This window comes from Haematobia irritans, chromosome 3 (genome assembly GCF_050003625.1).
Source record: "Haematobia irritans isolate KBUSLIRL chromosome 3, ASM5000362v1, whole genome shotgun sequence".
In the NCBI taxonomy this organism is placed as follows: Eukaryota; Metazoa; Arthropoda; class Insecta; order Diptera; family Muscidae; genus Haematobia; species Haematobia irritans.
Genome location: NC_134399.1, coordinates 96,882,227 through 96,954,315, shown reverse-complemented (window position 1 = coordinate 96,954,315; position 72,089 = coordinate 96,882,227). Strand labels below are relative to the sequence as shown.

The window sequence follows — 72,089 nt, the reverse complement described above, 5'->3', positions numbered from 1 at the left end:
TCGGAAATCGATATTTCGATGTGTTACAAACGGAATGACAAACTTATTATACCCCCCGTCACCATTCTATGGTGGTGGGTATAACAAGTAAGTAAAATAGAAAGTCGGCCGGGGCCGACTATATCATAGCCTAAACCACCCCTACTGAATTAGAAAACATAAGCATTTGGGGGTATCATTGGTATATGTTTGGGATATTTAAGAACATTAAGGGGTACATGTTTATGGGAGTTTTATCATAATATGAACATAAATGTGTGATATTAGAAGATATAGGTGATTTTGCACCTACAGAGTTAGTATGCCACTAATATGGATTCCTTTATTAAAAAGAAGGAAATCGCTCATTTAGTTTGGGTAATAAATCGAAATTTGTGAAAATCGGCCAATATATTTATGTAAGAGCTACATGTATGGTTATGAGTAAGATCGGGTAATAAATAAGGGTTTTATGGCCAAATTTGGCAAAATCGGGCGGTACATATATATGGGAGCTATAGCTAAATCTGAATCGATTCGGATGATATTTTTCAAGATTAGTTGATACCACAGAAGGTTACCTTTTGCTAAATTTGAGTAAGATCGGGTAAAAAATAAGGGGTTTATGGCGAAATTTGGGAGAATCGGGCGATACATACGAGGGCAGTTCGGAAAGTTCTTAGCCTAGCACAAAAAGCGCTGTATAAACAGAAATAAGTTAAGTGTTTTGGAAACTTCCATCTCTGTTATGAACACATGTTAAATTTTGTTTCGATCTGGCAACTCCTTCATATAAAAACAGGTGTTCAAAAAGACGTATCCGCAATTTTTTTACAATGGAAAAATTAGAAATGCGTGCTGTCATTAAATATTTACATAAAAAGGTTTATCGGGGCAAGAAATTCATAATGATATGGTGAATGTGTTAGGTGAAAGTGCTCCTTCATATGCAACAGTAAAAAATTGGGTTGCTGAATTTAAACGTGATCCTACAAGCATTGAAGATGAACCACGTAGTGGACGTCCAAAAACAGCAAGAACAACAGAAATTGTAGCCAAAGTGCATGATATGGTATTAAATGATCGACGAATAAAAGTGCGTGAAATTGCTAATAACATGGCCATCTCAAATGATGGAGTCCATTTAATTTTGCATGAAGAACTACAGATGAAAAAGCTTTCTGCAAGATGGGTACCGCATTTGTTAATAGTCTCAAGCTTGTTTGGATCGTTTTAAGCGAAATGAAATGAATTTTAAGCGTCGTTTCATAACTGTTGATGAGACATGGATCCACCACAATACTCCAGAGACTAAAAAACAATCCAAACAATGGACTGAAGCTGGAGGAAGTGCCCCAAAGAAGGCAAAAACAATTCAATCGGCTGGTAAGGTTATGGCAACGTTTTTTTTTTTTTTGGGACTTCAAAGGTATTTTATTGATTGACTATCTGCAAAAGGGTAAAACAATAAATTCAGAGTACTATTGCAACCTTTTGGATCAATTAAATGTACAAATTCGAGAAAAACGTCCTGGCTTACAACATTAAAAAATAATTTTTCATCAAGACAACGCACCAGCGCACTATGGGCGGAAATTGAAAATTTGCGGCAAGAATTATTTACAATCAATGTAGTATCGCCAAACATGATATATCGATATATCTTATCAAAATCAAATGTTTCCAACAAAAAGGGAGTCAATCCCCCTTATTCTAGCCGCGTTACTATAGAGGGGTCGAAATTGTAATTCCACTTAGAGTACTATAGAATATACTCTTAGATGGAGTTTAATTTATACTTGCTTATTTTCCTTATTAAGAAAGCGCATTATCACCAGAACTTGATGTAAATAGTATAAACCAGTTGTCATTTTATTAGATTAATTTTATTAATTAATATTAAACAAATATTAACCATCAAAATCACTTTCTTTCGTATCTATATATATATATATATATATATATATATATATATATATATATATATATATATATATATATATATATATATATATATATATATATATATATATATATATATATATATATATATATATATATATATATATATATATATATATATATATATATATATATATTATATATATATATATATATATATATATATATATATATATATATATATATTCTTGATCAGGGAGAAATTCTAAGATGATATAAGCTTGTCCGTCTGTCGGTTGTAATCACGCTACAGCCTTCAATAATGGCGCTATCGTCCTGAAATTTGGCACAGATTCGTCTTTTATTCGCAGGCAGGTCAAGTTCGAAGATGGGCTTGATCGGTCCAAGTTTTGATATAGTCGCCATAAAAACCGACCTCCCGATTTGGGGTCGTGGGCTTATAAAAACTGAAGTTTTTATCCAATTTGCCTGAAATTGGAAATCTAAAGGTATTTTAGGACCATCAAAAAGTGTCCATGGTTTGGTATAGCCCTTATATAGACCGATCTCTAGATTTAATATGAACCGATGCCCCGATTTTGCTTCTTGGGTTCTAGAAAGTGTATTTTCTATCCTGAATTTGCCTCAAATCGGAAATCTAGAGGTATTCTAGGACCATAAAGAGGTGTGCTGAAAATGGGGTGTATCGGTTCATGTTTTGATATAGTCCCCATATAGACCGATCTCTCGATTTTCTTCTTGGGCTTCTAGAATCCGTAGTTTTAATCCAATTTACCTGAAACTTGAAATCTAGAGGTATTTAGGACCCTAAAGACGTGTGCCGAAGATGGTGAGTACCGGTCCATGTTTTTATATAGCGACCATATAGAACTCCCAATTTTACTTCTTGGTCTTCTAGAATCCGTAATTTTTACCTAATTTGCCTCAAATCGGAAATCTAGAGATATTCTGGGACCTCAAAGAGGTGTGTCGAAAATGGTGAGTACCGGTCGATGTTTGGTATTGACCCCATATAGACCGATCTCCCGATTTTATTTCTTGGGCTTCTAGAATCCGTAGTTTTAATCCAATTTACCTGAAACTTGAAATCTAGAGGTATTTAGGACCCTAAAGACGTGTGCCGAAAATGGTGAGTACCGGTCCATGTTTTTATATAGCGACCATATAGACCTCCCAATTTTACTTCTTGGTCTTCTAGAATCCGTAATTTTTACCTAATTTGCCTCAAATCGGAAATCTAGAGATATTCTGGGACCTCAAAGAGGTGTGTCGAAAATGATGAGTACCGGTCGATGTTTGGTATAGACCCCATATAGACCGATCTCCCGATTTTATTTCTTGGGCTTCTAGAATCCGTAGTTTTTATCCAATTTGCCTGCAATTGGAAATGTAGAGGTATTCTCGGACCTTAAACAGGTGTGTCGAAAATGGTAAGTACCGATTTCCCAATTTTACTTCTTGGGCTTCTAGAATCCGTAGTTTTTACCCAATTTGCCTGAAATTGGAAATCTAGAGGTATTTTAGGAAAACAAAGAGATGTGCCGAAAATGATGATTATCGGACCATGTTTTGATATAGCCCTTATATAGACCGATCTCCAGATTTAATTCTTGGGCTTCTAGAATCCGTAGTTTTTATCCAATTTGCCTGAAATTGGAAATCTAGAGGTATTCTAGGACCACAAAGAAGTGTGCCGAATATATTGAGTATCGGTACAGTTTTAGATATAGCCCCCTTATAAACCGATTTTGGTTCTAGATTATAGAACTACAATTAAATGTCCTGAATACTGTGTGTATCCTTCCATGTTTTGGTATAGCCCCGTTACACCGAACTCCCGATTTTACTTCTTAGGCTTCTAGAAGACGTAGCTTTTTATCCGATTTGCCACAAATAAATAAAGTGTATATGATTTAGTTTTATCGGTCCATTTGGTAAGGCCTCACTATAACATAGACCGATTTCACTTATTGAGGGTATAGAAGGCGCACTGATCATGAAAATTGCTTGAAACTGAATGCAAAATTTCTAGATTTTACTTCTCGTAATCATTTAAATAATTGGGATGAAAATCTACAGATTTTAGATTTCAAATCAAGGCGTTATTTCATTATTTTCTTGCACTTACAAGAGATGTTTATGATTCCTCCAAAACTCAAATAAAAAATGGTTCTTATAAATTCAGAATCTGATCTAGTCTTCATAGGTAAAATCTTTACATTTATCTGTGGGAAGCGTACTGGTTGAACTGATCTGCTTGGGAAAATATATGTCATCAAACCCCCCTGAAATTTTCAAAGGAAACTATTATATTTGATTCATGCACCCAGAGAAGGAATATGATCACCTCAACCATGTTTCAAGAGCAAAATGTTATTTTTGAATCGGGACCATGTAACATGTTTGTCGCAACCATGTTATTTTCTCGGAGGTTATGTGTCTGATTTCGGCAAGCATATTATTTTTGGCGAGAAAAGAACATTTTTGCCATAAACATGTTACATGGTCACCATCCAAAAATAACATTTTGCTCTTGAAACATGGTTGAGGTGATCATATTCCTTCTCTGCGTGTGGTGGTGGGTATTTAAGATTAGGCCCGGCCGAACTTACTACTGTATATACTTGTTTTCTTAAAATTTATGAATGCCGTGTTTGGAAAATTTTTGTGAAAATTCACAAAATAAATTAATTATGTTACAAAATAAATTAATTATTTTGGTGATGGCTATAGTATAGTCAGCCCTGCCCGACTTTAGACTTTCCTTACAGTTTCATTTTTTGGTATTAGTTGTTTGTTGAATAGACATTTTTGACACTGTCACATTTAAACCACAACGCACTCTTAGCTAAATAAAAAATAAGTATAATAATTAAAATTTCAGCATTTTCTACGATTTAGGCGGAACTATTGAACGAAAGAAAAAATGATTTAATTAAGGTTGTTAATTAAACCTTTATAATACCGCATCTTTATTTGCGATATTATATACGATTAATTTATCTATAAAACCTAAGACGGGTGAAAGTATCTTCATAATTTTTATTAATTTTATTTTCGCTATAACCACCCAAAAGGGTAGAAAATACACATAAAATTTTAAAGAAATGTTGTCCCCTATTTCATATCCTCAAAATTATGTTTGTTTAGCATTATGCTAATAAGAAACACATTGTTTGCTTGTTCATGTCACATTTCAAGTTATGTGAATGTTTCGGAATGAGGATATACTCGTATAACGAGAATTAGGTGACTAATTAAAAAACAATTACTTAGCTCTGTGTTTATTTATGTATATTTTAGAACAAGTGTATATGAACAAAAATTGCATGCCTTTATGAGCGTGTGTTTGTGTATTTTGAAATTTGACCCAAAATTATGACAAATAATTATGCACTGCAACTCACCGAGATATCTTCCAAAGTTGCCTGGATATAAGTCACACTTTCACCAACATACTTGAACACTAAAATTAATGACATTCTTAATATCATCATAGATGTCTTATGATGAAATTAAAAACACTCATAAAATATCATTAAATTTTATTTTCATACATATATCGTACTTTACGGGAAATGGAACAACACCAGAACCGATACAGTACTACTTCCTGCACTGAAAAAAAGCATACTCGGTTCCAAAGATTTTGTCTTCACTTTAAAAAATTTGGTATTGATTCCGAGCCAAAAAAGCGGAGAATACAAGTAAGGATACTTTTAAGACACAATTCTCTTTTAAATTTAGGTTTTGTGTACTTGCTTCTAGGAAGCAAATTTCAATTTTTCGCTTTCTCAGCTTTTTTTTCTTCATATGCTATCAAAGTCCTTTAAAAACGAGTTAACGTCAACTTTATTTTCCAAATTAGGACTCGACTTCCAGTAGAAATTATGCTATGTTTGAAGTAAGAAACTTCTTTAAAATATAGTTTTGAAAAACATGTCCTATATTTGAACGATTTTTTGCTTTGTAGTCAAGATGCAAAAAGACAACAAATTTAAAGACAATTTCATTAAATTTAAAGAATTTTTCTGAATTATTAAAGTCAAGTTGACCTTAGCCTATAAATTTTTCTGTCATGTTAAGATGCCCATTTTTAAGTCAAATCACTTAATTATAAGGACAGTACGACTTCATTGAAAAGTTTATCGACTTTTGGACAAGGAAAATAACTTTATTTTAGAGAAATGCGTCTTCTATGCTAAGCAAAATTTGTTTTCGTATTTTAAAGACATGAAATCTTTGACCTCACGACAATATTTTTTTCAGTGTGGTGTGAATTAGAGGTGTGCACGTGACACGAAATTGTCGTGACTGACGAAAATTTTCGTGACTCACGCGGGAGTCGTGACTGACGAAAAATTTCTCACGACCTACTTAACTCACGCGTAAGTCGTGAGTCACGCTGACGGCAACGGCGTGAGTGTGCGTGAGCGTGATTAACCAACCAAATGTCGTGCGTGAGCGTGAGTCACGAATTAATATATTCGTGAGTGTGCGTGAGAAACGAATTTCGGAAAAACATGCTCTCGAAAACAATCCCGTTGACGAACGTAAATTGCTTACGAGTTGAATTCATTTATAATTTTAGTGACATCCTAGGTGGTAAGAGTTTTATAACGCACACAATTTTAACCATACTCATGTTTTCAGTCAGGTTCTAAAGGTAAATCACTCATAAAATTATTCGTGAGTCACGAGGTTTTTGATGAGTCACGACATTTTTCGTGAGTCACGACATTTAAAAGATTTTCGTACGTGAGTGTGCGTGAGTACAAATTTTCTTTTCGTGAGTGTGAGTCCTACCAAAAAATATCGTGAGTGAGTGTGCGTGAATAATATGTCTCCATCGTGAGTGTGCGTGAGCAAAAAATTACTCACGTGCACACCTCTAGTGTGAATGGACCAGTCCCAGTTCTAGTCGATACGTATAGAAGAGACCGGTAATGAGATAAAATTTACACTTTAGGTTAAGTCAACGCATTTTCTTAAAAATTCGCACAGCCTTTGGAGCTCTCGTAAAATATGAAAAACATCAGCCAAATCCGTTCAGATTTAGATATAGTTCCCATATATATCTTTCGTCCGATTTGCATTTATATAGTCTCAAAAGCCAGATGTTTGCCTTGAAATGAAATTTTGTCCAAGGAGTACATTAAATAGTATTGTTAAGTGTGTCAAATTTGGTTAAAATCGGTTCAGATTTAGATATAGTTCCCACATATGTCTTTCGCCCGATTTGTACTTCTATGGGCTCAAAAGCTAGAGTTTTACCCTGATTTACTTAAAATTTTGCACAAGAAATAAGTTTAATATTTGTATCGCCAAATTGTATGTGCCAAATTTGGTTGAAATCGGTTCAGATTTAGATATAGCTCCCATATATATCTTTCACCCGATTTACACTCATATGACCATGGAGGCCAAAATTATAATTCAATTTACTTGAAATTTAGCAGAGATAGCAAAGTTTTTATTCTAACTATGCATGTCAAATTTGGTCAGATTTAAATATAAAGGGTGGTTAAATTGTAAGGGCCAAGTTTTTTCCGAATTTTATTTAACATTTCTCTATTTCAGCGTCATCGAAAATTTGGACCATCGGATGAAGGTGTTCCACCGAGGTCACGGCGCCCATTTGGCCGATATTTTGTTCCATACATAATTGAGTAATACCAATATATCATAATAAAATAAATTATAAATTATATCGATATTCAACTGTGATCTAGATAATAGGAAAGCTCTGTAATGTTTAGTTTTAAATCTGATTATTTTCAGCAATTATATAAAGTTATGTGTTTGTCTCATATCATATGTTAGCGAATAAGAAAACTTTATAAGTGCAATAGAAAATAACCTGACGAAAGATTAAATATTCAATAAAAATACCATCCCTGAAGAAGCTGGAATCGCCCAGCGAAACGTTGGATGACAAAAATGGAATAAATTAATCTTTTATTCGCATTAAAATACCTGACCTTAAAAGCCCAAAAATAACAATAAATGTTTGAAAATAATTAAAAAGGTCGAATCGAAAATAAAAAATAAAATTACAATAATTTCCTGAATAGTTTGTGTTTTATTCAAAATCAACATCGGCCCTTGAAATTTTAGCCACCTTTTACCTCCCATATATGTACGTCAGAGTTGGGATAGAATGTTTCATATTCTAGAGTCATTTCCAATGGCTATAGTTTTCACCGAAAATATATTTAATATGCTATTTAAGCATCTTAAGTTTGATCTAATTCGGTTGAGATTTAGATAAAGCCTTCATATATTTGTTTTTCCAGTATATGCAAATATGGCCAAAATACCCACAAAGTTCTGTGATGATTTCTCCATATCGTATGTTAGTGAGATCTAACCAATGTCCTTGTCAAATCGCCAATGCTAAGTAGCAAAAATTGTGAAAATTACTCAAATTGTCCTACATCTCGAATACATATGTATCGCCCTATAAATCATAAATGCTCTTTTGTACAATTGCATCAAAATTGCTCTAGCTTTATATTTCCCATATTTGTTTACTAACATTGTGTTTCATCTCTGGACGTCAGTCGATTTAAATCTTAATTCTAGAGATTTTATAGAAGTATAAAAAATTGTCTCCAAATCGTTATAAATATTTGTATATGGGAATGCAAACCTTCATTAAAACTGCCAACAAATTTGATGGAGTTGAGATGGTAACACAAAGTTTGGTCTACATATGGTAAAGGGTATAATATAGTCGGTCCGCTCGACTTTAGACTTTACTTACTTTTGTATAATATTTAGTAACTAATATACCACGTATCTCTACATATAATTTTATTTTTATAGAATAAATAGAATACATTTTCAATGAATATAGTGTTAATAAAAACACATTTATAACGTTTATAAGGAATGAGATTGGAATAATGCGAAATTTTGTAAAAAAAATTATTTGGTAACGCTGAGATACCTATACACGATTATTGATAAATCAAAAGAAATAATTTTTTGTCTAGCTAGACAAGTTGTAAGGTTTTCATTACAGGTAATGCTGAAGGATTCACAGAAACATTTTGTATTCTGGCAGAACATCTGCTTATTTCTTCCTAAATGAAGACCTGTTACACTATGTTAAAATTGCAAAATACACATATATCCACACTCTGCTTTACGCAATGAATGTATCTGGGTAGATAAATTTGTATCTCTTCTGTTCTAACTTCTCATTCAACCCCAATATGTATTTATGGCATTTAACAGACCAACTCTGTTGATTTGTATTAGCTACAAGCACGTAGCAATGTTTAACAATAGAAAATAATTATAGCATAAGGATAATTGGAACGGATAATGAAAAATTATAGCATAGCGTAATTCAAGTGGATAACAGAAATGTCTAGCATAAGGATAACTAGATAGATATGCATAGATTCCACAATTCATCGGATGTAGATAACAGAGATAATATCAACATAGTTTTAATGAAAGAAAATAAGTTTATAGCAGGTTCTAGTTGGCTTAGCAACTATTTTTGGATAAATAAAATTATAGTAAATATCCAAAATTGGTCAAATATGTGTAAAAATATTAATATGAAGACAACAAAGAAGGCACCTTTTATTTAATACTTTGAAATTTTCAATACATGTTAAACAAGTATATACGGCCGTAAGTTCAGCCAGAACGAATCTTATGTACCCTCCACCATGGATTGCATAAAGGGTGATACGGTCAAAATTTGGTCAAGGGAAAACGCGTGTAAATCGGTGAAATCGTTTATTTAAAAAATCAAATTAAATATCTTTTTCAAGTTCAATTAGTATAAAATTCAGGAAAAATATTCAGTTAGGCTTTCGCTTTTCCAAATCCGAATTGCCGGGCCTCACGCTTGACACCTGCCATCAGATTTTGTATAGCCACCTTGTCCACCTTCTTCGCCGCAGAAAGCCAGTTTGCCTTGAACTGCTGCTCGTCCTTAGCAGTTTTTTTTTTGGTCTTCTTTAGGTTCCGCTTGACAATAGCCCAGTATTTCTCAATTGGGCGGAGCTCTGGCGTGTTGGGAGGGTTCTTGTCCTTGGGAACCACCTGCACGTTGTTGGCGGCGTACCACTCCATGGCCTTTTTACCGTAATGGCAAGATGCCAAATCCGACCAAAACAGTACGGAACAACCGTGTTTCTTCAGGAAAGGCAGCAAACACTCTTTCACGTAAATTTCTTGGTTGACAGTCCCGGAAGCTATGAAAATGCTGCTTTTCAAGCCACAGATACAGATGGCTTGCCAAACCAGATATTTCTTTGACAGTTTTATGTGCTTGAAAATATCTGCTACCTTTCCCCTTCCTTTTGCCGTATAAAACTCCTGTCCCGGAAGCTGCTTGTAGTCGGCTTTGACGTAGGTTTCTTCGTCCATAACCACGCAGTCAAACTTCGTCAGCATCGTCGTGTACAGCCTCCGGTATCGCGCTTTGGCTGTCGTATTTTGTTTATCATCGCGATTTGGAGTCACTACCTTCTTGTAAGTCGATAGTCCGACTCGTTTTTTGGCTCGATGCACGGTTGTAGACGATACACCCAGCTTATTTGCGGCATCTCGGAGAGAGAGGTTAGGGTTTCGCTTGAAACTACCGGCAACTCTCTTTGTCGTCTCAGCGGCTTCCGGTTTTCGATTTCCCCCCGATCCAGACTTCCTGGCTGTCGACAAACGTTCTCCAAACACTTTAATTACATTTGTAACGGTTGATTTGGCAAATTTTAGCGATTTTGCCAGCTTTACGTGCGAGTAGCACGGATTTTCGCGATGCGCGAGCAAAATTTTGAAACGCTGCTCTTCTGGCTTGGACGGCATTTTGACAACTGAAAAGTGAATTCCAAAATCAAAATAGAAGCAACATTCTACACACACACACCTTCAAAATGAGGGGTGTTCAGGTTTTTTAAATGCAAAATTGAAAGAAATACGTCAAGTTTATATTGACCAAATTTTGACCGTATCACCCTTTATAAACTTGTACTAAAGACTGTCATCCACAATCGAATTACATGGGTTGCGGTAACACTTGCCGATGGCAAGTTATCTTAAAACTTCTTAACACCGTCTTCTCAATTGTAAGTTAGTCCATACGGGGTATATATTAAACAAAAACAAGTAAGCAAAGCCTAAAGTCGGCCGGGGCCGACTATATTATACCCTGCACCATTTTGTAGATCTACATTTTCGATACCATATCACATCCGTCAAATGTGTTGGGGGCTTGTCCCACATACATACATTTAAATATCACTCGATCTGGACAGAATTTGATAGACTTCTACAAAATCTATAGACTCAAAATTTAAGTCGGCTAATGCACTAGGTTGGAATACAATGTTAAGAAAAAACCAGTAAAGAAAGTCTAAAGTCGGGCGGGGCCGACTATATTATACCCTGCACCACTTTGTAGATCTAAATTTTCGATACCATATCACATCCGTCAAATGTGTGGGGGGCTGTATATAAAGGTTTGTCCCAAATACATACATTTAAATATCACTCGATCTGGACCGAATTAGATAGACTTCTGCAAAATCTATAGACTCAAAATTTAAGTCGGCTAATGCACTAGGGTGGAACACAATGTTAGTAAAAAATAAATATGGGAAACATTTAAATCTAAAGCAATTTTAAGGAAACTTTGCAAAAGTTTATTTATGATTTATCGCTCGATATATATGTATTACAAGTTTAGGAAAATTAGAGTAATTTTTACAACTTTTCTACTAAGCAGTGGCGATTTTACAAGGAAATTGTTGGTATTTTGACCATTTTTGTCGAAATCAGGAAAACATATATATGGGAGCTATATCTAAATCTGAACCGATTTCAACCAAATTTGGCACGCATAGATACAATACTAATTCTACTCCCTGTGCAAAATTTCAACTAAATCGGAGTTAAAAATTGGCCTCTGTGGTCATATGAGTGTAAATCGGGCGAAAGCTATATATGGGAGCTATATCTAAATCTGAACCGATTTCAACCAAATTTGGCACGCATAGTAACAATGCCAATTCTACTCTCTGTGCAAAATTTCAACTAAATCGGAGTTAAAAATTGGCCTCTGTGGTCATATGAGTGTAAATCGGGCGAAAGCTATATATGGGAGATATATCCAAATCTCAACCGATTTCAACCAAATTTGGTACACATAGTTATAATGCTAATTCTACTCCCTATGCAAAATTTCAACTAAATCGGAGCAAAAAATTGGCCTCTGTGGGCAAATGAGTGTAAATCGGGCGAAAGCTATATATGGGAGCTATATCTAAATCTGAACCGATTTGGCTGATATTTTGCGAGACCCATAAAATATTCGGATGTACGGAATTCGAGGAATATCGGTTGATATACGCGACAATTATGACCAGATCGGTGAAAAATATATATGGCAGCTATATCTAAATCTGAGCCGATTTTTTTCAAAATCAATAGGGATCGTCTTTGAGCCGAAACAGGACCCTATACCAAATTTTAGGACAATCGGACTAAAACTGCGAGCTGTACTTTGCACACAAAAATACATCAACAGACAGACAGACAGACAGACAGACGGACAGACAGACAGACGGACATCGCTAAATCGACTCAGAATTTAATTCTAAGCCGATCGGTATACTAAAAGATGGGTCTATGACAATTATTTCTTGGCGTTACATACAAATGCACAAACTTATTATACCCTGTACCACAGTAGTGGTGAAGGGTATAATAAATATGGGAAACATTTAAATCTAAAGCAATTTTAAGGAAACTTTGCAAAAGTTTATTTATGATTTATCGCTCGATATATATGTATTACAAGTTTAGGAAAATTAGAGTAATTTTTACAACTTTTCTACTAAGCAGTGGCGATTTTACAAGGAAATTGTTGGTATTTTGACCATTTTTGTCGAAATCAGGAAAACATATATATGGGAGCTATATCTAAATCTGAACCGATTTCAACCAAATTTGGCACGCATAGATACAATACTAATTCTACTCCCTGTGCAAAATTTCAACTAAATCGGAGTTAAAAATTGGCCTCTGTGGTCATATGAGTGTAAATCGGGCGAAAGCTATATATGGGAGCTATATCTAAATCTGAACCGATTTCAACCAAATTTGGTACGCATAGTAACAATGCTAATTCTACTCTCTGTGCAAAATTTCAACTAAATCGGAGTTAAAAATTGGCCTCTGTGGTCATATGAGTGTAAATCGGGCGAAAGCTATATATGGGAGATATATCCAAATCTCAACCGATTTCAACCAAATTTGGTACACATAGTTATAATGCTAATTCTACTCCCTATGCAAAATTTCAACTAAATCGGAGCAAAAAATTGGCCTCTGTGGGCAAATGAGTGTAAATCGGGCGAAAGCTATATATGGGAGCTATATCTAAATCTGAACCGATTTGGCTGATATTTTGCGAGACCCATAAAATATTCGGATGTACGGAATTCGAGGAAGATCGGTTGATATACGCGACAATTATGACCAGATCGGTGAAAAATATATATGGCAGCTATATCTAAATCTGAGCCGATTTTTTCAAAATCAATAGGGATCGTCTTTGAGCCGAAACAGGACCCTATACCAAATTTTAGGACAATCGGACTAAAACTGCGAGCTGTACTTTGCACACAAAAATACATCAACAGACAGACAGACAGACAGACAGACGGACAGACAGACAGACGGACATCGCTAAATCGACTCAGAATTTAATTCTAAGCCGATCGGTATACTAAAAGATGGGTCTATGACAATTATTTCTTGGCGTTACATACAAATGCACAAACTTATTATACCCTGTACCACAGTAGTGGTGAAGGGTATAAATATGGGAAACATTTAAATCTGAAGCAATTTTAAGGAAACTTTGCAAAAGTTTATTTATGATTTATCGCTCGATATATATGTATTGGAAGTATAGGAAAATTAGAGTCATTTTTATAACTTTGCGACTAAGCAGTGGCGATTTTACAAGGAAATTGTTGGTATTTTGACCATTTTTGTCGAAATCAGAAAAACATATATATGGGAGCTATATCTAAATCTGAACCGATTTCAACCAAATTTGGCACGCATAGCTACAATGCTAATTCTAATCCCTGTGCAAAATTTCAACTAAATCGGAACAAAAAATTGGCCTCTGTGGTCATATGAGTGTAAATCGGGCGAAAGCTATATATGGGAGATATATCCAAATCTCAACCGATTTCAACCAAATTTGGTACACATAGTTATAATGCTAATTCTACTCCCTATGCAAAATTTCAACTAAATCGGAGCAAAAAATTGGCCTCTGTGGGCAAATGAGTGTAAATCGGGCGAAAGCTATATATGGGAGCTATATCTAAATCTGAACCGATTTGGCTGATATTTTGCAAGTTTTTCGAGACCCATAAAATATTCGGATGTACGGAATTCGAGGAAGATCGGTTGATATACGCGCCAATTATGACCAGATCGGTGAAAAATATATATGACAGCTATATCTAAATCTGAACCGATTTTTTCCAAAATCAATAGGGATCGTCTTTGAGCCGAAATAGGACCCTATACCAAATTTTAGGACAATCGGACTAAAACTGCGAGCTGTACTTTGCACACAAAAATACATCAACAGACAGACGGACAGACGGACAGACAGACAGACAGACAGACAGACAGACAGACAGACAGACGGACATCGCTAAATCGACTCAGAATTTAATTCTAAGCCGATCCGTATACTAAAAGGTTGGTCTATGATTACTCCTTCTTGGCGTTACATACAAATGCACAAACTTATTATACCCTGTACCACAGTAGTGGTGAAGGGTATAAATATGGGAAACATTTAAATCTGAAGCAATTTTAAGGAAACTTTGCAAAAGTTTATTTATGATTTATCGCTCGATATATATGTATTGGAAGTATAGGAAAATTAGAGTCATTTTTATAACTTTGCGACTAAGCAGTGGCGATTTTACAAGGAAATTGTTGGTATTTTGACCATTTTTGTCGAAATCAGAAAAACATATATATGGGAGCTATATCTAAATCTGAACCGATTTCAACCAAATTTGGCACGCATAGCTACAATGCTAATTCTACTCCCTGTGCAAAATTTCAACTAAATCGGAACAAAAAATTGGCCTCTGTGGTCATATGAGTGTAAATCGGGCGAAAGCTATATATGGGAGATATATCCAAATCTGAACCGATTTCAACAAAATTTGGCACGCATAGTTTCAATGCTAATTTTACTCCCTGCGCAAAATTTCAACTAAATCGGAGTTAAAAATTGGCCTCTGTGGTCATATGAGTGTAAATCGGGCGAAAGCTATATATGGGAGATATATCCAAATCTGAACCGATTTCAACCAAATTTGGCACGCATAGTTACAATGCTAATTCTACTCCCTGTGCAAAATTTCAACCAAATCGGAGTTAAAAATTGGCCTCTTTGGGCAAATGAGTGTAAATCGGGCGAAAGCTATATATGAGAGCTATATCTAAATCTGAACCGATTTGGCTGGTATTTTGCAAGTTTTTCGAGACCCATAAAATATTCGGATGTACGGAATTTGAGGAAGATCGGTTGATATACACGCCAATTATGACCAGATCGGCGAAAAATATATATGGCAGCTATATCTGAATCTGAACCGATTTTTTCCAAAATCAATAGGGATCGTCTTTGGGTCGAAACAGGACCCTATACCAAATTTTAGGACAATCGGACTAAAACTGCGAGCTGTACTTTGCACACAAAAATACATCAACAGACAGACAGACAGACAGACGGACAGACAGACGGACAGACAGACGGACAGACAGACAGACGGACATCGCTAAATCGACTCAGAATTTAATTCTAAGCCGATCCGTATACTAAAAGGTTGGTCTATGATTACTCCTTCTTGGCGTTACATACAAATGCACAAACTTATTATACCCTGTACCACAGTAGTGGTGAAGGGTATAAATATGGGAAACATTTAAATCTGAAGCAATTTTAAGGAAACTTCGCAAAAGTTTATTTATGATTTATCGCTTGATATATATGCATTTAGAAGTTTAGGAAAATTAATGTCAACTTTTCGACTAAGCAGTGGCGATTTTACAAGTAAAATGTTGGTATTTTGACCATTTTTGTCGAAATCAGAAAAACATATATATGGGAGATATATCTAAATCTGAACCGATTTCAACCAAATTTGGCACGCATAGCTACAATGCTATCTCTACTACCTGTGCAAAATTTCAACTAAGTCGGAGCAAAAAATTGGCCTCTGTGGTCATATGAGTGTAAATCGGGCGAAAGCTATATATGGGAGCTATATCTAAGTCTGAACCGATTTCAACCAAATTTGGCACGCATAGCTACAATGCTAATTCTACTCCCTGTGCAAAATTTCAATTAGATCGGAGTAAAAGATTGGCCACTGTGGTCATATGAGTGTAAATCGGGCGAAGGAACTAAATCTGAACCGATTTCAATAAAATTTGGCTCTCTTGACTACACTACTAATTGTACTCCTAGTGCAAAATTTCAACCAAATTGGGGTAAAACTCTGGCTTCTGGGACTGTATTAGTCCATATCGGGCGAAATATATATGGGAGCTATATCTAAATCTGAATCGTTTTCTTCCAAAATCAATAGGGTTCTATTCTGAGCCAAAACACATACTTGTGCCACATTTGAAGTCGATTGGACTAAAACTGCGACCTAGACTTTGATTACAAAAATGTGTTCACGGACAGACGGACATGGCTATATCGACTAAGGACCCCACCCTGAGCATTTTTGCCAAAGACACCATGTGTCTATCTCGTCTCCTTCTGTGTGTTGCAAACATATGCACTAACTTATAATACCCTGTTCCACAGTGTGGCGCAGGGTATAAAAAGGCCGATTAAATACGTAAATAATTCAGTTTGACAAAATTTTCTATAGCAATAAAATTTGACAAAATTTTCTATAGCAATAAAATTTGACAACATTTTTTATAGAAATAAAATCTTGACAAAATTTTGAATAGTAATAAAATTTTGACAAGATTTTCTATAATAATAAAATCTTGACAAAATTTTCTATAGTAATAAAATTTTGACAAAATTTTTTATAGTAATAAAATTTTGACTAAATATTCTATAGAAAGAATATTTTGGTAGATTATTTTTGGGGATCGGCTATATATATAACTATAGACCGATATGGACAAATTTTTTCATGGTTGTTAGCGGTCATATACTAGCACAATGTACCAAATTTCACCACGTACCAAATTTCAACCGGCTCGAATGAATTTTGCTCCTCCAATAGCTCCGGAGGTCAAATCTGTGGATCGGTTTAAATGGGGGTTATATATAATTAAGACCGGTATGGACCAATTTTCACATGGTTGTTAGAGACCATATACTAACACCACGTACCGAATTTCAACCGGATCGGGTGAATTTTACTCTTCCAAGGGGCTCCGGAGATCCAATCTGGGGATCGGTTTATATGGGGGCTGCATATAATTATGGACCGATATGGACCAATTCCTGCATTGTTGTCAGAGACGATATACTAACACCACGTACCAAATTTCAACCGAATCTGATGAATTTAGCTCATCCATGAGGCTCCGGAGGTCAAATCTGGGAATCGGTTTATGTGGGGGCTATATATGATTATGGACCGATGTTAACCAATTTTTTCATGTTTGTTAAAGACCATATACTAACATCATATACGTAAAAGTGGACCGATATGGCCCATTTGCAATACCATCCGACCTACATCAATAACAACTACTTGTGCCAAGTTCCAAGTCGATAGCTTGTTTCGTTCGGAAGATAGTGTGATTTCAACAGACGGACGGACATGCTTAGATCGACTCTGAATTTCACCACTAACCAGAATATATATATATACTTTATGGGGTCTTAAAGCAATATTTCGATGTGTTACAAACGGAATGACAAAGTTAATATAGCCCCCATCATATGGTGGAGGGTATAACAAGTATGGAAAGTCGGGCGGGCCGACTATATTATACCCTTCACCAATATATAATCAACATTTTTGATACCATTTTAACACCTCCAAATTTGTTAGGAGCCATATAAAGGTTTATATTCTCACTGTAAATTGGATGACGGATATATATGGGAGCTATATCTAAATCTGAACCGATTTCAACCAAATTCGGTGTGCATTTTTATAATGTTAATTCTACTCCCTGTGCAAAAATGTTGGGAGCTATATGAAGGTTTATATCCCATATAAAGGGTGATACGGTCAAAATTTGGTCAAGGGAAAACGCGTGTAAATCGGTGAAATCATTTATTTAAAAAATCAAATTAAATATCTTTTTCAAGTTCAATTAGTATAAAATTTAGGAAAAATATTCAGTTAGGCTTTCGCTTTTCCAAATCCGAATTACCGGGCCTCACGCTTGACACCTGCCATCAGATTTTGTACAGCCACCTTGTCCACCTTCTTCGCCGCAGAAAGCCAGTTTGCCTTGAACTGCTGCTCATCCTTAGCAGTTTTTTTTTTTTTTGGTCTTCTTTAGGTTCCGCTTGACAATAGCCCAGTATTTCTCAATTGGGCGGAGCTCTGGCGTGTTGGGAGGGTTCTTGTCATTGGGAACCACCTGCACGTTGTTGGCGGCGTACCACTCCATGGCCTTTTTACCGTAATGGCAAGATGCAAAATCCGGCCAAAACAGTACAGAACAACAGTGTTTCTTCAGGAAAGGCAGCAGACTCTTTCACGTAAATTTCTTGGTTGACAGTCCAGGAAGCTATGAAAATGCTGCTTTTCAAGCCACAGGTACAGATGGCTTGCCAAACCAGATATTTCTTTGCGAACTTTGACAGTTTTATGTGCTTGAAAATATCTGCTACCTTTCCCCTTCCTTTTGCCGTATAAAACTCCTGTCCCGGAAGCTGCTTATAGTCGGCTTTGACGTAGGTTTCGTCGTCCATTACCACGCAGTCAGACTTCGTCAGCATCGTCGTATTTTGTTTATTATCGCGATTTGGAGTCACTACCTTCTTGTAAGTCGATAGTCCGACTCGTTTTTTGGCTCGATGCACGGTTATAGACGATACACCCAGCTTATTTGCGGCATCTCGGAGAGAGAGGTTAGGGTTTCGCTTGAAACTACCGGCAACTCTCTTTGTAGTCTCAGCGGCTTCCGGTTTTCGATTTCCCCCCGATCAAGACTTCCTGGCTGTCGACAAACGTTCCCCAAACACTTTAATTACATTTGTAACGGTTGATTTGGCAACTTTTAGCGATTTTGCAGCTTTGCGTGCGAGTAGCTCGGATTTTCGCGATGCTTCCGGTTTTCAATTTCCCCCCGATCAAGACTTCCTGGCTGTCGACAAACGTTCCCCAAACACTTTAATTACATTTGTAACGGTTGATTTGGCAACTTTTAGCGATTTTGCAGCTTTGCGTGCGAGTAGCTCGGATTTTCGCGATGCGCGAAATTTTGTAGTGGCCGCTTTGATACGGAAAGTAAAATCAACTACAAGACAAAATAGATTTTTCAAATTAATTTCGTTGTGCGACACACTTTTGTCGATGAGTGTAATCTGCATTCAGCTGTATGAACAAACAAAATATGATTTTTTGCTCTATGTGTATTTACTCATTGCTCTTTGTTATACATACGCCCAAATAAATTGAACACCTGCATTCTTGTGATCTTTGCTTGATTACTACGTAAAACCAAAAATGTTTCAATGGTAATTTTTTTCTTGTGCGTTTCTTTTTGCTCAGTGGTGAATTTTGTCCGAACTTCTACATCAGCTTACACATGATGATTCATTTTTTTTTTATTACGCAGTTTGTAATTGGACTATATTAAAGGAGTCTATACGCGAATCCCTCTGTACATAATAACATATTTATTCAGTGAATTACATAAATTAACTATATTTATTAAATAAATACCATAAGAAAATGTTGTGAATATTGATGAAAATTTTAAAAATCGGATTTTTATTTAAATCCTATAAAATCGAAATTTAAATGACCAGGAAAAATTTCGTAAGTGCGAATACCAAAATTTATTTAATGTTTCCCTGTGTTCATTAGTGAAATTTGGGTAAATATTTTGTGATCTATCGGGGAAATGGCAACACCACTATTCGCGCAGTTTTGACATTATTCTTTAGGCATCATAGAGAAAATCAAAACTCCTTTCTTTCATCGATTCGGGTAAAAACGTGAGCTTCCTTCCTCTGTGAAACGGCAACCAGATCACAGCTAAAGTGTTTCTATCCAAGAGAAAAAATCAAAATTTTTCATTTTAATCAGCAAGTGATTTATAAATTTTCGTGAAACTTCTCCACTGATCACATTTTTACTTTAAATTTTAAACAGTATTTTCTAAAGGTAAATAATTTTGTGGATTATTTGCTTTCTCGCCAGAATTTAACATTTAATTAAACTTTGCTAGATAAAATACAATACTTCCAATATATCTGCAAAAAAATCTGGGAAAACGTGACATACATTTTTTATGCTCACGCAACGTTTCGAAGTACGGAAACCTTTTTTTTTTCATCAAAAGGATTGCTACTACCCACAGGGTAGTAGCTTCATAATTTTTGGATAAAAGACAATCCTGAAATTTCGTTTTCCTGCCAGAATTCTTGATACCAAAATTTGGATGTAAATCTCAAACATATGCTCCAATGATATAGTGGCTTAGAACATTTTCATCAACCCGGAAGCCAAAAAATGCCGCCTTATTAAAATTGTCGAAACAAAAGTCATTATAAATGCTTGGATTTTTTAATCTCATCGCCGCATTTTTTACCCTGTCTCGATAAAATCTCGAGTTTGATGCCCCTCTATGATGCCCAGGCCATTGCGACTGTAGTTTCACGATGATAATTTCCGGAATTGTAAAATTATTACTTCTGAACACTTCAACCGGCTTTACCCCGATGTAACCTGATACGGTCGTCAAAACAAAATTAAACATATCTTCATTCATTTCATCGGCTATAATTCGTATAATTCATAAATTATTAAATTTCAATGGAAATTTAATTTGAAACATTTTTTTAGATAGTTTAAGTGCATAAAATTTTATATTGAGATGTTGCCATGAGTTACAAAAAAATAATTTTGCGAATGTGCATTCAAAAATATTATCACGGCGTAATCAACACCCTTTAACATAATTAACATTTACATCACAACAGCATCATCGACCACATGGAGGCCTTCATCATGATCGAGTTGTTGGTAAGTTTTTACTCTTTATTAGTTCCTCCATTTTTTCGGTGTTGAGTTATTTTATTTTTTTTTCCCTTTAATACAATTATCTATGCACATACATATCGATAATTGAGAGAGCACAAAAGAGTATGGTGTGATATTATTGTCTTTTTTTATTATTCTCTCTATTTTTCTAAAGACTATTTAATCTCCAAATAACTGGTTTACCATACACTAAGCCTCTCTTATGATCTCTCTTTTATTGTGCTCATAGCAAAAGGGGCAGGTTTTATTTGTTTTGTTTTGATTCCATGGCATAATTTCTTTATGAGTGAAAGTTAGATATTTTGATTCTTAACCCTATTAGGGACGTAAATTTTGTTTCCTCTTTTTTAATATTAATGAGTAAAATTACCTATTATAATATAAATTGAATAATTTTGAATTGATGTAATTTAAAATTTAACTAAAATATGTTAGAATCATATACATATAATCGATTAATAAATATTTGAAGGTAATGATATAAAAATCATGGCTCGGTAAATTATTCTTCATAAGTGTTTTCAAGGAATGAGGCCATAAAAGAAAATAATTTTTGTTAGGGGTTCTGTTAAAATTTATGCCAACAGAACATTGGTATGGCGAGGGTTTTGAGGCAATTTATCCCAATTACATCTGGGATACATTTAACGTTGGCAATTTTTAGAAAATACTCCTGTCTCTATTTACCTTTCATTTGTGACTAGAGTGGGGAAAATCTTTAATTTTTTTAGTTTTCTCTAGTCATTTCGGTCCATGTAAGATTTCATTAATTACTCAAATAAATAGGGAGTCTGAAATAAAATAATGCTGTGATGGGAAAGTGGTTGTGAGAGGAAAGGACACGAACCCCCCACCCGATTGTGCTAGCGAAAGAAGGCTCCCGCAGTCCTAAGTCTTTCACAATTCTAAGATGTTATGATATTCTTTACAAAACTTACATCCCTATTCAGATATTGGTCTGGTACATTACAGTATTTGGCGCCCAACGTGGGGCCGAAAAATGCCTCTGTCTTTTTGGCTCTTATTAGATATATAGATTTCATCACGTAAATTCATTTTGGGCAACGTCAGGGTGCTTGTTACTTTTTTTTGAATAACTGCTAAAACCTATCTGGATTTTTGACCATTTGATAATTTATTCGATTAGTTAACCGATCAGGATTTTTGGTTAGTATTTTCAAAAAGTAGGGCATTCATCGTTGATTGAGCTCATATGAATTTCTATTTTATTGACCTTTATGTACCACTTTGGCGAACTTAGGGATCAGAACCTGTAAATCAATTTTTGGATTTCTCTAATTTTGCTTATGGCATTTTACAGACCTTTGATTTGCAGATGTGAGATTTTCGGCAACAAGCTCTATTCTGGTGTGTTTCACAATGTTCCGTACATTAGGTATTTTTAGTTGCACAATAGACTGGTTTTGATTTCCAAGTAGTTTTAGAAATTGCCCAATTTTTTTATTTTTTTCTTTTCTTTGGCACTCATATCCTGTATGAAAACACTGATTATCTATATTTTGGAAAAACAAACACATACTCAATTTTGTTTTTGTTGTTGCTTGAGGAAAACATATAGTTGTTGTTTTCCTTCTGTATACATATTTTTGGTTCTTATTTTCTTGATTAGTGACATTATTTTAATTATGTCTGTTCCACGGACTCCTCCGGAATCTAATTCCGTACAATCCGCATTGGAACCGGCCAGTATTGCGCCTTCATCATGCCAATTATGTAATGAGATTATGTCAGAAGGGCAAGACTGCCTCATAATAAGTGAATGTTCTCATCCCTTTCATCGGGCGTGTATTGAAGGATATTTGAGTACCACTTCTCAATGTCCTGTTTGCAAACGTCCATGCCAATTGAATGAATTAAGGGTTCTTGTTATAGTACCTAAGACTGTGAACTCTGGTAAACATTTCCAAAAGGGAAAACCGAGAGGAGCATTGTCGAAACACTATAACACTCGAAGTAATCGTAACCTTTTCCAAGAGCATAATTCGCAGCTCGATCTCAGCTCTTCTGTGGATATTGCAGGTTACGTGACACCTAATAGAGATAGAATGCGTCCAAACCAGGCGGGCCCGGTCCAGGATGATCCACGGCAAAACCCTCGTACAGTTGCGACTTCTATTGATTATAACGAAATTAACCGCTTAATAGAGACTAATTTGACTCGTCTATTACAGAACTTTAATATTACGTCAAATCCCAATCAGAATTCTAACTCTAACAATTCTCAGGAACGGGGTCTTAATTTACATTCTGGACCGAATTGTAGTGCGCCTAATAACGCACCGAATTTTAATTCGAACCCTCCTGAGGTCCGGAATTCGTTGACGTCTCCTCCTGGTAATAATCCAGTAAATAATAACGGACAAAATTTTATTAACTTATCTCCCAACATGTACTCAAACTCCGGAAGTAATGGAATTACCTCTGATAAAGCTACCTCTATAATCCAGAGTTGGAACTTGAGGTTTGATGGATCTTCTACGGGGTTGAATGTGGAAGAATTCCTTTATCGAGTTAGGTCGTTGACTAACGATAACTTTAGTGGTGACTTCTCAATTATATGTCGAAACTTGAATACACTGCTAATGGGGAAAGCTAAGGAATGGTACTGGAGATACCATAAGCAGGTATCATGTCTTAACTGGAACGATTTTAGCAATGCGATTCGAGCTCAATATAAGGATTATAAAACATCTTACGACATTAGGGAGGAAATAAGAAACAGGAAACAAAAGCCTAATGAGTCATTTGATGTTTTCTTTGAATCCATATCGTCTATAATGGATAGGCTACCTGTTCCCATGTCGGAGGAAGAACTCATTGAAATATTACCCAGGAATCTTCGACCTGAGGTGCGACAAGATTTATTATATGTGAAAATAAATTCTATTTCCCATCTTCGACAACTTGTCCAAACACGGGAACATTTTCTCAGCGATGAGTATGTCAGGAGAAACTTGTCGACACGAAATACTCTCATAAATTCAGCTCCTAGAAAATATGTTTCCGAAATTGATGGAGAACATGATTCGGCTGATGAGCTTTCCCAAACTGTTGATGCCATATATAGGGTGGCACCCAACCAAAAATGTTGGAATTGCGACGAAGTTGGCCACCATTGGCAAGATTGCGTGCGCGATCGAAGCATTTTTTGCTATGGGTGTGGAAAGAAAAACACGTATAAACCGAACTGCTTTGACTGTAAAAACAGACAACATGTTCAATCAAAAAACTCGATAAAAATGGATCCCCAGATCGAATAAATAATCAGGTGGATCCCACTTTTCATGCTAAGAATCATTTCAATAAAAATACCCAGACTGAAATTTGCAACAATCATTTAGATTTTTCTTCGCATAAAGACGAGACAAATAATAATTATATACCCAAATTTATTTTGAAAAGACCAGATAATTTGGAAACACAATTACTTCAACGAGAACCAGCTTTTCTGTATCCACGACCGACTTGTTCAATACATGAAGAAACGTAATGCTATTTTTGATATTAATTTTCTTTCGGCTACTCGTAGATCAAAGCCCAAACGGTCTACTTTACGATTGAGAAATTATTACAGGACAAGAAGGATTTGCCGCAAACTCCTGGTTTCGGTCATAATTTCCAAACCATCCGACAGGAGATATTTTGCCAAAGTTTCTTTCCTGACCTATGAGGAATACGGACTGTTAGACACTGGTGCTAGCATCAGCTGTATTGGGTCCGATTTGGCTCTCCAGGATTTTTCTAAACTTCCCAATTTTTCACGATGTAAATCACACATTCAAACTGCTGATGGCACTTCACAAAGAGTAATTGGATGGCTAGATGTTAATATTTCATTTCGTGGCAAATCTAAGCCATTAAAAATTTTTATAATTCCATCTATTTCTCAGAGATTAATCCTAGGGATTGATTTTTGGAGAACTTTTGGTTTGATTCCTAACGTTTTGGAATCTGTCGATTTTGTAGCTACGGAAAATTCTTCTGTGAGCACTTTTACTTTGAAACCAGATATAGAATATGAGAAAATTCAGGCACTTGATCATTCTGATGTGGATAAATTTCCATTATTAGAACAAGAGGCGAAGCAATTGGAATCAGTTATAAATCTATTTCCGAGTTTTGAAGCCCAGGGTCTTGGAAGAACCACCTTGATTCGTCATGTGATTGATGTGGGTGATGCCACCCCAATAAAACAGCGGTTCTATCCAGTATCCCCTGCGGTGGTAAAACTGATGTTTGGGGAAATTGATAGGATGCTTCAGCTGGGTGTAATAGAACCATCAACCTCAGCTTGGAGCTCTCCAATGCTTTTGGTGGTTAAACCAAATAAAGTCAGACTTTGTTTGGATGCAAGGCGTCTGAATGCTGTAACCAAGAAAGACGCCTACCCATTACCCAATATAGAAGGAATCTTTGCGCGATTGCCGAGGGCAAACTTAATATCCAAATTGGATTTAAAGGATGCCTTCTGGCAAATTAGCCTGGACGAGAAGTCCAAACATCTGACGGCATTTACAGTGCCCGGAAGGCCATTATATCAGTTTGCGGTCATGCCTTTCGGGCTCTGTAATGCCCCGCAGACGATGTGCAGGCTAATGGACGAGATCATTCCTCATGACTTACGCCACTGTGTGTTTGGTTATTTGGATGATCTCGTCATTGTGTCGGAAGATTTTCCTTCTCATATTGAGGTACTGGTGAGGCTGTCTATGCAATTTCGTAAAGCAAATCTTACTCTGAACATCTCGAAAAGTAAGTTTTGTGTAACGAAGGTTAATTATTTGGGTTATCTAATCGGAAACGGAGGAATCACCACCGATCCTGAAAAGGTTATAGCTATTTCGAACTGGCCAGTACCTAAAAATCTGAAGCAAGTCAGAGGATTTTTAGGACTGGCTGGTTGGTATAGACGGTTTGTACCGAATTTTTCGTCTGAAACCTTTCACATTACTGAGGTTTTAAAATCTAAAAGGAAGTTCAATTGGACTCCCGAGGCCCAGTGTGCGTTTGAAAAAGTGAAAGGTTTACTGACAACTTCACCTGTTTTATCCAATCCTGATTTCGAAAAGAAATTTTATTTACACTGCGATGCGAGTGACTACGGCATTGGCGCAGTCCTCGTGCAGTTAGATGAAAACGGTCAGGAAAAGCCCATCGCGTTCATGAGCAAGAAGCTCACAACTGCTCAGCGCAATTATAGCGTCACTGAGCGTGAGTGTCTTGCTGCAGTGGAAGCGATAAAACGATTCCGATGCTATCTGGAACTACAGGAGTTTGAGGTAGTTACGGATCACTCCAGCCTTCTATGGCTAATGCGGCAACCAGACTTAAGTGGGCGGTTAGCCCGATGGGTCTTCAAGCTGCAACCCTATAAGTTCACCATTAGCCATAGAAAGGGGAGTGAACACGTAGTTCCAGATGCATTGTCACGCATTCAGAATGACGAAATATCTGGTATTGATCTGACTGAGCCAGAAATAGATCTGGAATCACCACATTTTTCCGACGAGGAATATATTACACTGCGGACCAAAGTTAATGAAAATCAGTCTAAATTTCCTGATTTGAGAGTAGTGGACGGATTTGTTTACCATAGAACTGAACACTATTCGGGTGAAGAGGGGCAGGAACAAGGGGCGTGGAAACTGTGGGTACCTTCAGCACTTCGAAGACAAACGATCGTCAGGGCTCATGATTCTGCGGTGGCAGCACATGGAGGCATGGCCAAAACGATTGATTTGCTGCGAAGGAATTTCTTTTGGCCTGGTCTTGTACAAGATGTACGAGAATACGTCAGGAATTGTGAAGTTTGCAAGGGCACGAAGGCGCCCAATATGATTTTGAAGCCCCCGATGGGAAATCAGCCCATTTCAACCCGTCCATTTCAAAGGCTCTACATTGACCTTTTGGGGCCTTATCCGAGAAGCAAGTCCGGATACATAGGTATCCTAATTGTCTTAGACCACTTAAGTAAATTCCATTGGTTGTGCCCTCTTCGAAAATTTACGTCGAGTGTAATCCAGGAATTTTTACTACATCATATTTTTCATGTTTATGGTGTACCGGAGACCATAGTAAGCGATAACGGTAGCCAATTCAGAGCAAACGAATTAAATGCATTTTTTACCAGCTACGGCATTAATCATATATACACTGCTCTTTATTCGCCGCAAGCCAACGCCTCTGGAAGGGTTAACCGTTCGCTTATTGCTGGTATCCGGGCATATCTGAAAAAAGATCATCGCATGTGGGATCAACATCTTAGCTCAATTAGTTGTTCGTTACGAAATGCTATTCACCAATCTATAAAATGTTCGCCTTACCACGCATTATTTGGCTTTGATATGGTGACCCACGGGTCAACATATGGCCTATTAAGGGGCCTCAATCTACTTAATGAGCCTACTACAGGTATTTGTCGTGACGATCAGCTCCAGCTCATAAGGAATGAACTAATGAAACATATTAAAGCTGCCTATGATAAAAATCAACAACAGTATAATCTTCGTGCCAGGCCACAAACTTTTAACGTTGGGCAAATAGTTTTTCGACGAAATTTTGCCCAAAGCAATTTCGAAAAGGGGTTCAATGCTAAGTTTTCACCAGTATTTCTCAAGGCGAAAGTTCGCGAAAAATTAGGGAACCACTACTATGTCCTGGAGGACATGGATGGAAAAATCGTAGGGACATTTCACGGAAAAGATATCCGTCAAAAATGGAAAAATTGGTATGCGCCTGAGATATTTACCTTTTTCCCATTTAATATCAATTTTATAAACAATTAATAGTGGTTGAACACTTGCGAACAACATTTTGAATATGAGATACATTTAGATAGGTAACTTTTATAACAATCAATAGCAAAAACAAAAAAACCGTAAAGAACTTTACATATCATACTAGATATTCACTGTCAACAATATAGACTTGAATGAAATTTGAAATTTGATAGAAAAAAAAATTGTATTTATTTGCGAATCATATTACCGACCATTTTCCATCTTATTTCCCATTTGAGCAACAGGGAAATAATCTGGTTTGTAGTGGCCGCTTTGATACGGAAAGTAAAATCAACTATAAGACAAAATAGATTTTTCAAATTAATTTCGTTGTGCGACACACTTTTGTCGATGAGTGTAATCTGCATTCAGCTGTATGAACAAACAAAATATGATTTTTTGCTCTATGTGTATTTACTCATTGCTCTTTGTTATACATACGCCCAAATAAATTGAACACCTGCATTCTTGTGATCTTTGCTTGATTACTACGTAAAACCAAAAATGTTTCAATGGTAATTTTTTTCTTATGCGCTTCTTTTTGCTCAGTGGTGAATTTTGTCCGAACTTCTACATTAGCTTACACATGATGATTCATTTTTTTTATTACGCAGTTTGTAATTGGGCTATATTAAAGAAGTCTATACGCGAATCCCTCTGTACATAATAACATATTTATTCAGTGAATTCCATAAATTAACTATATTTATTAAATAAATACCATAAGAAAATGTTGTGGAAAATTTTAAAAATCGGATTTTTATTTAAATCCTATAAAATCGAAATTTAAATGACCAGGAAAAATTTCGTAAGTGCGAATACCAAAATTTATTTTATGTTTCCCTGTGTTCATTAGTGAAATTTGGGTAAATATTTTGTGATCTATCGGGGAAATGGCAACACCACTATTCGCGCAGTTTTGACATTATTCTTTAGGCATCATAGAGAAAATCAAAACTCCTTTCTTTCATCGATTCGGGTAAAAACGTGAGCTTCCTTCCTCTGTGAAACGGCAACCAGATCACAGCTAAAGTGTTTCTATCCAAGAGAAAAAAATCAAAATTTTTCATTTTAATCAGCAAGTGATTTATAAATTTTCGTGAAACTTCTCCACTGATCACATTTTTACTTTAATATTTAAACAGTATTTTCTAAAGGTAAATAATTTTGTGGATTATTTGCTTTCTCGCCAGAATTTAACATTTAATTAAACTTTGCTAGATAAAATACAATACTTCCAATATATCTGCAAAAAAATCTGGGAAAACGTGACATACATTTTTTATGCTCACGCAACGTTTCGAAGTACGGAAACCTTTTTTTCATCAAAAGGATTGCTACTACCCACAGGGTAGTAGCTTCATAATTTTTGGAAAAAAGACAATCCTGAAATTTCGTTTTCCTGCCAGAATTCTTGATACCAAAATTTGGATGTAAATCTCAAACATATGCTCCAATGATATAGTGGCTTAGAACATTTTCATCAACCCGGAAGCCAAAAAATGCCGCCTTATTAAAATTGTCGAAACAAAAGTCATTATAAATGCTTGGATTTTTTAATCTCATCGCCGCATTTTTTACCCTGTCTCGATAAAATCTCGAGTTTGATGCCCCTCTATGATGCCCAGGCCATTGCGACTGTAGTTTCACGATGATAATTTCCGGAATTGTAAAATTATTACTTCTGAACACTTCAACCGGCTTTACCCCGATGTAACCTGATACGGTCGTCAAAACAAAATTAAACATATCTTCATTCATTTCATCGGCTATAATTCGTATAATTCATAAATTATTAAATTTCAATGGAAATTTAATTTGAAACATTTTTTTAGATAGTTTAAGTGCATAAAATTTTATATTGAGATGTTGCCATGAGTTACAAAAAAATAATTTTGCGAATGTGCATTCAAAAATATTATCACGGCGTAATCAACACCCTTTAACATAATTAACATTTACATCACAACAGCATCATCGACCACATGGAGGCCTTCATCATGATCGAGTTGTTGGTAAGTTTTTACTCTTTATTAGTTCCTCCATTTTTTCGGTGTTGAGTTATTTTATTTTTTTCCCTTTAATACAATTATCTATGCACATACATATCGATAATTGAGAGAGCACAAAAGAGTATGGTGTGATATTATTGTCTTTTTTTATTATTCTCTCTATTTTTCTAAAGACTATTTAATCTCCAAATAACTGGTTTACCATACACTAAGCCTCTCTTATGATCTCTCTTTTATTGTGCTCATAGCAAAAGGGGCAGGTTTTATTTGTTTTGTTTTGATTCCATGGCATAATTTCTTTATGAGTGAAAGTTAGATATTTTGATTCTTAACCCTATTAGGGACGTAAATTTTGTTTCCTCTTTTTTAATATTAATGAGTAAAATTACCTATTATAATATAAATTGAATAATTTTGAATTGATGTAATTTAAAATTTAACTAAAATATGTTAGAATCATATACATATAATCGATTAATAAATATTTGAAGGTAATGATATAAAAATCATGGCTCGGTAAATTATTCTTCATAAGTGTTTTCAAGGAATGAGGCCATAAAAGAAAATAATTTTTGTTAGGGGTTCTGTTAAAATTTATGCCAACAGAACATTGGTATGGCGAGGGTTTTGAGGCAATTTATCCCAATTACATCTGGGATACATTTAACGTTGGCAATTTTTAGAAAATACTCCTGTCTCTATTTACCTTTCATTTGTGACTAGAGTGGGGAAAATCTTTAATTTTTTTAGTTTTCTCTAGTCATTTCGGTCCATGTAAGATTTCATTAATTACTCAAATAAATAGGGAGTCTGAAATAAAATAATGCTGTGATGGGAAAGTGGTTGTGAGAGGAAAGGACACGAACCCCCCACCCGATTGTGCTAGCGAAAGAAGGCTCCCGCAGTCCTAAGTCTTTCACAATTCTAAGATGTTATGATATTCTTTACAAAACTTACATCCCTATTCAGATATTGGTCTGGTACATTACAGTATTTGGCGCCCAGCGGTGAGGGCCGAAAAATGCCTCTGTCTTTTTGGCTCTTATTAGATATATAGATTTCATCACGTAAATTCATTTTGGGCAACGTCAGGGTGCTTGTTACTTTTTTTTGAATAACTGCTAAAACCTATCTGGATTTTTGACCATTTGATAATTTATTCGATTAGTTAACCGATCAGGATTTTTGGTTAGTATTTTCAAAAAGTAGGGCATTCATCGTTGATTGAGCTCATATGAATTTCTATTTTATTGACCTTTATGTACCACTTTGGCGAACTTAGGGATCAGAACCTGTAAATCAATTTTTGGATTTCTCTAATTTTGCTTATGGCATTTTACAGACCTTTGATTTGCAGATGTGAGATTTTCGGCAACAAGCTCTATTCTGGTGTGTTTCACAAAGTTCCGTACATTAGGTATTTTTAGTTGCACAATAGACTGGTTTTGATTTCCAAGTAGTTTTAGAAATTGCCCAATTTTTTTATTTTTTTCTTTTCTTTGGCACTCATATCCTGTATGAAAACACTGATTATCTATATTTTGGAAAAACAAACACATACTCAATTTTGTTTTTGTTGTTGCTTGAGGAAAACATATAGTTGTTGTTTTCCTTCTGTATACATATTTTTGATTCTTATTTTCTTGATTAGTGACATTATTTTAATTATGTCTGTTCCACGGACTCCTCCGGAATCTAATTCCGTACAATCCGCATTGGAACCGGCCAGTATTGCGCCTTCATCATGCCAATTATGTAATGAGATTATGTCAGAGGGGCAAGACTGCCTCATAATAAGTGAATGTTCTCATCCCTTTCATCGGGCGTGTATTGAAGGATATTTGAGTACCACTTCTCAATGTCCTGTTTGCAAACGTCCATGCCAATTGAATGAATTAAGGGTTCTTGTTATAGTACCTAAGACTGTGAACTCTGGTAAACATTTCCAAAAGGGAAAACCGAGAGGAGCATTGTCGAAACACTATAACACTCGAAGTAATCGTAACCTTTTCCAAGAGCATAATTCGCAGCTCGATCTCAGCTCTTCTGTGGATATTGCAGGTTACGTGACACCTAATAGAGATAGAATGCGTCCAAACCAGGCGGGCCCGGTCCAGGATGATCCACGGCAAAACCCTCGTACAGTTGCGACTTCTATTGATTATAACGAAATTAACCGCTTAATAGAGACTAATTTGACTCGTCTATTACAGAACTTTAATATTACGTCAAATCCCAATCAGAATTCTAACTCTAACAATTCTCAGGAACGGGGTCTTAATTTACATTCTGGACCGAATTGTAGTGCGCCTAATAACGCACCGAATTTTAATTCGAACCCTCCTGAGGTCCGGAATTCGTTGACGTCTCCTCCTGGTAATAATCCAGTAAATAATAACGGACAAAATTTTATTAACTTATCTCCCAACATGTACTCAAACTCCGGAAGTAATGGAATTACCTCTGATAAAGCTACCTCTATAATCCAGAGTTGGAACTTGAGGTTTGATGGATCTTCTACGGGGTTGAATGTGGAAGAATTCCTTTATCGAGTTAGGTCGTTGACTAACGATAACTTTAGTGGTGACTTCTCAATTATATGTCGAAACTTGAATACACTGCTAATGGGGAAAGCTAAGGAATGGTACTGGAGATACCATAAGCAGGTATCATGTCTTAACTGGAACGATTTTAGCAATGCGATTCGAGCTCAATATAAGGATTATAAAACATCTTACGACATTAGGGAGGAAATAAGAAACAGGAAACAAAAGCCTAATGAGTCATTTGATGTTTTCTTTGAATCCATATCGTCTATAATGGATAGGCTACCTGTTCCCATGTCGGAGGAAGAACTCATTGAAATATTACCCAGGAATCTTCGACCTGAGGTGCGACAAGATTTATTATATGTGAAAATAAATTCTATTTCCCATCTTCGACAACTTGTCCAAACACGGGAACATTTTCTCAGCGATGAGTATGTCAGGAGAAACTTGTCGACACGAAATACTCTCATAAATTCAGCTCCTAGAAAATATGTTTCCGAAATTGATGGAGAACATGATTCGGCTGATGAGCTTTCCCAAACTGTTGATGCCATATATAGGGTGGCACCCAACCAAAAATGTTGGAATTGCGACGAAGTTGGCCACCATTGGCAAGATTGCGTGCGCGATCGAAGCATTTTTTGCTATGGGTGTGGAAAGAAAAACACGTATAAACCGAACTGCTTTGACTGTAAAAACAGACAACATGTTCAATCAAAAAACTCGATAAAAATGGATCCCCAGATCGAATAAATAATCAGGTGGATCCCACTTTTCATGCTAAGAATCATTTCAATAAAAATACCCAGACTGAAATTTGCAACAATCATTTAGATTTTTCTTCGCATAAAGACGAGACAAATAATAATTATATACCCAAATTTATTTTGAAAAGACCAGATAATTTGGAAACACAATTACTTCAACGAGAACCAGCTTTTCTGTATCCACGACTGCCATATCATGAACGACTTGTTCAATACATGAAGAAACGTAATGCTATTTTTGATATTAATTTTCTTTCGGCTACTCGTAGATCAAAGCCCAAACGGTCTACTTTACGATTGAGAAATTATTACAGGACAAGAAGGATTTGCCGCAAACTCCTGGTTTCGGTCATAATTTCCAAACCATCCGACAGGAGATATTTTGCCAAAGTTTCTTTCCTGACCTATGAGGAATACGGACTGTTAGACACTGGTGCTAGCATCAGCTGTATTGGGTCCGATTTGGCTCTCCAGGATTTTTCTAAACTTCCCAATTTTTCACGATGTAAATCACACATTCAAACTGCTGATGGCACTTCACAAAGAGTAATTGGATGGCTAGATGTTAATATTTCATTTCGTGGCAAATCTAAGCCATTAAAAATTTTTATAATTCCATCTATTTCTCAGAGATTAATCCTAGGGATTGATTTTTGGAGAACTTTTGGTTTGATTCCTAACGTTTTGGAATCTGTCGATTTTGTAGCTACGGAAAATTCTTCTGTGAGCACTTTTACTTTGAAACCAGATATAGAATATGAGAAAATTCAGGCACTTGATCATTCTGATGTGGATAAATTTCCATTATTAGAACAAGAGGCGAAGCAATTGGAATCAGTTATAAATCTATTTCCGAGTTTTGAAGCCCAGGGTCTTGGAAGAACCACCTTGATTCGTCATGTGATTGATGTGGGTGATGCCACCCCAATAAAACAGCGGTTCTATCCAGTATCCCCTGCGGTGGAAAAACTGATGTTTGGGGAAATTGATAGGATGCTTCAGCTGGGTGTAATAGAACCATCAACCTCAGCTTGGAGCTCTCCAATGCGGTTGGTGGTTAAACCAAATAAAGTCAGACTTTGTTTGGATGCAAGGCGTCTGAATGCTGTAACCAAGAAAGACGCCTACCCATTACCCAATATAGAAGGAATCTTTGCGCGATTGCCGAGGGCAAACTTAATATCCAAATTGGATTTAAAGGATGCCTTCTGGCAAATTAGCCTGGACGAGAAGTCCAAACATCTGACGGCATTTACAGTGCCCGGAAGGCCATTATATCAGTTTGTGGTCATGCCTTTCGGGCTCTGTAATGCCCCGCAGACGATGTGCAGGCTAATGGACGAGATCATTCCTCATGACTTACGCCACTGTGTGTTTGGTTATTTGGATGATCTCGTCATTGTGTCGGAAGATTTTCCTTCTCATATTGAGGTACTGGTGAGGCTGTCTATGCAATTTCGTAAAGCAAATCTTACTCTGAACATCTCGAAAAGTAAGTTTTGTGTAACGAAGGTTAATTATTTGGGTTATCTAATCGGAAACGGAGGAATCACCACCGATCCTGAAAAGGTTATAGCTATTTCGAACTGGCCAGTACCTAAAAATCTGAAGCAAGTCAGAGGATTTTTAGGACTGGCTGGTTGGTATAGACGGTTTGTACCGAATTTTTCGTCTGAAACCTTTCACATTACTGAGGTTTTAAAATCTAAAAGGAAGTTCAATTGGACTCCCGAGGCCCAGTGTGCGTTTGAAAAAGTGAAAGGTTTACTGACAACTTCACCTGTTTTATCCAATCCTGACTTCGAAAAGAAATTTTATTTACACTGCGATGCGAGTGACTACGGCATTGGCGCAGTCCTCGTGCAGTTAGATGAAAACGGTCAGGAAAAGCCCATCGCGTTCATGAGCAAGAAGCTCACAACTGCTCAGCGCAATTATAGCGTCACTGAGCGTGAATGTCTTGCTGCAGTGGAAGCGATAAAACGATTCCGATGCTATCTGGAACTACAGGAGTTTGAGGTAGTTACGGATCACTCCAGCCTTCTATGGCTAATGCGGCAACCAGACTTAAGTGGGCGGTTAGCCCGATGGGTCTTCAAGCTGCAACCCTATAAGTTCACCATTAGCCATAGAAAGGGGAGTGAACACGTAGTTCCAGATGCATTGTCACGCATTCAGAATGACGAAATATCTGGTATTGATCTGGCTGAGCCAGAAATAGATCTGGAATCACCACATTTTTCCGACGAGGAATATATTACACTGCGGACCAAAGTTAATGAAAATCAGTCTAAATTTCCTGATTTGAGAGTAGTGGACGGATTTGTTTACCATAGAACTGAACACTATTCGGGTGAAGAGGGGCAGGAACAAGGGGCGTGGAAACTGTGGGTACCTTCAGCACTTCGAAGACAAACGATCGTCAGGGCTCATGATTCTGCGGTGGCAGCACATGGAGGCATGGCCAAAACGATTGATTTGCTGCGAAGGAATTTCTTTTGGCCTGGTCTTGTACAAGATGTACGAGAATACGTCAGGAATTGTGAAGTTTGCAAGGGCACGAAGGCGCCCAATATGATTTTGAAGCCCCCGATGGGAAATCAGCCCATTTCAACCCGTCCATTTCAAAGGCTCTACATTGACCTTTTGGGGCCTTATCCGAGAAGCAAGTCCGGATACATAGGTATCCTAATTGTCTTAGACCACTTAAGTAAATTCCATTGGTTGTGCCCTCTTCGAAAATTTACGTCGAGTGTAATCCAGGAATTTTTACTACATCATATTTTTCATGTTTATGGTGTACCGGAGACCATAGTAAGCGATAACGGTAGCCAATTCAGAGCAAACGAATTAAATGCATTTTTTACCAGCTACGGCATTAATCATATATACACTGCTCTTTATTCGCCGCAAGCCAACGCCTCTGAAAGGGTTAACCGTTCGCTTATTGCTGGTATCCGGGCATATCTGAAAAAAGATCATCGCATGTGGGATCAACATCTTAGCTCAATTAGTTGTTCGTTACGAAATGCTATTCACCAATCTATAAAATGTTCGCCTTACCACGCATTATTTGGCTTTGATATGGTGACCCACGGGTCAACATATGGCCTATTAAGGGGCCTCAATCTACTTAATGAGCCTACTACAGGTATTTGTCGTGACGATCAGCTCCAGCTCATAAGGAATGAACTAATGAAACATATTAAAGCTGCCTATGATAAAAATCAACAACAGTATAATCTTCGTGCCAGGCCACAAACTTTTAACGTTGGGCAAATAGTTTTTCGACGAAATTTTGCCCAAAGCAATTTCGAAAAGGGGTTCAATGCTAAGTTTTCACCAGTATTTCTCAAGGCGAAAGTTCGCGAAAAATTAGGGAACCACTACTATGTCCTGGAGGACATGGATGGAAAAATCGTAGGGACATTTCACGGAAAAGATATCCGTCAATAATAGAAAAATTGGTATGCGCCTGAGATATTTACCCTTTTCCTATTTAATGTCAATTTTATAAACAATTAATAGTAGTTGAACACTTGCGAACAACATTTTGAATATGAGATACATTTAGATAGGTAACTTTTATAACAATCAATAGCAAAAACAAAAAAACCGTAAAGAACTTTACATATCATACTAGATATTCACTGTCAACAATATAGACTTGAATGAAATTTGAAATTTGATAGAAAAAAAAAATAATTTGTAGTTATTTGCGAATCATATTAACGACCATTTTCCATCTTATTTCCCATTTGAGCATCAGGGAAATAATCTGGTTTGTAGTGGCCGCTTTGATACGGAAAGTAAAATCAACTACAAGACAAAATAGATTTTTCAAATTAATTTCGTTGTGCGACACACTTTTGTCGATGAGTGTAATCTGCATTCAGCTGTATGAACAAACAAAATATGATTTTTTGCTCTATGTGTATTTACTCATTGCTCTTTGTTATACATACGCCCAAATAAATTGAACACCTGCATTCTTGTGATCTTTGCTTGATTACTACGTAAAACCAAAAATGTTTCAATGGTAATTTTTTTCTTGTGCGTTTCTTTTTGCTCAGTGGTGAATTTTGTCCGAACTTCTACATCAGCTTACACATGATGATTCATTTTTTTTTTATTACGCAGTTTGTAATTGGACTATATTAAAGGAGTCTATACGCGAATCCCTCTGTACATAATAACATATTTATTCAGTGAATTACATAAATTAACTATATTTATTAAATAAATACCATAAGAAAATGTTGTGAATATTGATGAAAATTTTAAAAATCGGATTTTTATTTAAATCCTATAAAATCGAAATTTAAATGACCAGGAAAAATTTCGTAAGTGCGAATACCAAAATTTATTTTATGTTTCCCTGTGTTCATTAGTGAAATTTGGGTAAATATTTTGTGATCTATCGGGGAAATGGCAACACCACTATTCGCGCAGTTTTGACATTATTCTTTAGGCATCATAGAGAAAATCAAAACTCCTTTCTTTCATCGATTCGGGTAAAAACGTGAGCTTCCTTCCTCTGTGAAACGGCAACCAGATCACAGCTAAAGTGTTTCTATCCTAGAGAAAAAATCAAAATTTTTCATTTTAATCAGCAAGTGATTTATAAATTTTCGTGAAACTTCTCCACTGATCACATTTTTACTTTAAATTTTAAACAGTATTTTCTAAAGGTAAATAATTTTGTGGATTATTTGCTTTCTCGCCAGAATTTAACATTTAATTAAACTTTGCTAGATAAAATACAATACTTCCAATATATCTGCAAAAAAATCTGGGAAAACGTGACATACATTTTTTATGCTCACGCAACGTTTCGAAGTACGGAAACCTTTTTTTTTTTCATCAAAAGGATTGCTACTACCCACAGGGTAGTAGCTTCATAATTTTTGGATAAAAGACAATCCTGAAATTTCGTTTTCCTGCCAGAATTCTTGATACCAAAATTTGGATGTAAATCTCAAACATATGCTCCAATGATATAGTGGCTTAGAACATTTTCATCAACCCGGAAGCCAAAAAATGCCGCCTTATTAAAATTGTCGAAACAAAAGTCATTATAAATGCTTGGATTTTTTAATCTCATCGCCGCATTTTTTACCCTGTCTCGATAAAATCTCGAGTTTGATGCCCCTCTATGATGCCCAGGCCATTGCGACTGTAGTTTCACGATGATAATTTCCGGAATTGTAAAATTATTACTTCTGAACACTTCAACCGGCTTTACCCCGATGTAACCTGATACGGTCGTCAAAACAAAATTAAACATATCTTCATTCATTTCATCGGCTATAATTCGTATAATTCATAAATTATTAAATTTCAATGGAAATTTAATTTGAAACATTTTTTTAGATAGTTTAAGTGCATAAAATTTTATATTGAGATGTTGCCATGAGTTACAAAAAAATAATTTTGCGAATGTGCATTCAAAAATATTATCACGGCGTAATCAACACCCTTTAACATAATTAACATTTACATCACAACAGCATCATCGACCACATGGAGGCCTTCATCATGATCGAGTTGTTGGTAAGTTTTTACTCTTTATTAGTTCCTCCATTTTTTCGGTGTTGAGTTATTTTATTTTTTTTCCCTTTAATACAATTATCTATGCACATACATATCGATAATTGAGAGAGCACAAAAGAGTATGGTGTGATATTATTGTCTTTTTTTATTATTCTCTCTATTTTTCTAAAGACTATTTAATCTCCAAATAACTGGTTTACCATACACTAAGCCTCTCTTATGATCTCTCTTTTATTGTGCTCATAGCAAAAGGGGCAGGTTTTATTTGTTTTGTTTTGATTCCATGGCATAATTTCTTTATGAGTGAAAGTTAGATATTTTGATTCTTAACCCTATTAGGGACGTAAATTTTGTTTCCTCTTTTTTAATATTAATGAGTAAAATTACCTATTATAATATAAATTGAATAATTTTGAATTGATGTAATTTAAAATTTAACTAAAATATGTTAGAATCATATACATATAATCGATTAATAAATATTTGAAGGTAATGATATAAAAATCATGGCTCGGTAAATTATTCTTCATAAGTGTTTTCAAGGAATGAGGCCATAAAAGAAAATAATTTTTGTTAGGGGTTCTGTTAAAATTTATGCCAACAGAACATTGGTATGGCGAGGGTTTTGAGGCAATTTATCCCAATTACATCTGGGATACATTTAACGTTGGCAATTTTTAGAAAATACTCCTGTCTCTATTTACCTTTCATTTGTGACTAGAGTGGGGAAAATCTTTAATTTTTTTAGTTTTCTCTAGTCATTTCGGTCCATGTAAGATTTCATTAATTACTCAAATAAATAGGGAGTCTGAAATAAAATAATGCTGTGATGGGAAAGTGGTTGTGAGAGGAAAGGACACGAACCCCCCACCCGATTGTGCTAGCGAAAGAAGGCTCCCGCAGTCCTAAGTCTTTCACAATTCTAAGATGTTATGATATTCTTTACAAAACTTACATCCCTATTCAGATATTGGTCTGGTACATTACAATTTTGATACGCTGCTCTTCATGCTTGGACGGCATTTTGACAACTGAAGAATGAATTCCAAAATCAAAATAGGAGCAACATTCTACACGCACACACCTTCAAAATGAGGGGTGTTCAGGTTTTTTAAATGCAAAATTGAAAGAAATACGTCAAGTTTATATTGACCAAATTTTGACCGTATCACCCTTTACATATATTTTAATCTGAACCGATTTGGACAACGGTTTACACATTTACAAATTGTCTACAATTAAAATTTAAATCTAGGGCGATACATAATATAAGTAAGATACTCGTATAGGTAATTAAAGCTAAAATCATGTTTATGCAATTGTGCAAAAGTGTATTTATAATTTATCGGACGATACATGTATATTAGAGGTATATGTGAATTTGAGGCATTTCTACAATTGTAGCTACTCAGCCGATTTTACAAGGATATGAGCTCACGAAGATAGGTGAATCTATGAATCTAAATCGCGCGAAAGATATATATGGCAGCTATATCTAAATCTGAACCGATTTTGACGACATTGGGCTCACATGACAATGCCATCAGATATACTCTTTGTAAAAAATTTGAAGGAAATAAAGGCAAAATCTGGCCTTTGGAGCCAATTAAATCCATATCGGTCGAAATATATATGTATGGGAGCTATATCTAAACCTGATCCGATTTGAACAAAATTAGCACGCATACCTAGAATTCCAATTGTAATCCCTGACGTAAATAAGTGTTAAACTTAGTCCTATATGGCCATAGAGGCGATAGATATATACGGGAGCTATATCTATAAGTGCATATCGGGCGAATGATATATATATATATATATATATATATATATATATATATATATATATATATATATATATATATATATATATATATATATATATATATATATATATATATATATATATATATATATATATATATATATATATATATATATATATATATATATATATATATATATATATATATATATATATATATATATATATATATATATACATATATACATATATATATATACTAGCGTAACCCGGCCCGCTTCGCTGCGCCTTCCGAAGCGTATTTGGAGGAACATTTTGCGTTAACTTAGTCAACTATATCCTTCGTGCTCAAAACAAATTCGAAAAGATTTGAATTCTTTTAAACAAATCGGACTACTTGATTTTTCGTTTATAGGTACAAATACGGCGGGAGTGGGTGTACCCTTTCCTCCAAATTTGTTTAATAATGTTCTGTATTCAAGCTGTTGGACAATCTTCTATATTTCTTATGAATTTTAAATGTGGTTTGTCCAGGAAAGGTATCCTTCTCCTCAACATATCTGAAAATTAAGCACTATATTATAACATACAAAGAATTACTGTTTCCCATCCAATAAATCGGAAAAAGCAAAAGTAGTAAAAAATTTTACCACATTAACATTTGCTAATATGTTGGAAAATGATGCACCCTCTACGTTGGCTACCAATTTCATGTAAATTTAAGTTATTTACTAAAAAGAAGTCTGGCAGAAGCCTGTGCAAAAATCATCAAATTATGTACCGAGTTCCCATTTACGGACAACCCTCTACTTTCAATTTAAGAAAAAAAAAACGGAAAAAAGGGAACCCTCTCCCCACCTTCGCTCCACTCCGATCTGATATCGGACTATCACGTACCCTATATTAATTTCGCAATGACTCAATGGTCCCTATAAATTCTATCGAAGTAAATCGACAAAGTTTATTTCAATCCACAACCAGATATCCCAACCAGATATCGAAAAATCATATACTAATTTAAAAATCATGTATAAATTGAATCACCTCCTCCCACGTTCCCTGTACACTTCAAGTAGATCGGCGATGTTTAAATTTTGCTCTATTGTTTTAAAGGGACGTCACTTACCCCGATACAATATCGACAAACACCGTCGTGAATAGCACCCCTAACCTTCCCTGAAAATTCTTGAAACTTTCCTTCAAGTGTGGGCCAAGGAAGGTTGCCTCTTCGTTCATAAACTTCCCCCACTGCCTATGTAAATTTCAAGAAAACTTAAGAATTGTTGTTTTTTTAGCAGTTTTAGAGGAGGACCTCCTCCCCGACTAAATATCGAAAAGTGATGTAGCGTATCTTCTGTAAACGTCCCAGAAAATGTCAAGCAAATTATAAGCCTAAAAGGGCGGCCTCTCCTCCGTCCAAATATCACAAAATCAGGTATCAACTATTAATATCGTAACCTCTCCCCAGTCCTCTGTAAATTTCAAGTAACTCGGTAAAAGTTTAATTGTTTCTCTGTATGTACTTAAGAGAAGCGGATGTCTCCCTATGCCTTTTATTTTTATTAAAAAATAAGAACCTGATATAAATTTCAAAACCCATTTTTTCCGTAAAATTTCAGTCGGGGGAGTTTAGTTGTGTTTGTACTTTCAAAAAAAAAAAAATCGGCAAATGGGTGGTCCCCCTCCCCGACCAAATATCGAAAAATAATGTAGCGGATTTTTGTCTAGATGCCAACCCCAACATTCAATGAAAATTTCAAGCAAATCGCATAATTTTGTTCCAAGTTTCAAAAAGTAGGGCAAAGTGGAGGTCCCCCTCCCCATCCACATTTGAAATCATCAGGTAATTATGTACCGAGTTCCCATTTACGGACAACCCTCTACTTTCAATTTAAGAAAAAAAAACGAAAAAAAGGGAACCCTCTCCCCACCTTCGCTCCACTCAGATCTGATATCGGACTATCACGTACCCTATATTAATTTCACAATGACTCAATGGTCCCTATAAATTCTATCGAAGTAAATCAACAAAGTTTATTTCAATCCCCAACCAGATATCCCAACCAGATATCGAAAAATCATATACTAATTTAAAAATCATGTATAAATTGAATCACCTCCTCCCACGTTCCCTGTAAATTTCAAGTAGATCGGCGATGTTTAAATTTTGCTCTATTGTTTTAAAGGGACGTCACTTACCCCGATACAATATCGACAAACACCGTTGTGAATAGCACCCCTAACCTTCCCTGAAAATTCTTGAAACTTTCCTTCAAGTGTGGGGCAAGGAAGGTTGCCTCTTCGTTCATAAACTTCCCCCACTGCCTATGTAAATTTCAAGAAAACTTAAGAATTGTTGTTTTTTTAGCAGTTTTAGAGGAGGACCTCCTCCCCGACTAAATATCGAAAAGTGATGTAGCGTATCTTCTGTAAACGTCCCAGAAAATGTCAAGCAAATTATAAGCCTCAAAGGGCGGCCTCTCCTCCGTCCAAATATCACAAAATCAGGTATCAACTATTAATATCGTAACCTCTCCCCAGTCCTCTGTAAATTTCAAGTAACTCAGTAAAAGTTTAATTGTTTCTCTGTATGTACTTAAGAGAAGCGGATGTCTCCCTATGCCTTTTTATTTTTATTAAAAAATAAGAACCTGATATAAATTTCATAACCCATTTTTTCCGTAAAATTTCAGTCGGGGGAGTTTAGTTTTGTTTGTACTTTCAAAAAAAAAAATCGGCAAATGGGTGGTCCCCCTCCCCGACCAAATATCGAAAAATAATGTAGCGGATTTTTGTCTAGATGCCAACCCCAACATTCAATGAAAATTTCAAGCAAATCGCATAATTTTGTTCCAAGTTTCAAAAAGTAGGGCAAAGTGGAGGTCCCCCTCCCCATCCACATTTGAAATCATCAGGTACCCCATATTAATTCCATAACCTCACCGCATGATCTCTGTAGATTTCAGATAATTTAAAGAATTTTAGTTTTTTCACTGTACTTTAAAAAAAAAAAGTCGAACAAAGGGGAGGGCCCCCTCCGCCGCAAAGTATCGAAATAAAAAGTAGCGGATCTTTGTCTAGATGCCAACCCCAATCTTCAATGAAAATTTCAAGCAAATCGGTCAACTTTGGTCCAATTTTCAAAAAGTCCGACGAAGGGGAGGTCCCCCTCCGCGACCAGGTGTCAAAAAATGAGGTACCCTATTTTCACTACATGAACGCCCCCTACGATCTCTGAAAGTTTGAAGTAAATCGGTTCAGCCGTTTCGGAGCCAACTCGGAACATACAAACAAACAAACAAACAAATAAACAAACATAGATTGAATTATATATATATATATATATATATATATATATATATATATATATATATATATATATATATATATATATATATATATATATATATATATATATATATATATATATATATATATATATATATATATATATATATATATATATATATATATATATATATATGGGTGCTATTTATAAATCTCATCTCAAATTTTATTGGTCCTAAGCCCCCAAAAATGTCTTTATTTTAAAGAAGCCGCTTCTTTGGCTCGGAATCAATACGAAAATCCTTAAAATCTTATAATCCAAGTTAACTGTATTTTGAGTGCACGTACAAGCAAATGTCAGTTTAACAATTAAAAATAAACAAAAAAAAAAACTTTAAACCAAAGATGCAAAATCCTCAAAATAAGTCTTAGCCTGAATTTGAAGCTTTTTTATCTTAAATCTAAATTTTCAAAATATCAGTTAATTTAAAGACGATCTTTAAATTAAAAATGCTCTTCTTTGCATAACATGAAGTTTACATGAACTTACATTCCTTAGTTCAAAGGCTTACGATTTTACTGGAGGCACTCAAATTGCAAACGATGGAGCCAAGTGCAAACATTTTACGCAAAAATTATCAACTCTTTCTTAATTAAAAAAATTGTCCTTACATTGTGTAAATTGCGTATCCTAAAATTTAGGTTGCATATTTTTATACCCTCCACCATAGGACAAAGTTAATATACCCCCCCCCCCTCATATTAAGTTTGTCTTTCCGTTTGTAACACAACGAACTATTGCTCTAAGACCCCATAAGGTATATATATTGTTGGTCGTGGTGAAATTCTGAGTCGATCTAAGCATGTCCGTTCGTCCGTTTGTTGAAATCACGTTAACTTCCGAACGAAACAAGCCATCGACTTGAAACTTGGTACACGTAGTTGTTATTGATGTTTGTCGGATGGTACAGCAAATGGGCCATACCGGCCCACTTTTACGTTTAGCCCCCATATAAACGGACCCCCAGATTTGGCTTGCGGATCCTCTAAGAGAAGCAAATTTCATCTGAACCGGCTGAAATTTAGTACATGGTGTAAGTATATGGTCTCCAATAACCATGAAAAAATTGGTCCACACCGATCCATAATTATATGTAGCCCCCATATAAACCGATCCCCAGATTTGGCTTGCGGAGCCTCTAGAGAAGCAAATTTCATCCGATCCTCCAATAGAAGTATATTTCATCCGAACCGGCTGAAATTTGGTAAATAGTGTTAGTAATAATTATTGCAACCATGCAATAATTAGTCCACATCGGTCCATAACTATATATAGCCCCCATATTAACCGATCCCCAGATTTGGCTTGCGGAGCATCTAAGAGCGTTCGTCCTTGTGCCCAAAAAACTCCCTGTACCAAATTTCATCAAAATCGGTTAATAATTGCGACTGGAATCCTGTGAACAACAAATACATGGACAGACGGACGGAAACCAAGCGCTAGATCGACTCAGGAGGTGATTCTGAATATTTCTGGTTGGCACATTTTTTGGCAGATCAAATTTATTATACCCTGACCACTATGTGGTTTAGGGTATAAAATAAAAACAAATATATGTATATATAAATTATTTAAGTGAGTTTTTAAATGTATTGCCTGAGAAATAGTGAACTCTATTAATAGATAACATCAAGATTCGTTATAGAATTTAATGACATTTGTCTTGAATCTATAATTGCTGCTTATGATTTGAATATGATTTGGGAGTGGTTCCAGAGACGGATAGTATGAATCGGGAAGTGTTTCTCTGATGAACTAAGACGATGGCTTACTTGTATAAAAGTTCTACCCCAAGAAGATTTGGCAAAATTCAGTTTATTATATAAGTATTTTGGCTTGCCTGTGCTACTTCAGGACAACTTCAGGCAACTTCAGGACGTACGGCGAAAGATGAGAGACTCTGTCAAATTTTCTCAGACCATACACATAACATATGGTATAACATTGTTAAATGTTGTTTGCAGTTTTCTGTAGTCCGAAGCCTTACAGCACGCAAAAATTTCTGCGGCATAAAACAAGGTTGGAAGAATATAGCTTTTAACAAGAAGTAGCCGAATATTGAGAGGTGTAAACGGTTGGGTTATCCACAAATTACGAATCGTAATATAATAATTTTCCACAAGTGGCAGTTATATGATCGGACCAGTTAAGATGTTTGTTGAAAATAACCCCAAGGGTCTTTGCTTTGTCAACAACTTCTAGGAGTAACGTTCCCAATAATAGATGTATATTGGGCCCAACTTCTAAAGATTTATTACGGATTACTCGTATTGCTTTGCATTTGCATGTATTAAGCAGTAAACCGTTACTTGAAGCCCAATATTGAATTCTAGAAAGATCTTGATTGATATTAGACACACACACGGACGAAAAAGACTGTTTTACATATGTTTGGGGGTAAAAATTATATGTTTGGAATTCACATTTTTTAACACAACATTTTTAAGTGCAAGCATATAATGTTCATATACTTGCATAACATGTTTTTGGACATATATGTAAAAATGTTAGAACATATTATGTTTGGGACATAAAATTGTGTATGCTACAAGTAAGAGTGTATGCTGCAAGTAAAAGAATGGAAGTAAGCAATTGGCGCCTTAAAAATATATATTCACAAAGAAAATTTCATTAAAAATTTTTACTTCCAGTGTATGTCCTAAGGTGAAACATAATATGTTTGAACAATACAAACAATATTTTTTTTTTTGCACCAATCCCAAAAACATATAAGCTTGAAGCAAAATATGTTTGTAGCATATGCTAGAGAACCGATTTTTTTGAGAATGTATCCATAGCTCTGAGATGCATGTGAAGTTTTTGTACACTCTTGAATCCTTCATTAAAATTTTTTACTACCAGTGTATGCCCTAAGGTGAAACATAATATGTTTGAACAATACAAACAATATTTTGTTTGGACCAATCCTGAAAATATATATACTTGAAGCAAAATGTGTTTGGGGTATGTTACAGAAGCGATTTTTTCGCGTATATTTTGTTTTGTTGTGCTGGTCAGTGACATAATTTTATGACCAAATTCTTGATCGTCATTTGATTCCCTTTAAGTAGTCTAATGAATTCGAGTTACATTGTTACAGAACCATCGCAAGCGTATGCTGACAAGCTAATGTAAATATGGTATTTAGATTATTTAGTTATGGAGTGGACTCTATGTCCAACTCAGAAATTTTGTATAAAAACCCAAAGAATAGAATACAGATCAATCAGTGTTTAACACTAGGTTAGGTTAGGTTAGGTTATGTGGCCGCCCGATGCATCAGGCTCACTTAGACTATTCAGTCCATTGTGATACCACAGTGGTGAACTTCTCTCTTATCACTGAGTGCTGCCCGATTCCATGTTAAGCTCAATGACAAGGGACCTCCTTTTTATAGCCGAGTCCGAACGGCGTTCCACATTCCAGTGAAACCACTTAGAGAAGCTTTGAAACCGTCAGAAATGTCACCAGCAATACTGAGGTGGGATAATCGACCGCTGAAAAACTTTTTTGGTGTTCGGTCGTAGCAGGAATCGAACCCACGACCTTGTGTATGCAAGGCGGGCATGCTAACCATTGCACCACGGTGGCTCCCTGTGTTTAACACTAATTCTTGGAGTTCACTTCTTTTCGCATTGGCGCTTTTGAGTGCCGCTTATATTCTCTTGATCCGGATATCCTTGTTGTTGGCAATCCTATATAAGATTAGAGTACGCCCAGTTTTAGTAAGATCGGTTGATAAATAAAGGACTTAAGGCCAAATTTGGCAAAATCGGGTGATATATATATACGGAAGCTATATCTAAATCTGAACCCACTTCGGTGAAATGTTGAAAAAATTTTTTGAATTTGAATTGAATTAAAATATTTTAGGTCAAACGTTTCAGACAATCTTTAGAATGCGTTAAAAATCATAAAAAATATATAAATAGTTTATTTGTTTATATCACACAATTTTTTAATTCACATCCAAAACACTGAATTCGGATCACACCTTGTCATGTCATGCATAGGATGGGCGTATATTATCTTTGTCATTCCGTTTGTAACACATCGAAATATTGCTCTAAGACCCCATAAAGTATATACAGTCTGTCAAGAAAGTCTTTTGACATTGCCAACTATTTCAAATCCAAAAAAAAATTGAAATATTAAATATTTTATTAAATTTTTAATTCTGTGTACGTATGTATACTTTGCAAAATACATAATAAAATATTATTTTAAAATTTCATTATATTTAATTTTTGAACAAAACATAATTTTGATCCCATTGTCAAAACACTTTCTTGACAAACTGTATATATATATATATATATATATATATATATATATATATATATATATATATATATATATATTGAGGGTCGTGGTGAAATTCTGAGTCGATATAAGCATGTCCGTCCGTCCGTTTATTGAAATCACGCTAACTTGCGAACGAAACAAGCTATCGACTTGAAACTTGGCACGAGTAGTTGTTATTGATGTAGGTCGGATGGTATTGCAATGGCCCATTTGCAATCGGCCCACGTTTACGTATAGCCCCCAAATAAACGGAACCCCAAATTTGGCTTGCGAGGCCTTTAAGAGAAGCAAATTTCATCCAATCCGGCTGGTGTTAGTATATGGTCTCTAACAACCATGCAAAAATTGCTCCACATCGGTGCATAATTGTATATAGCCCCCATATAAACCGATCCCCCGATTTGACCTCCGGAGCGTCTAAGAGAAGCAAATTTCATCCGATGCCGCTGAAATTTGGTACATGATGTAAGTATATGGATTCTAATGAGCATGCAAAAATTGGTCCATATCGTTCCATAATTATATATAGCCCCCATATAACCCGATCACCAGATTTGATCTCCGGAGCCTCTTGGAAGACCAAAATTCATCTGATTCAGTTGAAATTTGGTACGTGGTGTTAATATATGGCCTCAAACACCCATGTAAAAATTGGTCGAAATCGGTCCATAATTATATATAGGCCCCATATAAACCGATCCCCAGATTTGACCTCCGGAGCCCCTTGGAAGAGCAAAATTCATCCGATTCGGTTGAAATTTGGTACGTGATGTTAGTATATGGTATCCAACAACCATGCCAAAAATGGTACATATCAGTCCATAATCATATATAGCCCCCATATAAACCGATCCCGAGATTTGGTTTTGGAGCCTCTTGGAGGAGCAAATTTCATTCGAGTCAGTTGAAATTTGGTACACCGTCTTGTTGAAACCACATGCCATGCAAGTAAGCTCTTGCATTTTTGCCAAAAAAAGTTGGATATCATCTCACTAGTTGGATAGCGCTCACCACCATTCTGCGTATTTACGTACCCATTGAGCCAAAAATGAACTTCGTCGCTGAACACACTTTTTCGATAAAAAAGTGCGCAAAGAACTTTCTTAATAGAGCACGCACTTCGATAATGAAATTTAGTAATTTGCAAGCATTGTTCGTTTGTGAGACGATTCATGATAAAGGTTAAAGTGGCAGCCCGATTAAGATTCAGGCTCACTTAGACTATTCAGTCCATTGTGATAATTCATGTTAAAATTGTAGTCCAAAGTAAAGATGTTTGGCAGCGAAACAAAACACGAACGTGCGTCAACTCGCGTTGGCAAAAAGATAATAGCTAAACAATCACCCTTTACAAAATCATGCACAGTAAAGATGACAGACCGACCGATAATTATAGTTCATTATTTCTTTAAATTTGTACATTTTACTGCAAATGCGTCCATGATGAACTTCGTATGTCACTAAAGACATTCTTGAAATTTTTAACTCCAATTTTTTCCTTCAAACTACAAAATTTTCTTTAATAAGTGAAAAAAATTATTTATGTCTAATAAATTCTCTTGAATTTGTCGAAAAATATTTACTTTTTTTTTGTGATATCGGCATGATGTCAGCGTTTGTAATACTTTTTGGTTAAAAATGTTCTAAAAATATTCAAAATTTTCTAAAATGAACCAAAAGTTTTCTTCTTGGTGGGTTCACTCTTTTTTCAGTGTAACAAAAATTGAGTATCAGTCACCGCCGATAAAAATGTGTCGGCTACGATCTAGCAGACGTAATTTACTAGCAGTGCCATCTATATGCCACATGACAATGTTCTAAATATGTCAACGGTTTTAGTATTGGCTACATTCAGAATTTCAAATATTGAAAAACATACAGGGTGAACCTAAATAAACAAATACTACCAGTTACAGTTTTAAGTACATTTTTCAACCATATTAGTCGTGATACTGTTACAAGATTTCATTGAAGAAATGATTGATTACAATACCTTCTTAAGGCCGGTACCAGAGAATGAAGCCGACCCATTTTTGTCGGCGGCGGCTAATACTAATTTTTTGCCTCCGGCAGCGGCGGCTTGAGCCGATATAAATTTGTCTTATCGACGGCGGACAATTATCCATAATAAAATCAATTTGATGTTATCCGAATGGTAATGACATTAGTTGTACAACTTATCTTACAATCACATTTACACATAAGTGTGTAAATATAACCATAGCGATAGGCGGTAGGCGAAACATTTTTGCCGCAACGGCAAATACAATAAGCTTGACGGCGAATAATTCCCTTTTTCACGTTTCCTAGCGTTTTTGTTGTCAATACAGCACGCTTAAACAATGAAGTTGAATAAAAACATACAATGGCTTGTTATTTGTTGAGTTATTTCTAGCAATAATATTTATTTTATTTATTTTATTTATTAATTCGTATTTTGGTGATCCTTAGTACAACAAGATTAAATCTTATATATGACAGCACTAAGGTTTAAGTCGATTAACAATTTATTTTAGGTTTTTGGATACAAAATTAAAAAAAAAAATTTAAAGGGAACTATATAAATGGATTTTAATACATGTAACATTAAATATGAACATTAATTGTATTTAATAGTTTATGAATGACAATAAAAATGGTTGCGATTTTAAATGCTACAAATATACACATTAATCAAGATTGTATAATAATAAGATTATTCTAAATGTGATTTTAATTCTTTTTTAAAAATCAATGCGTTGCTTATTAATTGAATTGTTGCAGGGAGATTGTTCCAGAGACGGATCGCATATATCAGAAATTGCTGCTCAGATCTGGAATATTTGTATCTTAATTGGATGATTTTTCTTCCTCGATTTGATCGAGCGAACTTTAACCTCTTGAATATATAAGGGGGCTCGCCACTATAAATAATTTTTTGCAGAAAAAGTAAACATCTGAATTTAATCAAGTTTTCGAAACTCATGTTGAACAGCTGGTAGGAAAACGACGATATGTGTTCATAACGTTTCTTATTGAAGACATAACGGGCAATATTGTTGTAGACTACAAGTAGCTTTTGTTTATCATCACAACTGCAATTAGCAAATATTTCAATTCCATATAAAAGAGTTGGTACAAGATACGTTTTCGCCAAAAGCATTCTGATTTGTATCGGTGTAGATAATTGTACAGCCCACAAACTTCTTAACATTCCATATGTTTTAGCGATATTTTGTTGTAAGTGGTTGGTCCAAGTTAGCGAATTATTGAATATAACTCCAAGGTTTGTAGCTGTTTGTACAATGTCGATATTGGTGTTATTTATGGTAATTTGATATTGTGAATGGTTGATGAATTTGTTTTTGGAAATTAACAGACATTTAGATTTTTTTGGATTTAGTTTAAGGTCATTGTTATAAGCCCAACTATTGATTCTGTCCAGATCATCATTTAGTTTAGATATGCAGCACGGAAGATCGTCAAGATTTGCACTTGTATAAACTTGAACGTCATCAGCATAAAGGTGAATATTGCAGTGGTGAAGGACAAGTGGCAAGTCATTAACATAAATACAGAATAGTAGCGGCCCGAGTATTGAACCTTGTGGAACACCTTTGTAAATACTAAGTATATTCGAGTTTTCTGAGTTGTGACAAACTGATTGTGTTCTACCGCTCAAATAAGACGAGACAAGTCTACATGCTGATTGAGAAAAATTAAATCTTCGTTGCAGCTTTTGAACTAGAATAGAGTGGTTTACTGTATCAAATGCTTTGCTATGGTCGAGGAGTACGAGTATTGATACCAAATTTTGATCCATCTTTGATCTTAAATATTCGACGACATCAGTAAGTACAGTAGCACAGCTTCTCATAGGTCTAAAGCCTGATTGCCGTTCAGTCAACAGTTTTTTTGATATTATATATGTATTTATTTGTTCATACATTAACCGCTCTAAGACTTTCGACAGATACGGCAATATGGCAATTGGACGAAATTCTTTGTTTGGTTTAGGTAGAGGTATTATCTTTGTGTATTTCCAAGTATTGGGAAAAATCGACTTTGTCAGAACTGTGTTGAAAATGTGGGTGAAATATGGCAGGCATATTGGTAATAATAACTTTAAAAATTTTGGGTTCAGTTCATCCATACCTACAGCGTTCGATTTAATAGATAGGAAGCTTTTTCGAACATCATATTGATCTACGCACTTGAAGGTGAACTCTTCAAACGAGAGATCTCCACAAGAGGGAAGACATTCACATGCAGAATTATTATTTTGATTGCCTAACGCAGTTTGGTTAGCAAAAATCTCATTTAGATCATTAATATCAATATTAATAGGTGTGGTACTTTTCCGCCCAATTCCAATGTTTCGAATTGTCATCCATTTTGCTCCGCTATCAACTGCATCATTAAATTTTCTTTGATAATAAGAAGATTTTGCGATATTTATTGCTTTTGTAACTTCACGTCTGGCAAGTTTAAAATGGTCATAAAGTTGTGTAGTTTTATAGCGTTTCCATCTTTTGTATTTATTATCTCTATCACGTATCAACTTCTTAATTTCATGATTAAACCACGGCTGCTGAGTAGGTTTAGTCCTTAAAACTTTTTTAGGCACACAGGCATCAAACAATATTGTTATTTTACCTTGCATAAAATTTATTTGATCTTCAACTGCTTCGTAGTAATAAACCTCGTTCCAGTTTATATTGTTAGCTATGTCATTCAGTAGATTATAGTTAATTCTGCGGAAGTCTCTGAATTCGAATACTTTGCTCTCTTTGAAAACGGTTACATCATAAGTCAAAAATAGCAAATCACGTTTGGAGAAGGATGATGCAGAAAGTTGATCATATAGTAGAACTTTTTCACAATTGTTAACAAATATTAAATCAAGTAAGGTATTCCCCGAATTCGAGAAATGCGTAGGTATAATTGTGTTTACTGAGTACAAGTCAAGAGTATTCATAGATTCATTGAGTCTCTTTTCTACCAAAATGTTGCTGTTGAAATCACCTGCGATTATAACATCATTGTAGAGCAATGTAAGATTTTCCAGAGTATCAATCAGATTATTAAAAGGTATAGTTCGATGCGGCCTATAAACTGTGCCGACAAGTAATTTCGTATTATCTGCAGTACAAACTTCTAAGAAGATGAACTCTATTTGGCTTCCACTATCTGATTTTAGTTTCATACAACTATTCAGTTCGTTGCGCACGTACATACACACTCCACCAGCATGAGAATCTCTATCTGAACGAAATAGTCTATAACCTTGTAGATTATAAATGCCATCAACAATTTCAGGTTGAAACCACGTCTCAGAGACACATATGATATCAATATTTGATGATATAAAGATTTGCCGGAACTCGTCTAATTTATTTTGTAGACTTTGTGCATTGATATGGACTATAGTTAATCCTGGTTTCTGCTTTGTTAACACACGTACCATATTGAAAAGACCGTCTTTGGAACTGTAGCAATTATTAAATGTCAGTGATGTATTTAGAGAAGCAACGCATTTTTGGTTGTATTAGACATGTTATTATATTATTATTTTTTGTTGAATATTTTATTCTGGTTATTTGATTCGATTGTAATAAATATAATAATAATCGCAGTTTATAAAGAAGAATTAGGGCAAAACATATAATTATTTTTGTAATTACTATTACATTAAAATTTGGTTTTGATAAATTTAAATCGTAGATTTTAACGAAAAAACTGTTCAAGCTGTTCCTGGGAATCAACACGTACACCTCTGTCGTTGTCTGAAAGTTTCACATATACGAGCCCGCGTACTGTGAATGCAGCTGTCAATTTTTTAAGTTTTTTGTATTTAAGTGCGGATTGAAATATTTTATAATTTTCTTTACTTAAATCTTCATTGACAAAAAAATGTCTATCGCTGTCAAAACCGCACATTGTTAACGAAAGTTGGGTTTTTTTAACGCGTTTGAATTGAGCTATAGTTTTCAAAATAAAGTTTTTATGCATTGGTGAACATAGTTTAATTAATATTGTTCCATCATTAGTTTTAGAACGAGTGTTAATGCGATGGATACTATTTATATTTGGTGTCACAATCTCAAGCGATTCACACATAGTTTTGAAAATTTCGTAAAGATTTTCATTCTTATATGATGGAATGCCGTTTAATCTCAGATTACATGCTACATTTAGATTATCTTGTCGATGTAATTTAAATTTGAGTTCATGAATTTCATTTTTTAGTACACTAATTGATTCATGTTGGTTTTCAATTTCAATAATCCTCTTCTTGAGATCATTTATATCTTTTGTCATTTCAATAATTTTTGTTTCCATAGCACTCATGGCTTTTGATACTGCCTGATCTATTTTTGCCGTCAAAATTTCGGTTTGACGAGCAAATTTTTGATCAATTAATTGAATCAATTTAGGTGAATTGTATTTTGATGATGTTGGAGTATTATCAAGATCCGGTTTATCTTTAATTGGTGTTGAAAGAACGGTTTTTCGAAGGTTTATGCTTCTGTTGTTCATATTGACGATTTATATTAATGTCTTTAACACAATAGGGGGTGGTAACACTATAAAGTCACGTTTTAATAGCAGTTGTGATACCCTGTTATTGCGTACGATGAGAGAGTAGTTCTGCAGTTTCTGTTATCGTTATCGTTATCGATCAAAGTATCTTCACTATGTTTGAAGGAAAGAGTAAGCAGTTTTGTTTTGATATTTTGTGTTGTGGTAGTGTCAGTGATTAAACTTTCCAATATTAAATTCGCGTAGTCATTTAACACGATATTTTATTTCATTAAAAATAAAATGGTTGGTAGATCCCCACAAGCGGACTCCAGCACACAGTGTCACAAAGTTTACAAACAACAGCTTCACTCATCAAAATCCTTTGTAAGGTGCGTATATTGTCTTTTTGCAAACAAAAACTCGGAGCAAAACACAAACACGACCAAGCGCGAGAACAACAACAATTTCAAGAAAAAATAATCGACACGTGTCCAGGCAACAACAATTCCTAGTGGTGAGTTAAAAAAATTGATAAGCGATGGCAACACTATACCAGTTTTCGCCAAGGAGTTAGAATAAGTTTTAATTTAGCGGCACGCCGCTAGCCATCACGGTATTCCGTCGCGGATTTTGGGCTTCCCATAAGAAATACACGTAAATAAGTGTTCGCCTACCGCCTATCGCTATGTTTATATTTACACACTAATTCAAATGTTCTGAGCCAAATTTTTGCAAAATTATTATAGCAACTTGATACTGACGGATTTTGGGTGGACTGGTAAAAACTAATCGGCGGTGCGACTCGGCGGCTTCATTCTCTGGCCGGTACTATGATTATTGTTGCGAAAAAAATTTATAGAAATCATTATTTCGCACATAGAAAGCGGTGTTTATTTTGGTGGCAGGGAGCGATATTTAATTAAGTTGGTGGTTGCTGCTTGCTATTACAAAATTAACATTTTATTTTTCCTTGGGCAATTTATTTGCTGCTCCTTTGATCCTTTGTATATTTTCGGAACAAACATATGATCTGTGTTTGCGTTGTAAACCCACACAAATAGTTTTAATAAATAAATTATTTCTTAATTCACATTGCAAATGGCGCCATGCTATAAACGTCAGTTTTTCAACTCGAAAAAAAACAAAGTACTACAAATGAAAAAATTTCAACGCGAAAACCGAACAGAGTACCGGCCTTTATGTTTGATATTTTTAACGCTATGTTGTATTACAACACAGTGCACTCGCGATAACGTGAACACCTCCTAACGTCGACTCCGCATAACGTGCACACGCTTTTTCTTACACTAACTACTCCGTAATGCCCTTTACAGACTATCAGTTATTCTATACTATACTGCTGCATGTTTATGGGATCGATAACACATTTATCGATTATTTAGTCATCGCCGACAAGTCGTATCGATCCGACACACTGTAAGATTCTTTACAAACAACGACATTCCGTCCGGAATAACTGATAGTCTGTAAACCACATAACGCTGAATAACATGAAATTTTACGTTAAAGGCAGATTCGCAATGAACTTCACAATACATTTACTGAGTTTTTTAGTGATCTTGTTTGGATTTTTTCGTGAATTTTAATTATTAATTCAAATTGCTTCATAATTCCATATCCACTGATATTTTTCCGATCTCTTTTTTTAATTTTCTCATGAAATTAAATTAAGTTTTTAATAGTAATAATATCAAAAATAAACGACTATCACGCTAGAACGTGTAAAACTCCCGAATATGGGTATGTTTTATTTCAACTCAAGATTAAATTTTTGCCGACAAGCTTATTGTACTTGTCGTCGCGTAAAAATAGTTCACCTACCGCCTATACACACTATTACACACTAAAGGCTTTAAATTACACTATCTGGGTGGCCAATTGACCCTTCCGAAACGTGAAACAAAATAATTACCGAACTCACCTCTCAATAACTGCATTGTCCGCGTGCTGCGTGGCATGTGGCAACGTCTTCTTGAAACCAGGGCTGTGGAGTCGGAGACGGAGTCGAGCCTGAAAATTTTGCTGGAGTCGGAGGCGGAATCGCAAAAATTTTGCTTGACTCCGGCGAAACAAAATTTGAAAAACACTTCATATCTTTTTAACTAAAAATATATCGACAAACTAGATTCCATTAGGGTTTTTAATCGAACAACATAAAACGAAGTACTGGATTTCCTGCCATTCAAAGTGTATTTATATGGGTAAAATTTCACAATGATATAAATAGTAGGTTTTACTAGAATATGAGCTGAATTGATCAATTGTATTGTCCTTCTTTAACATATTATTGTCCTTTTTTAACACATATTAAACTACAGATTTATGACCTTATATATACTCTTGATAAAGGTACAATTTTAAGGTAATATAGCAGTAGAAGGCATGTCGAGTTCGAAGATGGGTCATACCGGACAATCCGATTTGGTTTAAGAATTTTTTCCCCAGTCTAAAATTTTCATAAGATTTGTCAGAAATATTGAATTTAGAGTTGATTTGAGATCCATAAACAAATGAGCAAAATTCCCGTCCCGTTGTATATGGAGATAAATCTCCATATACACCCGATGTCCTTGCAAGCTATAATTTTATATTAAACCTCTGCCAAACCGCCATCTGAGCTGGTCTTTGCGAGAATGTTTGTTTCATCAAAGCCACTCGAAATTCTTTATATTAAATTGATGGCACCTCATGTCCATGATAGACCATTTATAAATCGATGTTTCACCATTTTACTTCTATAGAAACAATATTCGTAACTGTCATCTGTTGTATGGTAGTGGTTATTTAAAATTCCTCCTGTCCTAATTTATGGTTTATGTTTGTTTTATATATCTGACACATTATATTTTTTAACATCTAAACATTCTGTCTGATTAGCCCGACATTTTGATGTTTGTGTATTTTTCGTTTTTATATAGATTTATTTTTTATAAAATGCCTAAATAGACCAATACAAGGATTTTACTTCTTAAACTTTTGGAAGCTTAATTATTTTTTGAAATTTTGTATTTTTTTAACTTCATATTCTGGAGATTGTTGTTATCTACCCATACTTTGATGTGGTCTCTACACGGATGAAAAAGACTGTTTTTCATATGTTTGGCTATAAACATTATATGTTTGGAACACAAATTTTTAAACACAATATTTTTGAGTGCAAGCATATAATGTTCATAAACTAGCATAACATGTTTGGGACATATATGTTAATATGTTAGAACATATTATGTTTGGGACATAAAATGTTTTTAAATATAATATGCTTGGATGCAAACATATATTAATTTAGAAATAGCCTATAAACATATATGTATTTAGTAGCTTGGAGCGCTATTTAACAGGGAGCGATATTGAATTAAGTTGGTGGTTGTTGCTTGTTATTACAAAATTAACATTTTATTTTTCCTTGGGCAATTGATCAGCTACTTCTTTGATCCTTACAAACTGTGTGGTCCGCTGTTCGAATCCCCGTCCGGCAAAAGGTAAAATTAAAATAAAAAAAAAAATCATACAATTGAATAATTTCTTCTACAATGTTTGTATTACAGAAAAGGTGCTAAGAACTAAAAAATCTCGTGGAAGTGAGAAAGATGTGGGGGAATATACAATTGGGCAGAAACAAAATTTTGAGCATTCAGGTCGAAAACCTATGTTGTTAGCACCTATATTACCTGTTTATTTTCATAATTCATTATGATTGTAAATATATAAATAAATAAAATTTTGAGCACAATATTGTTTGGGAGAATTTTTTTTAAGCATATAATATTTTTGGGTGCAAAATGCTTCCAAACATATTATATGTTCACATAATAACATATTGTTTTTTGGAAGACAACATTATTGAATTTGGATACAAAAATACAAAATGTTTGGAAATTGACTACCCAAACATATATTGTTTAGACCAATATGCTTTCAAACATATTATATATTGGAAGAGATCAAACATATAAATGTTTGGGCAATAGCCAAAAATGTATATGCTTGAAGCAAAATATGTTTGGGAGTATATGTTACAGAAGCGATTTTTTGTGAGCGTGTATATAGCCTTGTGGTATTTTAATTTATTGGCTCGAAATTAAAATGTAGAGTTCTTTACACCCCTAAAATGCTGAGATTTGTTGTCGAGTCGTATCAAAAATTAGAGTTCTTTTTGACATATAAACACATATGGCAAAATAGAATACTTAAATCGGTCTATTTATGGAACACTACACCTTAAAATTACAATTGGAATACTGTTAAAATGAGATTTAGGTACACCACCTGGAGTCGGAGTCGAGGCTAATGAGAAATGCTGGAGTCGAGCAAAATTGACTCGACTCCACAGCCCTGCTTGGAACCAAATGTCATGTCAGTCATCTCCTGCATTTTTGACCACAAAAGAAAGTTGGATATCATCTAACGGTAGCTGCGTTATAACGGAGTATAATTGGATGGTATTTCTTGTGATATGACCTAACCATGGGTAAACACATATTGGCAAATATTTGGTTGTAAAACCAATAAACACAAGAATGAGTGTTTTCGTAGGCAACACCGTAACAATTCAATTAGCCTTCCGAATTGCTTGCCTTCAACAGTTTCTCAAATATGTTTGAAGCTTTAAAATGAATTTAAATTTGCAGTTAATGTCTGTTTTGTTATTGCGAACTCGAATTTTTCTTAACAATTTTCAACTTGAATTTGAGCCTTATCATTTAAAGATTTGTTTGAAATTCTGTTGCATACAGGCATTTATTTAGTGATTATATTTGTTGAGTTGAATTTGCAACAAGCGTATCCCAAGTTACTTTTCTTATTAAGACATTTGTGGCGGACTTGGCCACTCATATTGTGGTCCTTTGGAAAATATGGTTTTAATATTAAATATCTGGTATGTGTCTCTGCTAAACTATATGTCTCTGGTAAAAATATTGAACTCTTCCCAGTAATTTAATTCCCGTTTACACATGCTAGAAATGTGTGTATTTGCCTTAATATATATGATTTTCCAAATGTGGGAATAATTTTCAATAAAGGATTGCGCCTGAAATAAGTAACCAAGCTTTACATTTTAATTCTTCAAGTATTAAAGAAAAGTTTATGTGATTATAATTCTCTAAATTTCAGTGTTTAAAGTTGTGAAAATAAAATTACTAGCCTTCGTAATAATAATGGATTTATTATGGTCAAGGGTGTATTTGATTTGAATTAAAGCTTTTTTCAAATGTGCGAGTCCTTTTGGATAGAGGTCTCAGATAAGTTCAGTGTTGCCAGTATTGGAGATTTTTTCCCAAATTGGGGATATTTTTTCATGTATGGGGACAACATTTCCATAAATTTGGGAATTTTTGTGGGGAATTTTCCGAGAAATCTTTTTTTATAAATAAAATTTTATTTCTATCGAAAATTTTGTCAAAATTTTATTTCTAAAGAAAATTTTGTCAAAATTTTATTTCTATAGAAAATTTTGTCAAAATTTTATTTCTATAGAAAACTTTGCCAAAATTTTATTTCTCTAGAAAATTTTGTAAAAACTTTATTTCTCTAGAATATTTTGTCAAATTTTTAGTTCTATAGAAAATTTTTTCAATATTTTATTTCTATCGAAATTTTTTCAAAATTTTATTTGTATAGAAAATTTTATTTTATATAGAAAAAAATTTAGAAAAATTTAGTCAAAATTGTATTTCTATGGAAAATTTTGTCAAAATTTTATTTCTATATAGAAAATTTTGTCAAAATGTTATTTCTGTAAAATATTTTGCCAAATTGTATTTCTATGTAGAAAAATTCTCTATATTGTTTTTTTTTTTTTGTATATAGACAAATTTTTCAAAATTTTATTTCTATAGAGAAAATTTTGTCAGAAGTTTATTTCTATAGAAAATTTATGAAGTACCTCTTTGCAAAATGTACCAAAACATTCAAAATAAAATCAATCAACCCAATAAAATAAAATCTACCATTTCTGATAGAATTCTACCAACTTTGGGAACCCAATTTTACTACCTGAATATTTAGAAGTAATTTTTCGTTCATAAAGACAAGGTGACCGACTCCCATTTTCATATCTCCAGCATTTGGAATACGATCAACAGTCTCTGGTGTTATGGTTCGAAATCTTGATCTTATTGCAGCTTGCTGGGTTTGACAAAATTTTAATATTTAAACTATTAATGATTTGCAACTGCAGAGCCTTTTACTTATTTTTTTTCAAACAAAAAAAAAAAAACTTGTCACAAATGTATTGGTGATTTTTGTGAGGAATTTAAATTTAAATTGGACAGAGCCTTTTACTTTTTTTTTTTTTTCAAACAAAAAAAAACTTGTCACAAATGTATTGGTGATTTAAATTGAGGATTTTTGGGGACGAAAACATCATAATTTGGGGACAAGAGCCAGAAAAATACTGGCAACACTGGATAAGTTTAATTTTACATATCACACACTGTGTTGCCAATATTGAGGATTTTACCACAAATAGGGGATATTTATGGGAACTTGGGGAGTTAAAGGGGAATTTTAGTAAATTATTATGAATATGGGCATTACAATTTAAATCAGCTAACACCTTGGGACAAACCACAATTTTAAAAGTAAGATAATATGGGAAATATTTTTAGCTGAAGCCATTTTTGCAATTTCACAAAAATGCATTTATTATTTATTTTGTTTTTTATAATTTTATTTTATTATATATTCATCGGGTAATACATATGTATTAGAGGTACAGGTAAATTTGAGGCACCTCCAGAAATTTAGCTGCTTAGCTATTCGATTTTACAAGGATATATGCTAGATCTCGCCATGATAGGTGGTCAGTTGTGGATGTGTGTGCCAAATTGCTAAACAGCTAATTCTACCCTTAGTGTAAAATTTCAAGTAAATCGGAATAAATCGGAAACTTTGACCTTAGACGATCATATGCATCTAAATCGGGTGAAAGATAGATAAGGGAACTATATCTAGATCGGAAACAATTTTAATCAAATTTGAAAAACTTTACGATATTACAAATTGTACACTTTTTGCAAACTATGAAGCAATTGTGATCTGATCGGTGATAAATATATATGACAACTATATTTAAATCTGGACCGACTTTTTCCATAATCACTAACAATTGTCTTTGAGCTGAAGGAAGAACCTGTGTAAGATTTGCGGACGATCGGACTTAAACTGCGAGCTGTACTTTGCACACAAAAACACATGAACATACAGACGGACGAACATCGCTAAATCGACTCAGAATTTAATTCTTAGACGATCGGTACAATTAACGATGAGTCCAGACCCAGAATATAAATACTTTCTAAGGTTTGAGAGCAACATTTTGATGCGAATGGCAAAGTTAGTATACCCCGTATAGTATGGTATACGGTAAACTCAAAATAAAAATGAAATATTATTCAAACTAAATTTTATGATATGTAATTTACACAATATTAAGGACAAATTTATTTAAACTAAATAAATGTTAATCAAAACCAAGTTCCTAATCTTTGTTTTAAAAATTGTTTTCTTCTTCGACTGCATTGAAGCCACGACGAATTCTAAATCTACTTAAGGATTATCACCTCTGTATCTCCAAGCTGTTAGAACAATCGACACCATTGCAGTCTGTTACAATGTTTTAGTCAATCCAATGCCTTCGTAATCCCACGCAAATAGATTTTATTCTCACATCGGAACTTCAAATCGTATCAATTGTTTACAACTAGAATGAAATTTCTTCAACCACACTAAATGAAAATTGATGACAACCATAAAAACCATTAATCTTAATGCCAATTTTAGGCAAAAATCACCCACTGACAAATTGTTATGAACTAAATCTAATTGACGCGAACATATTTAATTAAAATTAATTGATTACAACGCAGAGTACATAAGATTCCCAAAGGGCTTGAAGAACTTTGGAAATTTTCCCACAAAATTAAATAAAATGAAGCTAGTGAATCAATCGGTCAATAGATACCAATTCTATGTTACCCTATACACGGACGAAAAATACTGTTTTTCATATGTTTGGGTGTAAAAATTATATGTTTGGAATCCAAATTTTTTAACACAATAATTTTAAGTGCAAGCATACAATGTTCATAAACTAGCATAACATGTTTGGGACATATATGTTAATATATTAGAAATGTTTGTAAATATAATATGCTTGGATTCAAACATGTGTTTAGAAAGAGAGACCTGAGAGTAAGCTGCAAGTAAAAGAATGGAAGTAACCAATTGGCGCCTTAAAAATATAGAAAATTGCATTAGAATTTTATTCTTATTTATTTTATTCTAAGGTGAAACATAATATGTTTAAACAATACAAACAATATTTTGTTTCAACAAATTCTGAAAATATATATACTTGAAGCAAAATGTGTTTGGGGTATATGTTAAAGAAGCGATTTTTTGAGGGTGTACAAACCAATTCTATGTTACCCTATACACGAACGAAAAATACGGTTTTTCATATGTTTGGGTGTAAAAATTTTTTAACACAATATCTTTAAGTGCAAGCATACAATGTTCATAAACTAGCATAACATATTTGCGACATATATGTTAATATGTTAGAACATATTACGTTTGGGACATAACATTTTTGTAAATATAACACACTTGGATGCAAACATATATTAATTTAGAAACAGGCTATAAACATATATGTATTTAGAAAGAGAGACTTAGAGAGTAAGCTGCAAGTAAAAGAATGGTAGTAACCAATTGGCGCCTTATATATATAGAAAATTTCATTAGAAATTTATTCTAATTTATTTTATTCTAAGGTGAAACATAATATATTTAAACAATACAAACAATATTTTGATTGGACAAATCCTGAAAATATATATGCTTGAAGCAAAATGTGTTTGGGGTATATGTTAAAGAAGCGATTTTTTGAGGGTGCAGATATTTAATATTAAAACCATATTTTCCACAGGACCACAATATGAGTTGCCAAGTCAGCCACAAATGTCTTAATAAGAAAAGTATGCGCTTGTTGCAAATTTGACTCAAGCAGAATGCGTTTGGGGTATATGTTACAGAAGCGATTTTTATACCCTGCTCCACACTGTGGAACAGGGTATTATAAGTTAGTGCATATGTTTTTAAAGTGAAGTTGTCGATCGTTTTATAGACTTTATTTGTGACAAGTTTCAAGCCTTCATACGGAAGCTTATGGATGGACTTCGTTAAATCGACAATATTTCGATGCTTTACAAACGGCATGAAAAACTTAGCGTACCATATGGCTAGGGTTGCTAGACGGGCTTGATTTGGCTTGATTGTCAAGTTTTTCAATGCGTGTCAAGTAAAAAAGTGATTTGTCAAGTTTTTTGTAAGTTAATTTTTTCTCTCTAATTTTATATTTCTAAAAAGACACATCGAAAGATAATATTTTTACTATCAATAAAACTATAGTTGTATTTATAAGGAATAATGTGATACATTTTTTTCTGTGCAATTATAATTTTAAAAAATACGTACACGCAAAAAAATAATTCTTTCCTCCCAAACGAAATTTTAGACAAACAAAGTTCGTTTCTCATTTGCTTTTCGCTATAAGAAAGTGTATTTGGAAGAAAAGTATATACTTTTTGTGATAAACGTTTATTCTTTTCCAGGATGTAAAAAAAATTTCATAAAGACAAACCAAAAAAAAAAAACATTGTTTTCTTGCTAATTGCATTTTCCCTCACATCTTTCTCACATCCACGAGGTTTTTTAGTTCTTAACACCGTTTCCTGTAATACCAACAATATAGAAGAAATTATACGATTTTATAAATTTTAAAATTTTTTTACCTTTCGCCTGGACGGAGAATCGAACCGCGGACCATGCACTTTGTAAGCCAACACACTAACCACTGAGCTATGTACCTCTTATGGTCATCAATAGATAAATATCCATATAAGTTATATTTATATAGCATAGCTTGCGGCGCCCACGAACCGAGTAAACAAAGTTTATTTAACAGAAATAAACATTTAGTTTGGCACCGTGGAGCAGTGGTTGCTACGTCCAACTTGCATGGCAAGGGTTGTGGGTTCGATCCCTGCTTCGACCAAAGTTTTTTTTTACATATATTCCAGATATGTTCGGAAGATTCCGAAAAAATTTCAACATTACATTGTAGTATATTAAATTTTGAACTGTAAAATGTGTCTTATTAAAGACCTAAAGTCAGAAAAGAGCAGTGTTTGATATAAACGAAATGGACTGTGTTGTTGTTTCAAAAATAACTTTTTTATTGAAAAAATAAAAATTTTGTAACAAACGAATTTTTTTTTTGGTGATAAAAGTTTAAATTTTTCGAAGCAATTCAAAAAACTCTAACAAAAGAAAAACGTTTTCGGTACACGTTTTCCAAACGTTTTTTTTTTCTTTGCGTGTATGTATCTCATTTGTGTTTTCTTATCCAATAAACAATGCCTTTTGTGAAAAAGCATTTAGCGTTCTAAATAATTTACATAAAGATAGGAAATGACTGACCTTTGATCTAATTAAAACCGAATTATATGTGGCAACATAAGTTTTCTTTAAAATATATAAAGATTGATTTTTATACCCACTACCATAAAATGGTGACGGGGGTATAATAAGTTTGTCATTCCGTTTGTAACACATCGAAATATCGATTTCCGACTATATAAAGTATATATATTCTTGATCAGGGAGAAATTCTAAGACGATATAAGCATGTCCGTCTGTCCGTCTGTCTGTCTGTCTGTTGTAATCACGCTACAGCCTTCAATAATGGCGCTATCGTCCCGAAATTTGGCACAGATTAGTTTTTTGTTTGCAGGCAGGTCAAGTTCGAAGATGGGCTATATCGGTCCAAGTTTTGATATAGTCCCCATATAAACCGACCTCCCGATCTGGGGTCTTGGACCTATAAAAACCGTAGTTTTTACCAGATTTGCCTGAAATTGGAAATCTAGAGGTATTTTGGGACCATAAAGAGGTGTATCGAAAATGGTCCGTATCGGTCCATGTTTTAGTATAGCCCCCATATAGACCGATCTCCCGATTTTGCTTCTTAGGCGTCTAGAAACAGTATTTTCTATCCGATTTGTCTGAAATTGAAAATCTAGAGGTATTTTAGGACCATAAGGAGGTGTGTCGAAAATCGTTCGTATCGGTCCATGTTTTGATATAGCCCCATATAGACCGATCTCCCGATTTTGCTTCTTGGGCGTCTAGAAACTATATTTACCATCCGATTTGCCTGAAATTGGAAATCTAGAGGTATTGTGGGACTATAAAGAGGTGTGTTGAAAATGGTCCATATCGGTCCATGTTTTGGTATACCCCCATATAGACCGATCTCCCGCCTTTATTTCTTGGGCTTCTAGAATCCGTAGTTTTTATCCGATTTGCTGGAAATTAGTAATCTATAATAAAATTTTAGACAAACGAAATTTCTTTTTCTTATAAAGTGTTTTCGTTTATTCAAAGATTGTCTCTAAAATTTGTGTCAAAAGAAAACTTTGCTTGTCTAAAATTACGTTTCTCAAAAAAGAAAACACTTCTTTCAGGGTATAGCAGGCGCACTGATCATGAAAATTGCTTCAAATTGAAAGTAAAAGTTCCAGACTTTACTCATCGTATTTAAATAAATGCGGAAAAATCTACAGATTTAAGATTTTAAATCAAGGCGTAATTTCCACATATACACGATATGTTTATATTTTCTCTAAAACTCAAACAAAATTGGTTCTCATAAATACAGAATCTTATCTGGTCTTCATAGGTAGAATATTTAAAGTTTGTCTTCGGGAGCTGGATCGTTTGGGAGAAGATTTGTCATCAAACCCCCTACAATTCTATATATTATCAAGTAACCCACTACGACGAAGAGTTTTCATAGTAAACTATTATACTTGAGTCATGGTGGTGGGTATTAAAAATTCGGCCCGGCCGAATTTACTGCTGTGTATACTGTTTATTGTTATATTGTTCTTGTTTCTTTAACATTGTTTCTGTTATTTCTACCTTTTATGGCATGTTTGCTTTTATTCTAATAATATTTAAGCAACCCAGCAAAAAAAGCGTCGCCAAAAACGTTGTAAAAATTTTCTTTTTGGATCCGGAAGTGGTGCAAAATTGGCGCAGAAGCGGTGGTTTTAACATGGGCTTGTCATAGGACGGATGTCCACCATTTCAACAGCCGTTGCACTGAATTTGCATCACTTCTTAAGGTGGGATGCGTATCCAGTGATTTGGACGTAATTAAAGAAATTTTTGTGATATTTTTACTAATAAATAATTTTTAAAATTTTTATGATTTTTAATGCATTATAACGCTTGTTTGACATCAAATATTTTTAAAAATTCGCAATTTTTCTAGAAAGGATTTTGCATTGTTTTCGGCAAAATTTTAATAATTTGCACTATTGTATTAATTTTTAATCTGTTTTTAACCCATTTAAAACAATAAAATTATAAATTTCCCATTAAACATATAAACAACGAGTTATAAAAAATTGACTCAAATGAACTTTCTGTGCAGTTAAAATAAAGAACATCTCTGGGAGCACATTTTTGGAAGTGCTTTTAAAGTTGTGCCTTAAGAAGAACTTCCAATTTTTTTGCTGGAAAAAAAAAAATAAAAAATTTTATTAAACCCAATAGTATGAGTATTTTTATACTCACCGTCATATAATGGTGACGGGGGTGTAATAAGTTTGTCATTCCGTTTGTTACACATCGAAATATCGATTTCTGACTATATAAAGTATACATATTCTTGGTCAGGTAGAAACTCAAAAAGTGTTCTGAAAATGGTGCCTATCGGTCCATGTTTTGGTATAGCCCCCATATGGAGCAATTTCCCGATTTTGCTTCTTGGCGTCTAGAAAGTGTATTTTCTATCCGATTTGCCCGAAATTCAAAATCTAGAGGTATTTTAAGACCACAAATTGGTGTGTCGAAAATGGGGGGTATCGGTCCATGTTTTGGTATAGCTCCCATATAGACCGATCTCCCGATTTTACTTCTGTGCTTCTAAAATCCGTAGTTTTTACCCAATTTGCCTGAAATTAGAAATCTCGAGGTATTCTAGGAAAATAAAGAGATGTGCAGAAAATGGTGATTATCGGACCATGTTTTGATATAGCCCCCATATAAACCGATTTCCCTATTTTACTTCTTGGGCTTCTAGATTCCGTAGTTTTTATATAATTTGCCTGAAATTGGCAATTTAGAGGTATTCTAGGACCATAAATAGGTGTGCCGAAAATGGGGTGTATCGGTCCATGTTTTGATATAGCCCCCATATAGAGCGATCTCTCGATTTTACTTCTTGGGCTTCTAGAATCCGTAGTTTTAATCCAATATACCTTAAATTTGAAATCTAGAAGTACTCTAGGACCCTAAAGACGTGTGCCGAAAATAGTGAGTACCGGTAAATGTTTTCATATAGCCCCCATATAGACCGATCTCCCGATTTTACTTCTTGGGGTTCTAGAATCCGTAGTTTTTATCCAATTTGCCTGAAATTGGAAATGTAGAGGTATTCTAGGAAAATAAAGAGATGTGCCGAAAATAGTGATTATAGGTTGATGTTTGTTGTTTGACGGTTGAACCATGTTCTGGCGGTGTAACAGAGGCTCAGCGGTCATTTCCTGTCAAGGAAATTGTGTCGGAATCTAGAATAAAATGGGCTTTAAATAGCTTTGGACCATTCAAATCCCCCGGACCTGATGGAATTACTCCGGCGGAATTACAAGCAGTGGCTTAAAGAATTATCCCCTGGGTGACGGTGATGTGTAAACTTAGCATATATTCCAGAAAAGTGGAGGGAAACAAAAGTCGTATTCATACCTAAAGCAGGAAAAGCCTCTCACTCGAGTGCAAAGGATTTCCGACCAATCAGCTTATCCTCATTCCTACTTAAGACCCTGGAGAGGATGATAGACATGTATCTTAGAACTAGCGTGGATTCAAGCTTGCTCTCGAAACGACAGCATGTATACTCGAAGGGCAGGTCTACTGAGACCGCATTGCATGAACTAGTCAGCTTTATTGAAAGCTCACTATCTGTCAAAGAATACACAATCGTGGCGTTTCTAGACATCGAAGGGGCGTTCAATAATGTCCATCCGAGATCGATATTAAATGGACTGACAACTCTGAATGTTGATCCAGGTATACTTAGGCTGGTAGACGAACTTCTAATAAAGAGACGTATTTAAGCCACACTAGGGCAAGCAAACATACAAAGGTATGTGAATAGAGGCACTCCCCAAGGAAGAGTTCTATCACCTCTTCTTTGGAATGTTGCTATAAACAACCTTCTGGTTTCCCTAGAAAACGAAAGGATAAAAGTGGTGGCATACGCAGATGATGTGGCGCTAGCAGTCAGGGGAAAATTCCCATCCACAATCAGAGATATTATACAGAGAGCTCTCCGGATGACTGAGAAATGGGCGAAAGATAATGGCCCTATGGTGCAAAATACCTTGGCGTTATTTTGGACAGGAAGCTGAATTTTAGGCTTAATATTGAAGAGGGGGCAAGAAAAGCCACGATAGCTTTGTACTCGTGCAAAAAGGCAATAGGGAAAAAGTGGGGACTAAAACCAAAACTTGTGCATTGGCTATACACGGCAGTAGTTAGACCTATAATGCTATATGGTGTTGTAGTCTGGTGGCCGGCACTTCAGAAACCGACTTGTTTAGATAAAGTTCAGCGTATGGCGAGCTTATGTATCTCAGGCGCATTTAGTAAGACAGGAACAGACTCCCTTAATGCCATGCTACATCTATTGCCTTTAGACATTTTGGCCAAACAGTCAGCTGCAACAACGGCTGTGCGGTTGCGCGAGCTATCGCTGTGGTCGGAAAAAATATACGGTCATAGTTCGGTCCTCAAAGTAATGCCAGATGTGCCTAACGTAGTGGATTACACCCTGGCAAAACCACTTTTCGACAAAAAGTTTGAAACTCTAATTCCCAACAGTTAGGCGTGGTGTACACAGACCCCGGGGAATAAAAGATATATAGATTTCTATACTGATGGCTCCAAATTGAATGGACAAGTGGGAATCGGAGTATATTCTAAAGATCTGAAAATTCGAATAGCGAAAAGATTACCTAATCACTGTAGTGTTTTTCAGGCTGAAATATTGGCAATAAGAGAGGTTGTGAATTGGCTGAGAAGTAATGTTCCAACAAATATTGGCATTAATAACTCTGTGTTCCTTAACTCGAGAACGGCCATAGACTGCCGCAAATCTCTCAACGAGATGGCTGAGCAGTACAATATTCACCTAATATGGGTGCCTGCCCATAGGAACATACCGGGGAACTGCGAAGCAGATGTGTTAGCAAGGCTAGGAACTACCTTACATATGTAACGACACCAAGCAAATATGGCCCCATTTAAACTTAAACCGCACTCTAGATATGCTAGTGTTCTCAAGGCGTCAGATAGCACTCCTGATATCTGCTATAACGGATCGCTGCCTGATAGGCGATTTTGCAAAAACTATAGGTGCGAAGTATAATGACTATTGTATAAGCTGTCATGATGTGGAGGAAAAGGAATCAATTACACACCTCTTGTGTGAGTGTCCTGCTTTTTGTGTAAGGCGTAAGCGAATTTTAGGAGCATATAGCTTTAGATTACTGGCGGACATGGAAAACGTTAACTTAAGCAGTTTGTTAATGTTTTTGGAGCAATCTGGTTAGTTCCACTAAAGTAACTAATAGAGAAGGTTCAGTGGTTAAGACTAGAAGTGCCCATATGTAATAGGTACTTTTAGTTAAATGTGGTATCACAATGGACTGAATAGTCTAAGTGAGCCTGAAATTTAATCGGCCTGCCACTTTAACCTAACCTAACCTAACCTAGGTTGATGTTTTGATATAGCCTCCATATAGACCGGTCTTCGATATTACTTCTTGGGCTTCTAGAATCCGTAGATTTTACCCAATTTGCCTGAAATTGGAAATCTATAGGAATTCTAGGTCCATAAAGAGGTGTGTCAAATATATTGTGTATCGGTACAGTTTTTGATATAGCCCCTTATAAACCGGCCCTCCGATTTGGGGTCTAGATTCTAGAACTACAATTAGACGTGCTGAATACTATGTGTATCCTTCCATGTTTTGGTATAGCCCCCATTACACCGAACTCCCGATTTAACTCCTAGGTTTTCTAGAAATTGTAGTTTTGTCAGATTTGCCACAAATTGAAAATATAGTGGCACTTTAGACCCATAACAAAGTGTATATGATTTAGTTTTATCGGTCCATTGGGTAAGGCCTCCATATAGACCGAGTTCACTTATTGAGGGTATAGAAGGCGCACTGATCATGAAAATTGCTTGAAAATGAATGCTAAATTTCCAGATTTTACTTCTCGTAGTCATTTAAATATATAGGATGAAAATCTACAGATTTTAGATTTCAAAACATGGCGTTATTTCATCATTTTCTTGCACACTTACAAGAGATGTTTATGATTCCTCCAAAACTCAAACAAAAAATGGTTCTTATAAATTCAGAATTTGATCTAGTCTTCATAGGTAAAATCTTTACATTTATCTTCGGGAAGCGTACTGGTTGAACCGATTTTCTTGAAAAAATATCTGTCATCAAACCCCCCCTGAAATTTTCAAAGGAAACTATTATATTTGTTTCATGGTGGTGTGTATTTAAGATTCGGCCCAGCCGAACTTACTACTGTATATACTTGTTATTTGTCAAGTTTTTTTTTTTTTTTTAAATCAAGTTTTTTTTTCAATTTCAAGCTTTGTGACAAATTGGATCTGGCAAGACTGTATATGGCGGAAGGTATAAAAATATACCAGTATGGATGCGATGACGAAAGCTATAGCATGGAAATGGGTCCAAATCCATGTTATTTTCTCGGAAATTATGTATCTGATTTTGGTAACCAAGTTAGCAAATGTGAATGTATTCTGAAATACTCGTATAGATTATTTGGATAAATTTTCAACTTGTATAATAGCAATTATTCTTAGACCAAAAATGTGTGTTAGACCAAAAAATGAATGGAGAACCATATCTTTCGGTCAGCTACTTTGTACACCCTCAAAAAAATCTCTTCTGTTACATATACCCCAAACACATTTTGGTTGAAGCATATATGTTATATTTTCAGGATTGGTCCATACAAAATATTATTTGTACTGTTGAAACATCTTATGTTTCACCTTAGGTATACACTGGTAGAAAAAAAAAATTTAATGAATTTTTTTTTGTGTATATATATTTTTAAGGCGCCAATTGGTTACTTCCATTCTTTTACTTGCAGCATAC

General features: G+C 34.9%; 1 protein-coding gene across 1 annotated transcript; it reads right to left on the bottom strand.

Annotated features, from left to right (window-relative positions):
- Window positions 1-37,019: 37,019 nt before the first annotated feature.
- Window positions 37,020-54,798, bottom strand: LOC142231083 (uncharacterized). Its single transcript, XM_075301702.1, has 3 exons — window positions 54,197-54,798; window positions 51,214-53,747; window positions 37,020-37,126 (listed from the first exon to the last, which is right to left on the bottom strand). Exons 1-3 carry the CDS (start codon window positions 54,796-54,798, stop codon window positions 37,020-37,022), a joined length of 3,243 nt encoding a protein of 1,080 aa, XP_075157817.1.
- Between the last annotated feature and the right edge of the window lie 17,291 nt (window positions 54,799-72,089).

Excerpts from the sequence above, each read along its gene's own strand:
- LOC142231083 (XM_075301702.1), bottom strand. The coding sequence starts at position 54,798 with ATGAACAACAGAAGCATAAACCTTCGAAAAACCGTTCTTTCAACACCA. Across the intron at positions 53,748-54,196 it reads ACCCAACTTTCGTTAACAAT|TTCCAAAGACGGTCTTTTCA; the intron begins GTGCGGTTTTGA and ends TAATTGCTACAG. Across the intron at positions 37,127-51,213 it reads AAACTTGATTAAATTCAGAT|TTGATTTTACTTTCCGTATC; the intron begins GTTTACTTTTTC and ends TTTGTCTTGTAG.